General features: G+C 43.9%; 1 protein-coding gene across 1 annotated transcript; it reads left to right on the forward strand.

The window, feature by feature from the left end:
* Positions 1 to 1094: 1094 nt before the first annotated feature.
* On the forward strand, positions 1095 to 47704 carry LOC135258763 (PHD finger protein 21B-like). The gene is made up of 13 exons (XM_064342323.1): positions 1095 to 1492; positions 28653 to 28880; positions 37447 to 37539; positions 37671 to 37967; positions 39179 to 39310; positions 39560 to 39611; positions 40359 to 40435; positions 40690 to 40744; positions 41565 to 41587; positions 42107 to 42265; positions 42828 to 42894; positions 43284 to 43387; positions 43864 to 47704. The coding sequence occupies exons 1-13, from the start codon at positions 1439 to 1441 to the stop codon at positions 44113 to 44115; spliced, it is 1593 nt and encodes a 530-aa protein (XP_064198393.1). The 5' UTR covers positions 1095 to 1438; the 3' UTR covers positions 44116 to 47704.
* Positions 47705 to 58129: the final 10425 nt, after the last annotated feature.

Genomic DNA, 58129 nt, shown 5'->3' on the forward strand with positions numbered 1-58129 from the left:
AGTCTGTAAAAAGACAGTTAACTCCTATACCAAAATACAAGATCCAACAGAAAAATAAAATAAAATTGGAAATCACAAAGCGTAAACTGTTTTTCACATAAATTGGACACAGTGACAAGAGATAAAACATCAATCCAGAAAACAATCAACATTGCAAAAAACAAAACAAAACCTCAAAAATGCTGAGCCTAATGACCCATGTAAAATAAATACCAGGATGAGAGCATTTGAGGGTAAAAATGAGCGGAGAATTCTGTTCTAAGAGCAACATGGACAACACCACAGGGCGACACGTTGGCACAAACGCTGATAATGAACCAACGACAACAATGGGTGAGAATTGTATTTCCAGTGAAATTTATAAATATTTATAAATAGTTGCACATTACTTCATAAGCGTAAACAGCCGCCTACAACATAATTTTGACGTGAATTTATCCTACACATTAACAACAAAACTAGTAATTGAGCCTCTGTGAAGATTGTATTATATTCCAATATTATCCAGAGTGACGTATTAAAGTAGAGAACTTCAGTGTTTGGCCTTCGGAATACAGAAGTGATATCACCAAGAGACACAGTAGGCCCGTTTATAATCAACAAATTGTCACTGAACAAACCAACAAGTATCGCTAACTAGTCAAGAATAACAGCTCATACTAGCTCAGGTTGCCTTGCCCAGCGGACTATATTTCATTGGCCAATAACATTTATTAAGTGAATGCTTAAAACGATTAACGTTGAAATGATACATTATAGTCTATAACAGCATACATCCACAGATTAGAAGGAAAATAGGCTACATAAAGCTAGTTGATTTTACAGTGCATTTAGTCAGAGCCTATTATTTTATATATAATACTGTCGGAAATAATTAGCCACACTATTGGAGTTTATTAGAGTTTGCTTCGCAATGTAAACCTCTGGTGATTTTTTTTGTAAGAGCGCGCATGACTGAGCCGTGTGTGTGTGCGCGCGCGCGCGCGCGCGTGTGTGACAGACCAAGTGTAGAGTTTCTGCTCTTCTAGCGCCGCTCCATCCGGGAACTCTCGAATTAGCATTGACAGCCGAAGCTCTGCTTTTCCCGAGGCAAAGTGAAATCAGTCCGCGGACTCGGACAACATATAGTCCTCTGTTTTCAACTGAAAATGATCGAAAGAAAAAACTAAATCATACTGGACTGGATGCATCGCTGCGGGAATATTTTAAAAGCGGATCTGTCCAACTGCTGAAATCTTTGTGCGACCTCTGGAGTACTTTCCTCACTGGCGTAAAGTGAGTGACGAGTCCGATTCCGAGCAAAGGAGCGAGAACTTGCTTTGCGGTCTGAGTAGTTCTTCTTTCGATTGTTATTGTCGCTTTTTAAATATTCTTTATATCTCGGAAACTTCGCCGCGATTGCTTCGAAAGTATACGAAAAGTGCTTTGGAGTCAAACCATGGAACTACAAGGCCTGCAAGAGGCGTTGAAAGTAGAAATTCAGTGTCATCAGGTAATGCAAGAATCTTACCATTATAGCCACCGTTACCCCTTATTGGTATTTTGAGCGAGTGAGAGCAAGGGGGGGAACTGACCCGATCAAACATGAGCGATTTGTATTCCGAACGTATAACTAGGTGATCTTTGCTTGTTTCTGTCCAGGGTCTGTAACGGCATAGCATGTCGTTTGTGGAGAAATTGTTGGTGTACTTTTCGGAGTAGTTTGGGAATGTCGTGCGTCTTTTTAGAGCAACAAGGATTGGAGTAATAATGCGGTGGTTCTGTGTAGGGAGCAGAACGAGACTTGAATATTTATGAGGTTCAAGAAACTGTCTTGCTGTGTTTGCTCGTTGCTTTGTTCCTCCCTAACATACTAACTTGAAACACTTGTGTTGTCATGTATAGGTTATCTTATAATAAAATCATAATAATAAGATTTGTTATTATTATTATTATTATTATGATTATTTAGAAACCAGTTGCATAAATGAAGCCAGACTCACAGGTCAATGGATATATCTGTACTACGCTTTGCATCTCAATAAGCAGCTCTATTATGAGTGAAAAAACTTTATCAGCATAGATCTTTTTCTCTGATTTCCCCCGGGCACTAAGCGACGATTCCACCGCTTTGTCCTTAGTGTGACTTTGCAGGAAAACGCAGCGTATTAAATTTAGTTTTGTGAGTATCAGTCTTGTTATAACCGACTTACAATTTGTTTCTCGCCTGCGTTAATAGCATTTTGTTAAACTGTACGAAGACGAGCTTAACAATTACGCGAAAGACTAAAGACTAACACCCCCAAGCGAAAAACAAGTAAGAATTTGTGAATGTACTGAATAGCCAACATCTGTGCGATATTCGCATTCTCATTCTTCGTGGGCACAGTGTCGCCTGTGTAGCCTATGCGTTTCACAGACATGTTCGAAACAAAAATGGCCTGCGTCAAAATGTTCTAAAAGTATGCTATTTCAGTACCGTGTGGTATGAGGAAACCGCTTACGTTGCAGGAGACATTAGGATAGACTGCAATTATATTTGGGTACGGGGTAAGTTGTATAACATGAAACATGTTGGAAAAATTAGCGTCCATTTTGAGTAGGTCGACATGTTTCTGTTGAGTAGTGTAGGAGAGAATCTTAAGTGTTAGGCCATTACTTTTAGAGATTAAACACGGAAGAAAAAACGAGAGACCAAATAGTTATTTAACGCACCAAATATTTAGGTTTACATTTTAAGCCTGACAAATTTGTTACTTTACAGTCTTGAGGTGTTATTTCTCCTCGGTCACATGACTACATGGTAGCCCTTCGATTCGACTCCGCTATATTGACTACACTTTCACTTTTCTATAATCATGCACCAGATAGTGTTCGAGATAAACTTTAATATTTCCTCCACACAGTAAAACTAGTATTAGGAGTTAATTTCGCATGCGACCCGTGAAGACTTGGCGGTAGTTGATTTCTTGTGCTTTGTACTAAGGAGCTATTTTTCAGCACCACGCAGAGATGGCATCGAAAGCTTGAAGTCACAATGCTCGTTCGCTTACAGTCGCTCGCCCAGTCCGTTGCAGAGTTCCAGAAGCGAGCAAAGAAAATAAGATGAAAACAGGAAAGCATAAATAAAAAAATATATAACTGTCGTTGGGCGCGATGTAGATCTGGATCCTAGTGTGATTGACTTTCCATTTCTTAAAGTTTAATCGATGTCGTTTCCTTAGGAATGCAGTTTTCATCATTTGAACATCACATTGTCGTCTCTTTAAAGGGAAACATGCTTTAAACATGGAACGAGGTCGCTTTTACTAAAGAAACTGGTACACAATGCAGATATTTGCATATCTGCGAGTATTTTTATGTTAGGCTATTTTTTGAGCACATCACTTTGATAGTGGAAGCTTCCATTTTGTGTAAGAAGGGGTGTCGGCTCCTCTTAACATGGAGTAAAAGTCTGCAGAGTTTCGTGGTGGGGGGATGGGCCACCATTCATGGTGAACATTACCATTTTGATTGCTTTGATGCCATTTTTGGTGGAGGGGGAGGGGAGAAGAGAGAGAGAGAGAGAGACCCAAGACAGGACTTATTTATTTTATCTGCGTGTAAAACGACCTCCCCTATTCAATATGTTCCACCAATATGCTGCGTATAATGGTTTTTTCCATATGTCGTTTATTTAAAGCGAATGTTTACCCGTGACCGTTTCCGGAAAACGTGAAGCTTTTAACTTTGCAACCTAACGATGGAAACGCATATCCGTTTACTGCATATGTACACAATTAGGCCACATGTAAAAATGCAATATTTCGTTATATGTCCTGGAATATAAACCAGTACGTCCTTTTGTTGAATCCTAGAGTTATAATTGGGTTTGCAAGCGAGATACTTACCGTGTTCCAGACGTCTGGCAACCGGATTCAGTATGCAGTATTGTACTTAGTCGTAATATTTGCTTTAAAAAGTCCAGATTCATTTTTTTGATTAAATTGAACGATGTAATATTTTAAAAATTAGAATTATTATCTAGTATATATGACGGGAATATATGTGATTACCAGTATCTCAAAAATATTTTTGCATTTAGAATATTATGTTTGCATACTGAACAGTTTGTAAGCAAAGCACTGCATGCAGTGGTCAGGACACACCTGGGACTAAAAATGTTGTGAAAATGAGCAGATTCGTGTCAAATACACAGTAAAGGCAGGGCAATAACAATAATTAAAATAGTTAACTGCTCGTTTCTGCCTAGTCAGATACTGTTCTGCATCAACAAAAACCAGGCCATTGAAGGTCACATGTAATGTTTTTTATTGTAGGTGGGATTATTTCCTCAAATGCATGGGCTTGAGTAAGAATTATCATTATTTATAAGTTTACTAACCCTCAGGGATAATTGGGGTACTACTGTACAGTATACAGTATATACAACACAAAAAAGTACAAATAACCCTTTCATAGATTCATTCATGCGATCATTATGGTGAAATGAGCCGCTACAAAGAGCCGCTGTGAACGCTGAACTCTGGAGTTAAAGCCCTTTTCTGCATTTCCTTTTCTATACAGCACTTAAGCACTTAAATTAAGATTTATGTACGTTTTTAATGCAAACACGAGAGTGTGCGGGTTCCCCTGGAGTGTCAGGTATTTGAACATGCTAATAATATTCATGTTTCACTTGCATTTTAAAAAATTCCATTTGCCTACTTAATTACATGCATTTTTGGACGGACCTAGCCAATTAAAAATAGCCGTGGTGATGTCACCTTTAAGGTGTAGCCATAGAAAATGGAGTGGCACTTTCTGCCTGTTGTAATTACATGGCTAAGCGAGTGGACGCTTGCAGTGGAGTGAAAAGTAATGTTAATTATGCAGGATGTGACCATTACACTTTAAAAGACGGATAGATGGATTTGCAAACCACTTTCTAATGCTGTAGTTTGTGCTGTTTGTTTTTAAAACTCTCCCACTCAAGATGAATCTCTTTCACTGAAGAGCAACGCAGAGTCTGTATGTAGCTACTCTCAGCGAGCTGCAGACACTAGACAGATGGTGGGTAGGTGTGCTTACTCTATGCCCATCAGCAGGAAACACTGGGCCCTGAGCTCACAGGAAGTGAGACCAACCTAGACGCAAGGGTAATTTGTATCTCAGAACTTTATTGAGAAGAACGCACATGCGCACAAATAACCAAGAACATATTACAGTAATATGCTCACTTTTTTATAATCGTACCAGTCAAAACAATAAAAAAGGCACTTATTTTTTGCAATGCAGTTGAGAGACACATGAATATTTATTCTGTTTTATTGATACAGTATATTACATTACATTACATTACAGGCATTTGGCAGACGCTCTTATCCAGAGTGACGTACAACAAAGTGTATAACCAAAACCAGGAACAAGTGTGTTGAAAACCCTAGAGGGAAGTACAGTTCCAAGTGCAGGGAACAACCGTGTACATAAAACATTCAGATCTAATGTTGTGACCTTAAGCATGGAGGTGTGATGTCACTTGTCCTGCTCATTGATTTATTTATTGGCTATTTAATGTCAATAAATGTTTTTGCCGTTTTACATTGATGTTTGTTCTTGTGTGCTGTGGCATTGAGTCTTCATAGAACAGTGCTGGGTGTGTAATACATTCTCACTAATATAGCCTACATACTGATCGCCCTTATTCACCTGATGTTTCCTTGATAATGCTTTTTGCTCTACTATTCTTGTGTGTCAGGGCTTCAACAGTCTTCTTCAAAGAAGAATTTTATAATTAGTTTAGTTGAGTTGGCATCTGTGCTTCCATTAATGTAGTTACACTGGATTCCAATTAGTTTTAATGATGTATTAGCAGGCCACGGAATGGGAATCGTTCCTTTGAAAGTTCCTTTCATCGGAGGAAGTCCTCGGATTAGCCTCCCTGTCCGAAACGCGCAAACGTCTGCCTTGTGAAATCACTTTCTCACCGCTCACGCTCGCAGTAAGCCGATTATACCTGCATCGCTTGTCCTGTTTTGATTCTGCTGCCATAAACCGCCCCCATCCAGATTAATTAATAAAGCTTCCCGTGAGGTAGCATGGGAATGTTGCAGGGAAAGGAGTGAGAAAGATCCGCTTTAAATGCACATTTATTCATGCCCAGTTAAAGGAGGAGAACGCTTTGGGTTTTATTGGCTGTGTACGGTTTTCCGTTCGCTGTATAACCGGTGCAAATATACATTGAAAATAGAACAGAGGCAACAAGGAGAAAAGACAGAAAGGAGAGAAATGAAAGAGGGATGGAGACAGGGATTCAGGTATGGATAGACAGACGGAGAGTAAGTCAGATAGAGAGAAACAGTCAGACAGACAGAGAGAAAAACAGACAGGCAGAGAGAAACAGTCAGACAGACAGACAGAACAGTCAGACAGAGAGAAACAGTCAGGCAGACAGACAGAAGGTCAGACGGACCTGAGAGAACTGAGACAGGAAAAGAATAAAGAGAGTACCATCAGATGGATGGGAATTGGACAGGAGGTGTGTAAGAGATGGTGGGGGGGCTATAAGGGGGGGGGGGTGCATGAATGGACGGAGGGAATTCAGGAGAAAGCAAAATGAACCGGGAGCACAGCGGTAGTGTCCCCGTCAGGGCCTGTTTAAGATCCCAGTCAGGGTCACGGTGAGGCCTGGCAGTGACAGCAGAACCGGGAAACGGAACAAGCAGGAAGAGAACTGCTGAAGAAACAGGTCACATGACCGCTCGGGAGGTCATCCTGGCTCAGTCCATCCCGCTCGTTCACTGATAAAATCAGACCCCTAATTAAAGCGGGTTAACGGGCCAAGTGTTCTGTGTTGGACTCAATGAACGGAGCATTTAAACCGCACACAGGCTCCCAGAGCCACTTTTTACAGGCACGCGTTAATGCGTACAGCAGCGAACTGCTCGGACTGTCGAAAGTGGAGCGCTTACTAGCGCGTCGTAGCTTTGCAGCTTGCTAAATATATTCCGCTAAGGCAAAGCCATGGTGCATAGAGGCAGTGTGTGGGGTTGTGAAAAAATCAGGGTAATGTCTGTATTTAATCACTACTCTGGAGAGTGTTGCTGTTTAGGGCTTCACGGTATCATTTCTGTTGTTGTCACTCTCCAGTATACAGTGCTACCAGTTTGTTTAATAAATCATAGGCTACACATGACATGCACGTACAACAATTGGCTCCATTCATGCTAACCAAAAATTTTACTTTAGAAAAATCTATGCAGATAATTTGATTAAAATGTTCATTGAACCTTAAATAAGTGTATTGTGGACAATTAGTGTCCCATCATGGAATTTTAATGTGATGTACAAACAATTTTTGTGACTTTTTTTTGCTATGGACTTGTGCTGGCCAATCAATAAAAGCTAACACATTAGCGCTTCTTGTAAGTAGCCTTTCAAACTGCACTGGAGTGGGGAAACATTCCGGAACATTACTACTCACATATTTCAGACCACATATTAAAAAAAAAAAAAACAGAACGGCACATTCTGGAACATTATGGAACACTGTTTACATATTTCAGACTAGGCAGGTTTGTGGGAGTGGCTCCCCCCCCCCTGTAAAGCCTGAAAACTTTGGCAGGGCAGCAGCTGATTGTAAAGACAGGAGTTAAGATCCTCCTCCCTCCCCGTTTCTCAGATTAAGACTGGAGACGCAGGGAAGGTGCACATCCTCCCCACACTCCTGATAGAAATGGACAGAAATGGAAAAACATGCACAGGGCGGTAACTGGATACAGTTTCCAGCCCTCGTTTCTCCCACATATTGATTATCTGCTGGCCAGCTGTTGCCCTCACCAGTAAAGGAGGGGCTGTGGTGCCGGTGCATGGCTTCGGCTCTGTAATTGGACATTTGAGAAGACAGGAAATGCTCCATTTTGTGTTCCTGAGTGAGGGGGGGGGGGGGGGGTGCTGTGCCCTCTCACCCTCAACACTCGCTCATCCCCGCACTCACTGGTGTTGGATGTTCCCAGGTTCCTCTACAGTCCCTAAAACCCAGCCTTCTGATTGGTGGTGGGAGACGTGTGAAATTGATTGGCGTGCCCCTGGCCCCGCCTCCCTCCCTCTCCCGCAGGACTGTGCTTCCAGTCCAGGGAGGCTCATTAGGGGATCTGGATGGGATTAGTATGTGGGAGGTTTTAGAAAGTTTCACTGGTTTTGTTTTCCAGGAAGGAGATTAATTCCAAGCTCTCCGTTGTTTCCCTTGACCTCCTGTGGCTTTTAGATGCGGAAAACCAATTATTTCTTTACCTTCTTTCCCTGCAAATTCTTTCCCATTGATTTTCTCGGCTTGGCCATTGTAGTTTCATAGTTCACATGCAGTTTTATTTGTTTGTTTTACTTACTACACCTGATTCTAACACCTACCGTTATGAAAGGTATGAGAAAAGGTATAGGCCTACCTGACTGGAAAGCTCTTAAGCAGCCAACTGATAAGTGTACAATCGAAAGGAATTCTCCTTACACTTCACTGCTTTGCACTTTGAAAGTTGGTCTCTTTTCCTTCCTCTCTTCCTTATTGTCGGAGAAATTTTGATTCTCTGGATCAATATGCTTGTGAGGTAACCATATGGGACTCATTAAAAACATGTACTGAAAGAATACTCTGGCATTTTAATTCGTTCTGGCAAACGCTGCAGAGCTTGGGTGTGTTTAGAGTTTTTTTTGTTGCATGGTGCTGTAATTAGAGATGTTGCATTCTGTTTGGGTCTGATTTGGGTCTGAGATTGGGCATGTGTGTGTACATGCATGTGTGCACCCGTGGTTGAATGTGCGGGTATTTGTGGCAACTGCAGTCTTTGAGTTCACACTGCACAGACTGCCCCTGTCAGTTGATAACAGCCGCACTAGGCCCAGCTTCTCTGTACACCGTTCCTCAGCAGGGGAGCTTGTGGTCATGATTCCTGGGAAGCATGGGTTTGTAGTCATCAGGAAGGCCCCAGAGTGAATGCAGAGTTCCGATTGGTCTTCAGTGCCTCAACTGCAGGTCTTTTAACCCTTTGAAGCTGAGGTTCCCCCCCCTCCCCCAACATTATGTCACTGTTCTAGAACTCCACTGCTCTCCATTACCACTACTGATTGTGACATCAGCATTAGAATGTTCAGTTAAGAACATTCTATTGACTTTTATGATCTCACACGTTCAGGAGTTAACTGAGACCTCCAAGCAGCGGACGCAAGCAAGGGGGAAAGGGGTAAAGAAAGGCCGTTCACAGGGAAACCAGGTCCCTGGAAACGTCCCACGACTCTCCCCTTTCAGTTCCTTCAGGCCGTGTGTGTCACCCGTTGTTTTGCTTGCTCTTTAATCCTGACTGGAAGGCTGTTTTAATTGTGAGCACCATTTCAGAACTTCGCCTCTGCTGTTCCTGCGAGCAGTTCTAGCCCCAGCAGCGACAGGAAAGCGGGCCAGGCTGTAAATCTCACGTGGAAAGTGAGCATCTGAGCATCTGTTTTTTCCCCTTTCTTTAACATCCTTTGTCTTCAGTGTGCGGATGCCTCTAGAGTGGGGGGGTGAATGTTGCGTTGCTTGTTTTTTGGCATGTGGCTGAACAGTCTTCACCTGTAGAACGGTTAACAGAGGGCCTCTGTGTGAACGCTGATCCCGAACGAGTGCTGTTACACAGTCTGCAGCCGTCTAAACGGTACAGTGCCCCTCTTTGTGATGACAATGAAAGATATAGTTCATCCCATAATTGCCATTTGCTGCCATACGGTAGCAGTTCTCCAGGAAGGTCTTGTGTAGCAGTGCTGACATGGCACAGCTCTGGCTAACTTCAGGCAAGAGAAACGGCTTCTCGCTTTTATAGGGAAATAACACCTTATCTCCAACGCGTTTTACACCATCAAAGCAGAGCGCTTTTAATCAGGCTGATAATTTGTGAGACACTTGCTCCCTGAAACAGGTCACTTTTTACTCCTTAATGAGAAATGCATTAGGCAAATGAACCAGTTATTATTCTGGGAATTGGTGGTAGTATAAAATCGTGAAGGTGCTACAGCAGGCTTTTGTGAAATGGAATTCAGGCGAGTTGTATTTTCAATATCGGGTGCCTGCTCAAGTAATGAAGAGGCAGAGGTGAAACTGGGACCCCTTCGCTCAGAAATTATTCCAAATATTTGATAAATAGATGCAAATTATGGGGTGAGGCAATGTGGAGGTCTGAGTAATCAACTCGAGGAGCATTCTTTTCATGGTAAAATGTTGGGGGTTTTGGACGTGTGGCACAGCTTAAGGTGGAGCCGCCATACGGGGCAGTGATTGGACAAGAAACACCCAAAACTGGATGCAAGCAGTGGCCTTTAGTTGCTTTATTTCCAACAAAGAAAACAGTCCAACAAAAATTCCCCTGAGCCTGTGCACTATAGCAGAGCTGAGAAGAAACGCTTTTTAGGAGGTCCGGAGCGTTTGAGGGAACCAAAAGACAAAATGGCAGAGTTCCACACGGTCTCTCCTCCCAAGACACAGGGGCCTGTGCCTTTATAACGTGCTAAGGGAAACACTCGAGCTGATTGCTGATTGGCCCGAAGGTGAGCATGTCTAGTGAGAGGCTGCTGCTGTCCAAGGTCCTGTAGGTCCCTCCCTGGCAGTGGGAGGGAACATGCACAATTCACAGCCAATGAGGCTTCAGAGGGGATTTCAGAAACAAAATGGCTCCTGTTAACCTTCTATGTCTGTCCTGGCATGGGTTGCAGATGTAAATGAAACAAAATAAAATTATATGAAAGCTTTAAAAATTCTGAATGAGAGTCATTGATGCCACTGCACCATAACTCATAATGTGACATAACTGATGCATTTCTGTATAACTGCATCATCTGTCTAATTTTGCACCATTTAAGGGCAGATATTTCATCAGGGTGCCTCTAAGTCATTGTTTAATATGAAAATACTAAGTTAATTTGTATAGAGGAAAATTACCAGTACTTTTGTATTTAACTTTCTGTAGTCAATTAAAAAAAAGAACCTCACAAGAATGAAATCTCACGAAAAATGAAAGCAGAATGAAATGTGACTGGCTCCCTGGCTAGCAGGGCCAGTCTGAATAGCTAAATTCAGCGATATGCATCATGCAGGATGTTGGTGTGTGAAGAGCCGGGTTTTTTATAGCGTCAGATCTGAATAGAGGGCAGCCTTGTACACATCAGAATCTAATTATGAGCACAGGCGGACAATGGCCAGTGTCACGGGACAATGGCCAATCTCGCTGCTCTTTGCATGTCTGCCGCCTTCAGTGCCCTCTTTAATTAACTTCTTTTGCCCGTGTATCGTAGCAACAATGTTTTATCCTGCTGCAAAGTCAATTATTCTACCATTTTGAACCCCCCCCCACCCAAACCTGCTCATGTCCTGCAGTTACATTGCACCACAAGCCAGCCCCCCCCAGCCAATGTACATTTTACTGCTATCATCTCATGTCTTATGCACTGTACTTTGTCTATAGCAGAGCACCAGTGACAAACTTTATCACTCTCCTTTTTAAGGATCAGAAGCTTGTTATGAAAGACAGTAAGTCTCATATGAAGGATTCGGTTGTATTTATTTATTTATTTATTTATTTATTTATTTATTTATTTATTAATTAATTAATTAATTAATTAATTTATTTATTTTAAACTGGTTCTCCTGTTACACCCTGAAAGTGTTCTAAGATTGGTGAAAGTGTTGAAAATCCATGTTATTTTACATAAAAGTGTATTTCAGGATCCACAATATTTGCAGTGTTTTTAATCACTTAAAAAAAAATGTAATTGCAATTCTAAACTAATTTAGCAATTTGGCAAATGCTTTTAGACAAAGTAACTTATCGAACTGAGATAGGCAAATGGCACTAGAACTGGAGAAGACAAATTTGCAGTCGTCAAAGTGCTACCATCATGGTGCCCGCCTCAACTTTTATAACAGTGCTTGCAGTGGCAATTCAATCTCTTACCAAATGTACTTTCAGAAATTATTTTCAGTCCTTGTCGAGTTATAACGTTGCTCTCCAGTCTCTTGAACTTGAACTGCTGCTTGTTCAAGCTGCTGAACATAATCGTGCGGGCGAAGCCTTGCTTCGTTTCACATTAACCAAGTTAGTCTCTAATCTTTTATTCATTTTTTATGCTAAAAAGTGGTCCCCTGGTAAAATATCAATGCGAAGGGCTGCAGCTGAGGACAGTGAAGAGCTACTGTTTGTAAACAACACAAAGGAGGGGACGTGTTGCTGCTGAATTTATCTACAGAGAATTCTCTGTAGTAAAGGTAAAACTTGAGATGAAACTTCTGGGACCACACTGACCTCATGACTATGAATTGAGAAGGATAGTCTGTGTGCCTGGATAAGAGCCTATAATATGCCTATAAATGTAATAATGTGTGTTGAATGCTTAAATCACCTGCCACCGGACAGAATAGCGTTTTGCTCTCAAAGCAGTGGCCGTGAGTTTTTCATTTTTATGTCCTAAGAGGGACTTCAGTAAAGATGTTTTTTCCCCCAGTTACTGGTTAAACCTTAGCGATACATTCTAAATAGAAGTGCATTTTACCCTCATTTAAACCCATAAGTTAAAATAAGTGCCTACTACAGTAGTTTCTTTTGTGAAGAGATGGAAAGACATTATAGAAAGGCCTCCCCTCCTCCTTTCCTGTTTTCCTTTCTCCCTCTCTTCTATTCTTTCTATCTTCTTTTTTCTGCTTTTCTTTCTTCACGTTGATGAATGTGTGGGGGCAGGAAGGCCGTCAAGGATTTTCTTTCTCTCCCCGGTCGAAACCTAAGATTCCCGGCGTTCCAGCCTCCCTTTGAGAACGCCAGCATTATGTAGCGTTGGAATCTGCACACCGTGGTGCTTGCCTCTTTAAAACACAAATTCGCTATGAAAGGCAGAACAGGGAGATAGGTGCTAATGGATGCTCGCTTTCCCCAAAGCCAGGTCCACTACCCTCCACTGCTTCTCTTTCATTTAATTTCCAGCATTTTCTGAAAGAGGAGCCGTCAGTCAAACAACATGCTAGGTACTACAGCTAGTAGCTAACGCTAGTAGTCTACTGCAACTCACCACGATTGAGGATGGTTACCGATTAATTTTTTGTAAGGATCCATTGTGTTCAAATTTGCCTTTACAAAAGAAAAAGAAAATTTGAATTATATGGCGAACGTAACACATTACCAGTGTTCTTGTGGTAATGGCTGTTGTCATAACCTATAATTATTAATAACCTATAATTGCCTTGTTGAAACGCAGCTAGGGTGATGAAAGAACTTTGTGTCACTTTAAAGCAACTTCCTGCTGAACTCATCCTCCATTTTCACATCTGTACGTCCTCTATTCATCGGATCCTATGTGATCTCAGCACGCCCGGATTGATACGTTTTCTTGGGGTTCATTTTCGAAAACATTGAAGCTCCAATTACAATGTATACTCTGTGTTGAAATGCAAAACAAAGGACAAACTTGTTCGGAAAATGGCTCAGTGCCCTGTAGAAAAAAAATTGTTGTGGAAAAAGATTGCTTATGTATGGTTTAGTCTAGAACCAATGTTGATTGAATCCAGGCCTTAGTTTCTTAGTAAGAGTTTTTAGAGCTCATGTTTTGTTTAAATACTGTATATCAAGGCTCTAACTGCAGCAACCCTGACTGATTTGAACCTGTACCTTTCAGGTCAGGGGGCTGATGTCTGTTTGTGAGGGATGGTACAGAATTAAGAATTACGACACTGCACTGTTCCATCAGTGATATGATCACACATCCAGGGCAATAACGTTTTATGGCCCAGCAATTTATTTTTGTCCCGTGTAGGGACATGAGTCTCTGGTCTGAATCTCAAGAGCCACACTCTGTACAGTGCTGAAACCTACAGAACTGGGGACTTTCAGTAACACAAAATAATATTTATGTACGTCCGCTCAGTCTGATTTTCATCAGGTCTTCTCCAGCTGACCGACTCACACTTTTTTTCTTTCTATGAAACGTTTAAGATGGGTGTTATACTCGTGTCAAGGCCATTCAGCTTTAGTAAATCTTCATTTTTTTCTTAAACCTTTGGGTACATCTTGTCTGTAAACTGGGCAGGTAATGAGACTGCAATGGTTGGCTGTATAAGACTGACATTTTTAAAAATAAAATGATATAAAATCATTTTATTCCAGTCCAGACATTGTTTGAGGATGAATTTCGACCTCAGCACACTCTCCATACCCAAACTGCTGCGTTATGCTCTGCTCACACGCAACTATATCTGGGTTGAGAACAAGAAGTTGATCATTTGAATCGTTTATATTATTAATTCAAACATGTTTATTTTGGAGGGCAAAGTCATCCAGGCTAATTACACAGAAACATCAAGGGTGGCGTTAGCTTGTCGTCATCTTCTGAAATAATTTGCACTAGTGCAGACACTAATCAGTAAAATGTCTTTGTAACGAGGTCTGCTTGCGTACCTCGGCCGCGAAACAGTCCTAATTATGATGAAAATTTGTGAATCCGTTATTTCCAAGGAGTCTAGTGATCATGTAAAAATAAGTGCAGTGATGTTTGCACTGAATCGCAGGGTTTATATCATAATTCTCTGACTCGAATTTCATTTACATGACTTTGAATATGTTGACCTGGCTATGACAAAAATGGGAAATAGTGTTGTCATGAGTCATTTTTTAATGACAGTGATGTGTGTCCAAGAAAAAGGTAGCCTAATCATTAATAATTAAATGTGAGGGGTCACAGCTTCATATGAAGAAGTGGTAGCAGTATAATGGAATGTTTTCAATTTTTGTTATTGGAGCCGATCAGATCAAAGACCATTGCCTGATTTTTCAGTTTTCGGGTTATACACATACAGTATCACAACTCCAACCAATTATAATATCACAACTCCAGCCAATTAGAATATCGCAAGTCCAACCAATTAGAAAGAAGCATTTCTGTGAAGTCTCTAGGCGGGGAGGAGCACATGACTCATCGCTGTTAGCTAGGTGTTGTTACCGCCATTTCTTAATTTATTATCAGCGATGCGATTCACTCGCTGAAATTCATGTGTAGATTACCAGTATCGGCTGGGAATTTCTTTCACCAACATCTAAACTGACAGACAGAACATAAATATTTGTGGATAGCTGGACCAGTTACCTCATCGAACGTTGTATCTCACAGGATGAAACGGCACTCAGTGGTTCTGTTTGGAGGTGATATGCTGACTGAATTTTAGACCCAGGGAAAGTGCTTGGTCAGACATGCTAACCACTCCAAGCTGACGGGCCAGAATGAGCTGGCCTACCAAGCACGTTCCCTGGGTGCTTGTTGTTCTCTGTGTGCTCTAAAGCAGCCTGCCCACTCCTGCCATCTCCATGCCTGCTGTAGCCTGGCAGCCAGAAGATGGCATGGTTTGTTTGCAGTATGCTCTCAGATGGAAAAGCAGCCAATTATGTCATTAATAACTCTGATGGTTTTATTAGCATTAATAACTCTGATGGTTTTAAGTACGATGCTGGGAAAACACAGGTAGTGATTTTACTGCAGGAAGCCTGGCCCCAGCCAAAATGAACAGTCAATACACAGATTCTTTAAAATTTAAAAGAAAATACTGTCTGAATAACAACTGTGCAATCAAAGTTTATAATAGCTATAAATACAGTTCTGAATACAAAATACAAATAGTCTATTCTGTTGAGGTTTTTTAAAAATATATCCTGAAAGCAAAGAAGACAACAATAAAAAAAAGAATAACTTCTTAGTGTGAGCCTGCTTGTGTTTGCAATTCTCGATGAACACAATGCTAACAGAAAAAGTTTGAAAGGCTTTACAAACATTTTACTTTATACTTAGCAATGTGAATGCATATCTGAATGGTTTGGTAGGCTAAGCAATCTGGGTGTTTCACAGTGTCTGTTCTTGTATGATTTTGTGTTCTTGAGATGATATGCTTAATGACCCAATTTCTGCTCCAGAACGAAAGCAGGAACACAAAGAAGTGAGAACGGTAAAAGGTCCGGTGAGTTTGGTCAGAGTTTGGTCAAAACAAATGTTGAGCCTTGTGATTGGCTAATGAATCCACACACCCTATCCTCAAAGCCTTAATTGACAGCTGATTGGAAGGAAACCACAAAAACAGAGACACTGCGGCTCCCTAGGGATTCAGATTGACCCCCCTGGTTCGGAGTATCCAGTCGCTTATTTGATACAGACGCTAATGGACCCTCTCTCAGTTGAGAACAGCAATCCAAAAATTGATTTACATACCAGAGTGCATCACATTTGTCCGATGGGAGATGGAAAAACAAAAGTGGATTTAATGACAGGATTAAACAAACTGTTCTCTCAAACTTGAAGAAAAGAATGTGAATTGAAACCAGCAGTGAGGTTTAATGTGGCAGCGCATGGCACCTGAATGATTCAGCGAATGTTCTGGGATAGACAGTACCTGGAGAGAGACCGCACAGCTCACTCTCGTGTTAAAAGTAGACACCTATCACCGTGGCGACTGGAATACCAACTACTGCAGAGTGAAGTGTCTCGGTCCAGCTGCTGTGGTGTCTGCTGTGATTAACGGACCGACAGCGTGTCCGTTTCTGGGCTGAAGTATCAGTTATAGTTTAGATTTGGTGAAGTTTGAGCATTGTGAAAGAAGCCTGCCAATTTTCTGTGCCGCTGCCTTTCAAAGTAACTATTTTGAAGGAAGCGTCTAGGATTGGCGCTCTCTTTGGAATGTCTCAGGTGTCATTTGTTGGATGCCTTCGTGTACGTAAGGTGAAGGGGGGAAGTGCTCGGTCTGTGACAGGGTTTCCATGTCGATTCCATTCCGGAATGTTCCAGAAAGCAGTCCTATCTGTGGGTCACTGCAGCGTCTTGGGTTGATTGATCTGTGTGCTTGGGTCAATAAGGAATGAGTGGCAGTACTGTGGACCTCAAGGGCAAACACACATACACACGCAGGCACACATGCATACATACATAATTAAATCATGCACACAAACACGCAAAAATACGTAGGAAACATGCAGTTACACTCAAACCTATAACAAACGCGCACACACACACTCACAAATCCATCTCTGCACCTCTAGCAGGCACCTCATTGACAGAAACTGGTGCAAATGCCCCCCCCCCCCCCAAAAGAAAAAAAAAGAAAGACATTCCTGGACCTGGCAGCTCCCTGTAGAAATGCCTGCTGCACACATTATGTGTGAAACTGGACTGCTGGGAGACCCAGAGGACCGTTTGCTCATTAAAACCCACAGAGTCAATATTTGCCATTGAGTTCCTGAGAGTGTGCAGATAGAGGGGGGGCCCCCCAGATAGAGGGGACCCTGAGCTCCCTTTTAAGGGGCCATTACCGTGTTCGGGGTGAGAGACGGGAGGACAGGACAGGGCGAGCTGCGGAGGTCTCAGGATGAACTGTGTGGATAAAATAAGAGTGGGATTCTCTTTTATAGACAGATTTGCTGTAGTTTCATTACTGCCATCCAGAGCTCAGGGGACACTCCGAATTTCAGAGGAGGGAGGCGTGTGCCTGCTGCTATGGCAGCAATTCTATTTGAAAAAAACAAGAAAAAAGTATGTTAAGAAAACTGTATAAATGCTGTAGATTGACACACACTTCTCCATCATATTACAAGCAATTAGAGTGTGCTACGAGGGAAGAAGAGGTCTGAGAATTTGTGTTTATTTTCTGTGTTGCACTCCTGGTGGCAGTTTGACCCAATGCTGGGTCAGGGCCGAGTTTTATTTCTTGGAGGAGTGGCGGGACAGTGTGGTTCTGAGCGCTTTATTGGGCCTGCGGGACCGCTTGTCCCTCTGTGACCCTTCCCAAAACACGGGCGCATTACCCAGCCTGCCCCGGTCCTTCTGACCAGCCGTTCCCAGCAGCAGATCAATGCGGTAATCAATAGGCAACTCAAAGAATCGATACCGTTTTATGCAGCGTAGCTCTCTCAAACAGACACATCTATTCTGTCGCGGTGCGCTCTGAGTAGGGCATTTAATTAAAGTTAATTCATTGAACTCGAGGCGGATGTAAATCTGGAGCAGAGGGGATGGCGTTCGGGTCGCTCAGCTAAACGCGAAGGCACAACTGTGATGAAATGTTTACGAGCTCGATCACCGGTTTTACACTTTTGAGGCACCGAATGCAATTTTGCTCCGAATTGCTTCCGAGATGACAGAAAGCGTCTCTGGCTCGTTGTGTTGTTTTCTCTTTTTTTTTTAAGTTAAATGAAAGGCATCCACTTTTCAGGCATGCCGTGGCTTCCTGTCGTAAGCGGCACACGATGATGTTTGTTTTTCTGGTGTAAACAGCGGCGAGTTTGCGGCCGTTTGGGCACGTAAACAAAGCACACGTTTGGTCTGCCCATGCAGAGAACGTCCTTGTGTTTCATGGTGACAAAGTTATATATTTCCTACAAAAAAAAGGGTGTAAGTTCACACCATGTTTTTTATGTACAAAGGGTTACATTTATATATATATAAAAAACAGAGCTCCATGCTTACTTATGTGTTCAAAGTTCATAACAAGCTCGGCTGGACTAGGCTCGCGCTGAAAAACCACTTGCCTGTCATTCTAATACTACCCTCGTGAAACTGAAGGACATTCTCTTGTACTCCTTACTTGTGAGTCAAATTTAAGTGCTGTTTTTTTCAGTCTCATCACAAACTGGTTTGGATTTCCCGTGGTCGTAATCCCGTGCTTAACAGCAGGCTCAGGTCAGCCAGGCTCTGGTCAGCCGATACTGGGCTGGCTCTTGTATTGGTGTGCTCTGGCCCGCAGAAGGTTCCGGAAGTTATTCGAGTGGCTAGCCTGTGTTTGTGTTCGTATTGACCAGGCCTCTGAAGGCTCCTGTCACTCACAGAGACAGCAGGCCGAGGTGCTCCTGTGAGTTTGGGAGAGTCCCTGTGTGTTTAGAGACCTGGGGTCTCTCTCAGAGGAGGAGGAAGAGGAGGAGGAGGAGGAGGCACACTTGTGGCTGTGGTACCTGCTTAGCTTTCAGAGCGGGATGTTTCCTGGGGGAATGGGGGGCCTACCTGCTTAGCTTTCAGGGGGGGCTGTTTCCTGGAGGAAGGGGGGGCCTACCTGCTTAGCTTTCAGAGCGATTGCTCTTTGTTTTTGAGGTACAGCCTCATGGGGGGGGGGTGGGGGGTGTGGGTGGGGGTTTGCGTTTGGGGGTGGGGGGGGGGGGTTGGCAGTCCCTCTCCCTGTTCTGCTGTTGGGCTGCTCTTTGTCACTGCATCTGTCTGTGGTTACTGTCAGACTGACTCCATCTGCTGCCCCCCACCGCAGGCCCCCAGCATGCAATGCGCACACACTTGCACGCACAAACGCGCATTTACACGCCCACACGTGCATTTACACATGCACACAACTTTAACTTTTTACACGGCACTACAATTCCTGCAGATTACTGATTTTCAAAAGAATCCATTTTCACCAGAATGCAGGACAGAGTGAATCATTTTTACTCTGCGTTTGCACATTTTGGTTAGTAGTATGTTTTGTTGAAAAGTCTCAGGGATTGCAGGAGGTGTTTCATCTACTCCTATGCACATATCTATGTCAAAACATAATCATTTAGATGTCTTCAGAATTTTATTAAAACTATTAACTTGAAAATTAACTTTTGTGTTGAATGTACTGCGTTGGTGAGGGAGAAGAATATATTAACAGTGTAAGAGCATATAAATCTGAAAAAGGGGTGTGAATGCTTTCTGAAGACACTGTATTCATAAACATCACACAGAAACATGAACTCCCCCCCCCTCCACCAAGCATCAGATTTCTCCTTTATCCCTTATTTCATTTCCTTTCAGCCTTAGCCAATAGAAAAAGAACAATTACAGAAAACATTATCTAATGCTGTATTAATGAGCCGATTGCTATGAGAAGAAATGCGATTAAATCCTTTTCTTCGGAGTCACTTTGTAACAAAAGGTTAAATAAAGAGCTTGAAAGATGACCGAGATGGTGGCAGAGGAAGTTTATGGGTGTTACTTCCTGTTTGGTTAGCATCTTCTTCTCTGCTGTGTATTCAGAGATGTGGTTCTGCTCCTTCTGGACTTGAATAGCTTATCTTTGAGTGCCATTTTGTTATCAGTATTAGAAGAGGTGTCCTACGTATTGACCAGATATGTAGCGCTGTGTTCGGAATATTGAAAAGTCTGTCTGTGCTGTTGTTTGAACACAAAGTGACCCGAATTGTGTTCTCATTAAAATATTAATGAGGAGGTGTGGTTAGAGGCATAACATCCAGCTTGTGCATTGACACAGACAGCACAGGAACTTCCCGTGGAAACCAGGAACTTCTAGAGCAGGGGTGTCTCACCTTATCCGAAAGGGCCGGTGTGGGTGCAGGTTTTGCTTTAGCCACAGTATTAATTCTATTTGTCAAGGTCTTGATTGAAGACCATACCATACGATTAGTTAAATACTTAAATCAGGTGTTGTAGCGCTGGGCTAAAGCAAATCTGCACCCACACCGGCCCTGTCCGGATGAGATTGGATCCCCCTGTTCTAGAGAAAGAAAGTGCTGAGTGCTGAAGTATTGCTGAAACTGACTATCTTTAGTTAGATCATGTTCTTCTCCTACTGAGTAGGAACAGTGCTCAGTAGCGTTAGGGCAAAGTGGCTATGGAGCCTTAATAATTAGTACAATGTTATGGGTTTTAGTCCTGAGCAAGGTACTGGTTTGAAAAAGACACTTCAGCCTAATTGGTCAGTATCACTCCATATCCATGGGTATAAAAATGTAGAATATGAGGAGCTTATGTTGGGATAAAGGCTCAGCCCTGGATAAAAGTGTCTGCCACAGGAATAGATAATGTGATGTACACACCAACCGGGTTATTGCTTCGTAAGTTCATTTGTGTGTGTGTGTGTGTGGGAGTCCTTCAGCTCAGTGTCTTCCCTGGCACCCAGCCAAAGAGCATGTTTCTGCCAAGCTCTCAAAGAACAGGAAGATAATAATAAAAGAAGCGTTCTTTAATATGAGAGAATTTGAATGCTTGATGGTGCAGGGTTGTTCTGAAGGGCTCTCCAGCGGTGGTGGTTTGCATATATTGCTGTGGTGTAGGCCCCAGCTCTCTGTACGCTAATCTTGCTATGCTAAGTTCATCCGGCACAGGGTTGACCAGACACGTACTCGGCTTCCAACTTGAGAAAAACATTTCACCATTCAAGAAACCTTAATATAAGCACCTGTTTTCATTCCCAAAATATTTGTTGCAGTGTCCAGAATATTAATTCACCTGTGTTGGGTGCATTCAAAATCAGATTACAATGTACTATGCCAAGAAAGTAGATATTGACTGCAGGTCTTGTGGAACTAACTGACTGGCAATCAGTAGGACCTCTGTAGAACATGTTCAAACCTCGTTCCTCATCCAATCTCTGAACAGTAGTAGAACTCAGTGCTACTTACACAAAAGAATCGTGTCCCGTTGGATGCCGGTCTCTCGTGTTGGTGTGGTTTTGTGATTCTTTGTTATGGTTGCTGCAGTGCTTGCAAACAGGATTCCCCTGTTTTTGCCGTAATGTGCACGAGCCTGAAAGTAGGCTTGGCTGCTGTGATTAAAAACTCAACACTTGGTACAGTGCAGTGCCACTAGGCAGCAGGAAGTAGGCTATTATTAACAGTAATAACACTTTTCCCCCCATTAAAATTTGTGAAAGTGCATTTCGGTCCCAAAGCCTGAGGTTTTTTTGCACTCCGCAGTATTTCTCTAAATATGATATTGAATGAAACTCCCTCTTAATGAGTGAGATGGAACAGGTAGGAAGTGCCAATGGAGTCAGTGTTCTTGGGTAATATCATATCACAGGAACTGAACATGCTGTGAATGAACACAGATTTGCAAATTGGAATATTATTACAAGTCACTGAAATAACAGCTGTGACATCAGGGGTTTGGTGAATTGCGATTGGGTAGAGGGGATACCTTTTTAAAAAATAAGTCTTGGGCATTTGGCATTGGAAAAAATATATATAATTCAAGGAGTTTACTGGGTAGAAGGAAAGACCATTTTTTTACAGTCATCCTCTTTGCGAGTACAAACCTGAAGAGCCCTAAATGTCAATGCATCACACTGTGGGAGATTATACTGGTTCGGCCACCCAGGATGGAACAACAGCCCATTATAAAAATAAAAAAAACGTTTGTTTCTTGCATCAAATCAAAAGCAGACCATTTCTGAATCAGCAGCCGAAAGGTTGGAGTTTTCAAGTTTGACAGGCATTTAAATTATTCTGTTCTGTTTTTGTTGTTGTTGTAGGCCATCAAACCTCAGGAAATTCTCTCCAAATTGCTTTAACACTTGGAAATAAAATGCAGTGTATAAAACAGGATTGATAAGAATTGTTGTTTGGGGGGGGGGGGGACTTTACAAGAAGGGAATGTTTTAAAAGCATGCATTTTGTGACATTTAAATGCAAGTTTATGTAGGTATCTATTGTTGAATGGATAATACAAAAAAAAACACACACTCTGCTCTCTACGTTCATGGAGGAAGGCTATTTTTGCAAGCTGTTTCTTAGAGTTCACTCAGAATGAAAATTATACCTGGGGTGCGTATGATTTGCATTTAAATAGATTTATTGTCTTCTGATAGTGTGACAGGCACCAGACACACGATTACATAGATTTCTCTGGCAGGAAATTAGGAGTCAGAATTTGATTTTGCTTCTCTACGATGTTAGATGAAAATGTCCACAAGTCAATTTTGTGAAGTTTTGGAAGTAAACGATTGCTGATGAGATATGCATCTGATAATAACTGAAGAGATAAAAATATAGCTGCAAGCAGCAATGTCGGGGGCCAAGCAGGGTGAGCTATAGCCCATTGGGTGTACTTTGTCATGGACTTAAAACCTAATTCAAATACCTTCCGTACCAGCTGTGGTGTGTGTTGGATCTGTAATAATTATTTTGAGAAATTGCTCATTTGAAGTGATGGTGTAGTGCCACCTAGGGTGGTAGTGGCTCAAAATTTGACTCCCATGACACTGTGCTCAGAAGACTAAGAGGCAAATTACAGAGGTTACACTTCCAGATGAGCATGATGAGTTTTGGGAGCAAGTCTCATGGACAGATGGGACGAAGATAACTCTTTTGCCAGTGCGATGGAAAGGTGAAAGTGTGGAGAAAGAGGGGGGCCTGCTCTGGACCCTCGGCATACTGCTCGTATGATCTGCCTCGCATTGTCGAGGCGGTGTGATGACCTGGGCCTGTATGGCTGCGTCTGGACCTGGTTCACTGGTTTTTATTGATGATGTAAGTTAGTGATGGCGGAGAATGGCTGCTGAAGGATTCAGAAACATTGTCCACCAGTATCCAGAGAAATGGACTAACTGGGCGAAAGGTTAACATGCACAAAGACACCACCTGAAACATACGGCAATATTTCTGCTGTACAGTATTTAACTGTACGTGTGTGCGTGTGTCTGTGTGTGTGTGTGAATGAATCATTGCATTTATATAGCCTAGCACTCTTCCGAATGCTCAAAGTGCTTTACAGTGATGAAGGGGAACTCACCTCACCCACCTGGGCCATGCACGGCAGCCATTTTTGCGCCAGAACGCTCACCACACATTAGCGAAGGTGGAGTGTGTGTGTGTGTGTGTGTGTCTGCGTGTCTGTGTGTGTAATTATAATTAGCCCTGAAGATGTGACTGAAGGTATCTAACAGAACATTGTGCAAACCGAGTGCAGGGAACAGATACTCACATTTTTATGTGCACAGCAAAACCAATAGCACAGCAAATCACTGCTAGTGTTATCCTCAGACCGTGCAGAGCAGCAAATGCAAATATAAATTCATTTCACAGCGCACAGCAAATACATTATGAGACAACTGCTGGCAGCCGAATCCCTGCGGAAGCTATAGGCTCAGTCCACGCGCGCATCTTCATAAGTCGTGCATATCTGGGGTTTGTGTGTTCAGACGCGAGTCGCCGTTCTGACAGGACATGCATGAGCGAGCCAGTCTGAAACTCACCAGCGATGCACATCAACAGGCAGAAGACCAGACACTGCACAGAACAAACGCTAATATTTCACCTGCAGGACTTTATTCTTTTAAAAAAATAATAATTTTTTTGTGGTTGGTTGGGTTGAGTTCAGCAGTCACCAAAATTAATAAAAACTGCATCTGTAGTGGAAGGGAGGAGATGAGCAGTGGAAATTACTTGCAGTGAATCTTGGATACAGTTTCAGCTTGAGGATAGGTCCCAGTGCTCCTCGGTTTCACAGACAGACGAGAGCCATTTCATCTTCTCAAATAGCAATAAGTTCAGATGAAGCATCTCAGGTAAAGAGAAAATAAAGAAGTAAAAAAATCTCCAGCCCGGTTGTGCCGATCCTGCGCGCAGCCATTTGAAGCCAGAAGCGCTCTGTCCTCAGGCCACCTCTCTCCTCGCCTGCGTCTCTCTCACGGTGGAAACCTGCGTCTGACGGTTAAACGCAGTCTCAGCAACCGCTGAGAAACGACCCGCCGACGCTTGTGAATTACCCGCGTAAGAGACGGCGGTGCGAGCGGCTTTAGAACTCCGCCAGACGGTTCCTTAACCCCCTGAAGAGCAGGTTTTATAGGAATGTATTAAAATTCTAAAATCAGTGTTTTAGAATTACAACAATCAGCGGTGATTGTGACATCAGCATTAGAATGTTCCGTTAAGAACAGTCTAATAACGTATTGGTGATCTCACACCTTAAGGGTTAAACTGCTCCATTTGATTTTTTTTATTTATTTAGCATACTACCCAGGATATAGCGTTACCAGAAACAGAGTGAGTTTCCCGTTTCCTGCTTAATTTATAATGTGAATGTTACTCTTCAGTATCGTGCACCATAATGTCTCATTGTGCAAGAGTATCTTCTCCGATCTCTGTGCTCTGAAGGTAGTAGCTGTCCAGCACCGCTGGTGGACTGCTGGATGAAAAGCTTCTAAACACGCTTGTCTGCTTCTTCCCAATTTACGGTCGGAATCGTTCTGATGAGAGTGGGCTCACAGCGGGATTGGCTATTCCAATTTAAAGTAAACAAAAAAAAACCAAACAAAAAAAAAAAATTGTATTTTGCAACTCCCATGTTGCAGTTTGAAGGTAAATCGAGTGACAGACGTGGTGCTTGAACATGCACCTTTCGATAACGCTTGGCACTCAGGGTGTTCGTACGGCTTCGACTGGAGTGCTCGTTCAAACTAAACCTTAACATTATGATAATGAGGGCTGCATCACTGCCAGGGAGTGCGGTATTGATCTGGCTCCTGTAATAACTGAGGCAAGTGTTAGACTGATTTGACCAGCACTCTAAAAGGCCTTGAGGCTGCAGGAGATTAGATTCACCCAGGAATTATTCTCTCTTCAAGCCTTTTTTTTTTGTCGCTCACCTTGCTGCTAAGTGCTCCACAATAGCAGGTTTGTGCCGAGAGCAGCAGTGTTCTCTTGCCTTCAGTTTACTGTCCTCTGTCAGTCGGAGTTGCTTTCCCCACTCATCACCATAACAACACCTGAATGCAGACTGTGTGTGGAGCGATCAGTACAGCCTGGCTCCTGGCAGGAACTGCTCCTCCAGCCTTATTTTGAGAGAATAAAGCACCTCCAGGGGCATCAAACCTTATTCCAAGAGAGTAAAGCACACCCAGGGGCCTCAAACCTTATTCTGAGTGAGAGTGAAGCACTTCCAGGGGCCTCAAACCTTATTCTGAGAGAGAGTGAAGCACCTCCAGGGGCCTCAAACCTTATTCTGAGAGAGTGAAGCACTTCCAGGGGCCTCAAACCTTATTCTGAGAGAGTGAAGCACCTCCAGGGGCCTCAAACCTTATTCTGAGAGAGAGTGAAGCACCTCCAGGGGCCTCAAACCTTATTCTGAGAGAGAGTGAAGCACTTCCAGGGGCCTCAAACCTTATTCTGAGAGAGAGTGAAGCACCTCCAGGGGCCTCAAACCTTATTCTGAGAGAGTGAAGCACTTCCAGGGGCCTCAAACCTTATTCTGAGAGAGTGAAGCACCTCCAGGGGCCTAGAGAGTGAAGCCCTTCCAGGGGCCTCAAACCATTACATTACATTACATTACATTCATTTAGCAGACGCTTTTATCCAAAGCGACGTACAAAAGTGCATTTTCATGATCGTAGACAACTGCTGAACACGGGTTCAGTAAGGTACAATTACTTATTTTGTAAAGCTATTTCTAGCCGAGAACAAAGAACACTATCCTGGTCTAACATCTGCAAAGCCAAACTAGGCAGAAGAATAAGCTAGAGTATTAGGACAAATACAATTTACCAAGAAGTGCAGGGATGGGGCAGCATGTAACAAGTGACAGGAAAAAGGGTTTTTTTTTTTTTTTTTTTTTTTTTTTTTTAATATATATATATATATATACACAGCGTGGTGGTGGTTATTCTAGGTATAGTCTGAAGAGATGAGTCTTCAGGCCACGGCGGAAGATGGATAGTGAGGGGGAGGTTCGGAGAGGGACGGGGAGTTCGTTCCACCACTGGGGAGCTAGGGTGGAGAAGCTCTGTGATCCCTTTGGGCGGGTGGGAGGGGTTGCAAGACGCCCTGCTGCCGCAGAGCGGAGTGGTCGAGCAGGCACATAGAATTGAGTCATGTCCTGCAAGTAGATAGGGGCTGTCCTGTTGGCGGCAGTGTAGGCAAGGGTCAGGGCTTTGAATCGGATCCTGGCAGCGACCGGTAGCCAGTGAAGTGATCGCAGCAGGGGAGTGACGTGGGAGAATTTGGGGAGGTTGTAGATGAGTCGGGCAGCGGCATTCTGAATCATCTGTAGTGGCTGTATGGCACAAGCTGGCAGGTTTGCAAGGAGAGAGTTGCAATAATCAAGGCGAGAGGTCACCGTAGCCTGGACGAGCAGCTGGGTGGAGTGCGTCGTCAGGTATGGTCGAATCCTCCTGATGTTGTATAGGAGGAATCTGCAGGACCGTGATGTTGCCTTGATGTGCTCCTTGAGGTCCAGCTGGTCATCCAGGACCACCCCCAGGCTCTTTGCAGAGTGAGAGGCAGTCACTGTGGTGCCATCAACCGTGATTGAGAGTTCACGAAGCAAGGAGGTCTTGTACGGGAAGAAGAGCAGCTCAGTTTTGTTGAGGTTGAGCTTCAGATGGTGGCTGGCCATCCAAGTGGAGATGTCAGCCAGTCAGTCAGTCAGCCAAACCTTATTCTGAGAGAGAGTGAAGCACCTCCAGGGGCCTCAAACTTTATTCTGAGAGAGTGAAGCACTTCCAGGGGCCTCAAACCTTATTCTGAGAGAGCGAAGCACCTCCAGGGGCCTCAAACCTTATTCTGAGAAAGTGAAGCACCTCCAGGGGTCTCAAACCTTATTCCGAGAGAGTGAAGCACCTCCAGGGGTCTCAAGCCTTTTTCTGAGAGAGAGGGAAGCACCTTATGATGACCTAATTTTATAATAAACATTTCTAAAGTATCCCTAATAGACAAGATTTATTCTTGTACACTAATGCTACAAACAAATCCCATGTCAAATACACACAGAACTGCCATTTGTACCTTCTAGCAGTCATAATTCATCACAACCAGCAGAATTTTTGAAATGTGTACTCTTCGTAAGGAATTTTGCCAAAGTGCTTGAGTGTTTCTGATGATATGACAAGGACGTTATTTCCTGAAAAATGTTTTTGGTTTCCGGCGTTCACCTTTGAAACTGGTCTCTGAATGCGTGGCTGTAGGTTTGATGAGCAGCCACAATGCACGCTGAAGTAAGTGCTGATGTTGTTCATTCAGATAATGAATGACATTTGACTGAAATGGCCCTGTAATGTCGCCATTATACAGCAGGCTTGCAGGAAGAATGTATTACAGCTGGAGCACAAGGTTTTCAGAGCAGCTGCATTCATCACGCCCAAGGGCATCTGTGTTTCTGCAGCGGAGCACATTAAAACGGGGGAAAGGTTTGACGGACGGACGCGTCGTGTGCAGGCCTGGACTGGGGAAGCACCGTCCTTTTGAGTCTCGGACAGTTCCCTGTAGACTTCCTAATGGATTTTATATGAAATATGGATGCAACTATTCCACTGAACTTCTGATGAAATTAATAAAACGGGGGGGTTAAAAGAAAGACTCATTACAGCTCAACCCAGTAAAGATGTCTGTAGCATTTCTTGCATTTCTATGCGCTGACAGTAGAAAGTGACAGAAAGTTGATTTCTGTGCTCCATTGACCTCATGCAGAAAGATGACTGAATTGTAGGTGAGAAGACTGCCCTAGGTAATCTGCTGTCCCTACTTGTACAACTGCGTTATTTTATGAAGACTTTTTTTCCCCCATTTTTTTCCAAGGTTGCCAATCTGCAGTTTCTGAAAACAATTTATTAAAGGCATACAAGAGTGAAGTCACTGCTTACAAAATGCATCTGAACTGCGAAATTAAAAGGAATTTTATGTGGTCTTTCATATGGCAGAAATAACAAAGGAACTATTAGCACACACGTGCACACACACCCACCCACACTTTGGCACATGGTGAATGATTATGTGTTCTGTGGAGTATTCTCAGGAACCCTTGGGGACCTCCTGATGCCAACAGGGCTGTCTTTACTCACCTGGAACAGAATGGAATCGACCCAGTTTTGCCTTGCTGATGTTTAAAGTGCATGTTTGTGTTCTTTTTTTAACCCCTCTCGCTCTCTCATTCTCTCCCCCCCTCTCCCTTTTCCTCGGAAGCTGGCCGTCAGGAACGCCAAGCCCCTCTCCCTCATCAAGTCCAGCCAGGCCATCGCCACGACGCCGGCGAAGGCTCCCGTCTCCATGGTGACCACGCACGCGAACGGGCAGAAGGCCCTGGGCCCCGAGCCGCCGCAGAAACCTGCCGCCGGCCTCCTGACCGCGAGCGTAGCGCCCGGGAGCGGCCCGCCCGCCAGCCGGAGAGCCGGGGAACCGCCGCACTCTCAGGTACACTTACCGCGCTTTACCACCTGCTTTACCACCCGCTGTACCGCCTACTTTACCATGCTTTACCGCCCACTTTACCGTGCTTTACCACCCGCTGTACCGCCTACTTTACCATGCTTTACCGCCCTCTTTACCATGCTTTACCGCCTACTTTACCACCCGCTTTAGTGCCCACTTTACCATGCTTTACCGCCCTCTTTACCACCCGCATTAGTGCCCACTTTACCATGCTTTACCGCCCTCTTTACCACCCGCTTTAGTGCCCACTTTACCATGCTTTACCGCGCCACACAATGGATCCGCTTACGTTACAATATTTGAAACGGTCAAACTGATGTGCACATGTTCTATTTACCCATGGTTTATAGTGCAGCAGTGTTGTCAATGTTGTATTGACCAGTGAGCATCCAGGGGCAAATCCGTTTTATAATACTAAATTATCTATATGCGGTACATAGAAGTCCATGGTCTCACCAACCTTTTTTTGGAGCTTCACAATGTTTCTACAAAAAAACAAAAAATAAAATAAATAAATAAATCACTGCTGTGATGTGCCTTTGCTGAAAGTTACTGCCGGAACAGTTTCTGGAAGAGTGTGTCATTCTTTGACAGTTTAGTTGACAGAAACCTTTGAGCTTTCTGACAGGGTGATAGTGGCCAAAACTCCACGAGCAAAACTCACATTATCAGTTTTCTTGACCCCTGACCTCCCGAGGATCTGGGAAGGAAGATTTCTATTTTAGCGGTCAGTGATCGAGTTGGTTTGAACTGCCACAAATTGTCGGAGCTTCACCAACACGAGGAACTTGTATTAGAATGTCAGCCTGCTACGGGCTTGCAGGTCATTTGGCACAGCCTGTATTCCAGCCAAAATTAGCACTATGATAAATGCACATCAGTGTGTGTCATAATACGGCCATATACTGTATGCAAGTAGAATAAATAAATCAATACATTTTCTGTTGTAAAATATATCTGCTATCACCACTGTCATGTGTAAGCACCGTGTCTAGATTTGGGGAAGAACATTATTTACGATCCTGTATTCCAACAAAAATAACTACTGTGACATAAATACGGTATATGCATCATCTGTGTAAAATTACTTTGACGTTTATCGACTGAAAGATTGATTAACATGTGGAATTAAGATATAAATGCACTTATATGGCAGAGAACTCTAAAATATGAAATTGAAATGACTGAAATTAATTCGTTTTTGATATTGAAAGGGTATACAGCAGAATAATTACAACCATGAATGGAGGAGAGTGATTTATGATTTTCAGCCCCAACAGAAGTGTCATTGTAAAGACAAACAGTGCATTATCTTCAAAATAAATTTTTACAGGAAAGTGTCACACTGATCTTTAGGAAAATGGAATCTTAGGGAAAGGCGTGAGGAGAGCATGAAGCAAAGCAGCGCTGTGAAGCCTGAGAAGAGCCCGTTTCACAGACTCATTCGGAATTACATGGCCTAGCCTCTACTGGGGGGGCATTTTGTCCCCCCCCCCCCGGGTAAAGGGGCAGGAGTCAGAGTTGTATTGCGTGCCTTTAAGGCTGGGGGAGGGGAGGGAGGAGTTTCTCAGAGGGAGGCGTGGGCTTGTATTGAGTCATTCTCCGTGAGATGCCAGGATGCTGAGTCAGTAGAGCTGCAGCATGTCTTCCAGCCTCCGGACGGGCACAGGATTCTCTCAGGATGTGGGTCAAGATGAAGATCAAGGAGAAATAGCCCGAGTACCTTCAGGCATGGGCCGGTGTGAGATTGACCGTGTGAACTTCAGCCAATAATGCAGCGGTTTCACGGTCTCATTGTGTCACGCAAGTGAAAGTGTGCTGCTGCAGACTCGTTTGCATACGTTACAAAAAATAAAATAAAATAAAATAAAATAAAAATGAAGTCATAATGCTAATATTTTTTGTATTTGTAGCATATCATAGGAGTCATTTTGATTGGAGGAGAGGAATTTTTTCCCCCCTGTTCACCTGTGGTTCCACCCCTGATGACCCTTTCCAGAGGGTCACTCTTTGTGTGCGATCATTTCCCCACCACTGCTTCTCACTCTGTTTAAGTGTCTGGGTGTTGGGTTACCCCCCCATACCCCACAACTACACTGGGGACGTTTGTTCCTCCGAAGAGTGGCAAACAAACTAATACAAATCCCCCTAAATTCTCTGGACAAACTTACGAAACGTGCAGCACTTGCCACGGGACCACTGTTCGGGGTGACCGGGCTGATTAAAGTTACACAGATGCATACTATAAACTGAAGGCTCGCTGCAGTCCACCTTGGACGTTTTATAGCTGGACTGGAATGAATTGCAGAGCAGAATGGCGGTTTGTGACTGACAGGTAGAGCACTTTCCAGCGCTGTTATTTGGCGTTCGTTTAGCAGGAAGGTTTTGGTCGATCCCAAACCCCTAATAAAAATCACAGCTGCTGCCTAATACTGTGACATTTCAGTGGCTATAAAATAAAAAAAATAAAAAACGTCCCTCTGGATTTCACGGAAGCAGGAGAATAAGATATAAACAAAAGGGAGTATCTGAACACAGTCGGACCACACAAGATGCTCCAGGGTTTCAGAGAGCTGGGGCTCATTGAAGATCATTTACAGAACTACATACTCCGAATCTCGCTTCCATGGTTACAAGCCCCTCCCCCTAAACGTGATTTTTTTTTTTTTTTTCCCAGCGTTGAATATTCTCTTTTGAAAATTCTGTGTGATTCAGCAGCAGAAGCTCTGCTTTTGTGAAAGCTGCTTTCCCCTGGTTCCGGCCTGCTTCTCTTCTATCTGCATTCTCTCTACGCCACACGGCCAAGGTCGAGGCTCAACCCCCCTCCCCCAGGTGTACCGTTTAACTCCTGTCAACACTCTGCCAAACGTGTCACTTCCTTTCTGGTGGATCATTCTCCTTTATGTGGGATCACTCAGCTCGACCGCTCGTGGTACTGCGAGGCTGTTTTCTGAATCGCACAATGTCGTTGTGTTACTTCTACAAATTCACACGAAACCAGTGAGAGGACTGTGTACTGTGTGTACATGCTAGTGCACAGCTGTCCCCTGTCGGCTGAATTCCTAATGTAAATGTGTGCATGCAGTTGCAGAGAGTACACACGGTTTCATATCTACTAAATACACTGAGGCCTGGTCAGATTTATTCTTCAGTAAACAAAAAAAAAAAGCCTAATTTGAAAATGCACAGTCAGTAGAGTCCAGCTTGTTTAAATAATTCAGACCAGGCACCCATTAAAAATAATGATTTAAAAAAATATTTGTTGAATAGACAAGTGCATTACTAGTTTTTGAGGATTGTGAATATGAATTAGCTGAAATGATGAATGAATTATGAATTATGGAAGATGTACATAACAGAATATAATCTATAAATAACAATATGAATGAATGTTAGGAAATGATGCTGAAATGAAGCATTCAGAGATGGGCTGATGGTTTGATGCCCGGCTGAGGTAAAGTCACGTGTGAGCAGGCAGGTTCATTGAGAGAAGTCCATGGAGAAGTTCACAGACGGGGATTCCGCGGCTGGCATTTCTGTGAATTTGGCTGCTACCTGTATGTGACATGACAGAGCCCCTCATGTAGACCTTCCAGTGAGCACAAGCTCAAATATAGATGGAATCGAGACGACTGGAGGCGTGGAAATCTAGGTTTTGACATTAACGGACTAGTTTACTGCAATGTAGACCTAATTTAGATTGTATATACCATCCAGACGTTCGGTGAAAAACCGGCTGGATTTAGTTGAAATGTGAAAGTTTTCTAATCGGCTGGGACATAGCCAGGCTATATCAGGGTAAAACCTGAGCTAAGTTAGGGCTAAATTAGTCTTGCATGGCCAGACCTATCTCCACACTTCGTTTCAGCGCTGTGCCAGGGAGAAAGGTCTGGCTGAACCCATTATCATTCCGGTATAGGGGAAAAAAACGGCTTGTTTGTATTTCTTTAAACCAATCACAATCGTCTTGGGCGGCGCTAAGCCAGTGCCAGGCTTATACCCACAGTCTATATCCTGTGAGTCAGGCTAGGGCTAAATTCAGCTAAACTAGCCCAATTACGTCAAAACACCTGTCAACCCAGAGTTGTATTCAGGCTCGTGCCCTCTGGGCTTGGCTCAGGGGTGGAAAATAGAAATCAAAGATGGCACGCGAACAAACGTGAGTGATCCATCGTCTCCTAAGTGTCAGTCGTGTACAGATCCAGATTAGGCTACGTGTTGACGCATTATGAAACTAGTTCATTTGTACATTGGTGTGAAGTCACCAGATATGGCCCTCCTGACTCCAAAGCTGTCGTGCCACTGCAGGGGGTTATGGGGGATTTTCCTCGTGGCCACTCCAAGAAAGTATGGCTGTGGAAGTTTTTGTGCGTGCGCCTGGGGGGGGGAAGGCGTAATAAATCAGACCAGCCCTTACGGTGCGGCGCTGAAACGCACGCGACAGCAACTGCATAAAATATGAAACGTGCGAAAACAAGAGAGATATTTCATAACGTGTAGTAGCGCTATCATTTCACTCAAATTGAAAATATATCTTTTAATTGGGTTTGTGTAAAATGGCGGCCTGTCACCGGGAGAGGTTTTATGAAGTGGGAGCTGGGGGAGAGACAGCGGTCGTAAAAGTGCTTCTGTGGAGCGGGGTGGGGGGGGCTCGGGCGTGCGGGGGGCGGGGAGGCCTCTGGAGTGCGCCACTAACTGCCCGCTTGGTAGTAAGTGAATTAGGTTGGCAGAATGCCCGCTCCCTGCCCGTTGGGACAGGCAAAGTGCCCTCAACTACCGCTCTGACAGTCTGTGGCACCCGGGGACCCCCCACAGGTCATTGAGAGCACGGCATTGTGGGTAAATAGATTTTGTTGCTTCACAGAGGAAAGGTTGTTATTTCGGGGGGGTGGGGTGGGTATTAATGTTTTTTGCAGTGTAGGCCACAGTTTTTTTATTTGAGTTGTGATTTTGCGCATTACTTGGTGATTGCGAACTGAAGCCCTGGTGGGCTCCCGGCTGTGCTAGGTTCTGGTGTGTTGCAGCATGTAAGCGCCGAATCGAAGGCTTTGGCTAAAGATGCTAAATTAGCTACTAATTGAAAACCACAAAAACCTGCAGATGCTAAAGGCCGTCTAGGATTCGAGTTTGAGATCCCTGATTTAAACTGGCAACACACAAAATAAACAGCTTTGGATCGTCTGGAGATTATTTAAAAAAATATTAAAAGGTAAAGCCTCCAAGTAAAAATGTGAATTCATAATTTAAAAAATGTGAATTGCAACAGAAAAACACATCTTGGCTCTTAGCTTTTTATGACCTAATATGTGTAGTAGCTGAGAAGTGTGCATACAGTGATTGATTGATCTAAAGATTAATCCCGTTACTTGGCTGCTACAGGTGTAACAAAACATGTAAGAGTAGAAGAGTAACAGGGATCCTGAAAAGAGGTGTGGTGTTGCTCCAGACTGCCCCCTGGTGGCAGAATAAAGAAGTTAAAGGGGATTTTAAAAAGCAATTCTATTACCTTTAGTTTTGAACGTAAACATTGTAAACATATCTTTATGGGATATCAATCAATCAATCAACCAGATTTTTTTGGGAAAAACTCCCAAAGAAGAAACCTCGGAAGGAACCAGGCTCAAAGGGGGGAACCCATCCTCCTCTGGCCAGCTCAGGGTGTAGCTTTATGACCAACATGGATACGGTCAGTTGAAATCAGTTATAATACTGATAACCTTGAAAGCTTTAGCTTATTGAAAGAGGGTATTTGTGGTTTCATTATTCCATGCTTTTCTGTTTTATGCACTAAATTGTTCCTGAAACTTTACAGTTTAAAACAAAGGCTGTGCCTGTGTTGACACAAATTGCATTTGTGATGGTGTAATTAAAACAAAATGCCACTGCTGAGATTTCAAGAAGAATTTTGATTAATTTACCAGTATATTCATTTACAGAGTTTCAGCGGGAGCCAGAACTCGGACCGTTATTTTGAAAATGAAAAATAAAAGGGTGGCTTAAATTTTAAGCCTGGAGTTTGAAACTACCTGGTGTTTCACAGGCTATTTGTGATGCATCAGTATGCATTAGCGACCCAGTGCTATACTCTGAACTATAATGCTATTTGCACAAAGCAGTGGGTGTAATCACCAATATAATCACCATGAACAAAACCACCGTAGAGGCAGTGTATATCATACACAATGCTGTTTTTTTTAGAACAGGAAGCTAATGGCTGCAGGGGGTAGGATATGTACAGTAGCTCTTGCAATTATACGAACAACTGCCCTGTTCCCAGAGATCTACCACCCTGATGGTTTCCATTTCTACCCTAATCTGGCTCATCGCGCTGTACTAATTAGCAGCTCAACGAGATCTCTAGCTGTTGAGTGAGGTGTGCTTTGTTCGGGTTGGAGTGAAAACAAGATGGTAGATCTCCAGGAACAGGAGTGGTTAGCACTGCTCTAGCTGTTGAATGAGGTGTGCTTTGTTCGGGTTGGAGTGAAAACAAGATGGTAGATCTCCAGGAACAGGAGTGGTTAGCACTGCCCTGCTGAAAAAGAGCCATATTTCTGCTAACCTGTGAGAGTGCCTGCTGGTGGGCTAACTTAAACCCACCATGGAACTGACCCACCGTGTCTGTGAATGCCTGGTCACAGTTTACTCACACCACAGCCCTGGCTGAAATGTGTTGTGTTTTGGCTAATGGGACCTGGCTGTGCTCCTGGTGAACGCCCTACCTGACAGAATGGGACAGAGAGGTCAGCACAGCCAACTCCAGCTTTGTGTGGAATGATTCTGAGTAACTGACCCATTCTGACTTCTGCTGAGTCGTGCGTCTGTGGTTCACTGGGTCTGAAGCCTGACCGTGTCAGGGAATGGCTGTGGCCCTGTGGAGAGAAGAAAGAGAGGGAGAGAGAGGGAGAGAAGGGAGGGGGAAAGGAAGAGAGGGAGAGAGAGGGAGAGAAGGGAGGGGGAAATGAAGAGAGGGAGAGAGGGAGAGAAGGGAGGGGGAAAGGAAGAGAGGGCGAGAGAGGGAGAGAAGGGAGGGAGAAAGGAAGAGAGGGAGAGAGAGGGAGAGAAGGGAGGGGGAAATGAAAAGAGGGAGAGAAGGGAGGGGGAAAGGAGGAGAGGCAGAAGAGAGAGAGAAAGAAGAGAGAGAAGGGAGAGGGAAGGAGGAGAGTGGGAAGGAAGAGAGGGAGAGAGAGGGAGAGAAGGGAGGGGGAAAGGAGGAGAGGCAGGAGAGAGAGAGAAAGAAGAGAGAGAAGGGAGAGGGAAGGAGGAGAGTGGGAAGGAAGAGAGGGAGAGAGAGGGAGAGAAGGGAGGGGGAAAGGAGGAGAGGCAGGAGAGAGAGAGAAAGAAGAGAGAAGGGAGAGGGAAGGAGGAGAGTGGGAAGGAAGAGAGGGAGAAGAGAGAAGTGAGTGGGGAATGAAGAGAGAAGGAAGGAAGAGAGAGAGAGAAGGGGAGGGGGAAAGGAGGAGAGTGGGAAGGAAGAGAGAGAGAGAAGGGAGCGGGAAATGAAGAGAAATGAAGAGTAAGAGCGAGAGAGAGAGAAGGGAGGGTGAAAGGATGAGAGGGAGAAGAGAGAGATGGAAGAGAGGAGGAATCAGGTGGTCAGTGCTGCGATTGGTTGATGCTCAAAGGCCTCGCTGTTTGTGCTGAAGGAGTCTTAAGTGGAGAGACTTCAGCTCATAAAAGAGATGGAGCAATTACTAAAATAAATGCCCTCGGTGTAAGAAGGCTCTCTCGGCCGTTACCATGGGAATGGGCTTTTTAACTCCTTCTCACCTTTTCAACGGCAGTGGTACAGAACAAAAGGGGTTTCATGTTGGAGGAAAAAACTGTGACTTTGGCCTGTTTTGTTCTTTATTCATCATGGTTCCCTGGATGAGATGCTGAAAAAAAAAACAGAATTATATTGACTGCTGTTCCCTGTTCCCTGAATAATACTGTTACTACTCCTAATTGTGTGCGCTTGATTAGCTGCACCTGGGTCAAATGATATTCTTAACGGATAGGGGAGCGGTACAGGTGCACTTGCTTTTTAACGCACGGCTTCTGCGTGCTGACTTATATTTGGTTGAATAAATAATGACAAAGTTAAATCTGTGTGTGTTACGCGCCACGCAGGGTTAGATTATCTGCTGTGTGAGGACTAGATGAGGGTGAGTTGTGTCCTAATATGAAAGAAAACCACAGAATTGAACGAGGGCGTACTTCATGACATCACTGTAGTCTGCTGTGGTTTTCAGACAGGCATTACATTACAGGCATTTAGCAGACGCTCTCATCCAGAGAAACTTACATAGCATTTAAATCGCATACAGCCGGATATATACTGATATGCTGAAGCGATGCAGGTTAAGTACCTCACTCAAGGGTACGATGGCGGTGTCCTGCTCAGGTATTGAACCTGTGACCATTAAGTTACAAGACCTCCAGACGGTATATCTCCAGGAATAGGGTTGGTCAGCCCTGCTCTTGCTGTTGAGTGAGGTGTAGCTTTGTTAGGGTTGGAGTGAAAATCTACAGGACTCTCTTTAACCCCCCCCCCCCTTCTCTCTCTCAGATGCTGGGACATCCCACAGCTGGGCCCATTAAGGTGCCTCAGGTCCACTCCCTGACCCGCCTGCCAGTGCAGAAGCCCACGGTGCTACCTCAGGTTTGAGCTCACCTGAACACACCTCTACCTGAACACACATATACCTGAGCACAGTAGTAATGCTTCTGATCAGGGCGTGTCTCCAGCCTGTGTACATGTCTGTGACCCCCCTGTGTGCCCCTCACCCCCAGGTTCGGCCAAAGACCCTGATCCCAGACGGCCTCCCCCACAGCCCCGCCCCCGCGCAGCTGGCCAACGGGCTGGCCCATCCCCAGACTCCGCCCCCCTCCGGCGCCGACCCCGCGCAGCTGGCCAACGGGCTGGCCCATCCCCAGACTCCGCCCCCCACCGCCGCCACCTCCACCCCCGCCCAGATCAGCGGGGCGGGCGTGGCCTACGCCATCATCTCCACTTCTCCCGCGGGTCCCGCGTCCGTCGCCAAGGAGACCATGGAGGTGCATCCGCTGCTCTTGAGTCCCGACAGCAAGGTCAGGTTCTGGTTGGTTTACCCCGCTCACTGTGCTACAGCTAACATCAGCTTAGCAGAGCTGGCACTCTGAGTTATCCCAGTTGTTCAAATTACAATGCCTATTAATGCCCATGAAAATTATTATTTCAATCAGTCGATCGGTTTTATTTTTATATAGCGCACCTCACACCAAAGGTCCCAGGGTGCTGGCCAGATCGGAGCGAAGTGGAGCAAGTTTGAACGTGGTTTAGTGTTTGAGCCTTTAGCTTCGGCTGCATCAATACACGCTAAATAATACAGAGCCTGTGTGCGAAGTGAGTGCAGGTCAGCAGAACGGCTGGTGCATTCACACATAAAGGTAGAGGCTTGAGAAGCCGATTGCCCCAGTGAGATCCAGTGTGAGTGCGTGCATGCTCTGGCGGCAGTGTTCTGCTGTTGGTTAGGCTGTGTGTTCTCAGACTCACTGGAATCAAATTGATCTGGTCTCAATCTTGCACCGTCTTGGACATGACTTGGACTCAAATGACCACCAACGCAGCTTAGAATCAAACTCAGCTTCACTACAACCCCGATTTTATCTACGGGAGAGATTCGTTGCAACATTCATCAGACAAATGTATTAGTTTCTATTTTTCAACTCATGTTTTTTAAAGTTATTGCTTGTTTTTTTAACAATTTGCTTCTATACTCAAGATACATACTGCTAGATTGGCTTTCAGATGTCTGGGAAGATGTTTTTGTTTGAAGTCTCCCATAATCCACCAGGAGGCACTCTCCAGCCAATAAGATTGCATTACAAGATGTAGGAAGGTACAAGGTCAATAGCATTGTTTTTGGCATGGAAGCATAGCTAACTGTGTTATGGTGTATTGCATTACCTTACAGCATGTGCGCTTGTCCAGAGTGGCTTTCACGGCTGACATTATTACACTGAATCCATTTATGCAGCTGGATATTTACTGCAGCAGTTCAGGGGAAGTGCTGTACCTCGCTCAAGGGCACCCCAGCAGCACCCCATCTGGGAATCAAGCTCGCAACCTCCCAGATTCAAGCCTAGTTCTTTAACTTGTGACCGTCATTGTGACAGTTTTCTGTAAAAAGTGCTATACCAATAAAAATTGACTTGATTTGATGTTGGTTGCTGTTCTGTATATAAATTAGAATTTTGGATCCCTCTTCCTGGCAGACCTTACCTACTGACTGTGCTCCTGTCGGCTTCTCTGTCCTCAGGTGATCATTATCCAGCCCCAGGGTCCTAGTGCCTCCCAAATCTCCCCCGAGCCAGAGGCCGGCAGCCCTGACCAGGAGACCACGCCCATACTATCTCCTCCAGCCAATGAGAAGAGTGAGGAGGACCAGGAGGTAAGATGGAGGCTTCTTATCCTAAAATGGATCCCCTCTTTTATCACATAGAGTAGAGGCTTCTGAAGGTTCTAGTGTGTACAGTGGTGAAGGACATGGACCCTGTAATGTAATGATGCATGTTTGAATCGCAGACAGGGCAATGAAATTATTCCTCGTAGCCAGTAAGTTTTGTTACCCTCATTAGTGAATGTCCAGTTGTAGAGACAGTAAAAGATATTACTGAAACAGTTTGTTTCTTCTCAACAGAAAATAACGTTCATGGTCGCTCTCGGCCTCGTGACCACAGAACATCTGGAAGGTGAGTGGCACGCGTGTGTCATGCGTGTGGGGGTGAGAGCCTCCCGGCGTTAGAGTGATTTCGACATGCGTGTGTCATGCGTGTAGCGGTGAAGCCTGTCAGCCTGAAGTGCAGTCAGATCGAGCATTTAATATAACGCAGAGCAAACTGCAAGTTTAGCTGTAATGTTAAATCTAAAATTTTTCCTGGCTCTTTGTAATTATTTTGTCTGCTACAACGCTTGGGATTGAGCTAGGGGAATCATTTCTCTGAATAGCAAACATTTTGTCATAACATATTGAAACATATTGGCCAATATTGAAATTTTCTTTTTCCCCCACGTCATTATAGAAAAGAAATACAGATATGCACACTATTACAAACACAGAGGGAATCTACGCACTAACAAGAATATCACAGCCCATCAAATAAAACATACCTATACAGTACATTTATATATATTACATATAAACATTTTCAGACTCTACTCATTTAGTGTTTAATACATATTAAACCTGAGTGTATCTGAGTATGTGCAGATCTTAAGATAAAATGATATGGCAGAGATACACATGCTTGGCAGCTTGAGCTGAACCATTTCTTGCTGGAAGTGAAGGTTGCCTTTTTTGGTGTTACGCTAACCTGGTTCTGGTAAGATGTGCAACGGCTCAGCCTGCTGTGCATTGTGGGTGCCATTTTCTGACGCGTGTAGTCAGGGTTAACGGGATCTTTCTGTTGTGTGGCGTGTGACTCTTCTGTGACCTGCAGAGATCCAGAGCAAGAGACAGGAGAGGAAGAGGCGGACCACGGCCAATCCGGCCTACAGTGGCCTGTTTGAGCCTGAGGTGAGTGGAGGGTTAAAGGCATTCTGGGAAATGGAGTTCCTATACTGAGGGGGAAAAAAACACACACAACAGTGCCTGCATTGTATGGGAGTGTTGATGGAAATGAGTAATGATGTGCTAGTGCTTCAATTACAGATAAGCTAATGAAGTAGTCAGCCGCATTCTTAGAAAGAACACTTTTGACGCAGATCTGTGTATTGGTGCGCTGAGTCACATGGTGTGCTGATGTTCTCCTCTCTGTTTTGGCTTCACAGCGGAAGAGACTCATGGCGCATTATCTGAACAGCCAACTATTCCCGCCTGCGAGAGGTAAGAGAGACTTTATCTCCCAGCTGCTCAGTATGACAATTGTGACTATTTTCAGACTCACACACTGACACACACAAACACGCACACACACACACACACATACACATGCGCACATGCACGCACACACACACACACACACGCACACATACACATGCACACTTACACACATGCACACACACACATGCGCACATGCACGCACACACACACACGCGCATACACACATACATGCACGCACACATACGCACACGCACATTCACACACACACGTGCACACGCACGCACACACACACACGCACACTCACACACACGCGCACATGCACACATACACACACTCACACACAGGTGCACACACACAAACGCATGCACGCACACACACACACAAAAGCAGTGACGTGCATGTTTTAAAAGTAAAGGATATGACTGGAGTATTTTGAAAAGTAATGAAATATAGTCTCCAGCATGCATCAGTCAAAGCTTATAAAAGAGAGAAGGTGCAGTTAGTGTGGGACAGAGCATAGAGACAAAAACATATTTTAAAAATACACCTGAAGAACCCAGGTATATTTTTTCTCTATATTCTGAAAAATAATTAGGACAGGGGATTTATAAATAAGTCAAATGAGTCGTCTTGTAGGCCTCTGTCATATCCGTGCTCTTAGTGTACGCTGCTTCAGTGTTCTTTCCTAGAGCTGTCGCATGGCTTTCCCTCTCCCCCCCGTCTGTGACCCCCCCCCGGTCAAAATTTACCTGTGCCCCCCCCCCCCTTGTCCAAACTTACTGCTGCCTATTAACCTGTTCTCTGCCTCCTGCCTGCATGCTAGACACTGAGGATCTGTACTGGAAGGTATGTAGTGTGACTGTAGGCCTGGTGTGTGTGTGTGTGTGTTTGTGGTATGTAGTGTGACTGCAGGCTTGGTGTGTGTGTGTGTATCGTGTGACTGTAGCCTTGGTGTGTGTGTGTGTGTGTGTGTGTGTGTATGAGGTATGTAGTGTGACTGCATGCTTGGTGTGTGTGTGCGTGTGTATCGTGTGACTGTAGCCTTGGTGTGTGTGTGTTAGCCTTGGTGTGTGTGTGTGTGTGTGTGTGTGTGTTAGGCGGGTGTGTGTGTGTGTGTGTTAGATTGGGTTTCCCTCCATATTTGCTGCCACTTGTATGGTAGCACTGTGTCTTGTGCTACTGTCTCATAGATACTAATAAAATATTTCAAACTTAGTTGTGACTCCCACTGGAATGAGGCACAGGTTTTGGTACACGATACAAAAAGTCAGTGTTTTCTGGAACAGTTTAAGGGTTTACGGGGTGTGTGTCAGAGCCGGGATGTGAACCTGCAGCCTCCTGAGCCGTGTCCGCTCTGTGTGGCAGGAGGACTTGGCGGCTGACGAGCACTGTGCCGTGTGTAAGGAGGACGGAGAGCTGCAGCCGTGCCACGGCTGTGCCCGCGCCTACCACCCCGCCTGCCTGCACCCGCCCCTCCGGACCCCGCCCACGGGCGCGTGGCACTGCCCCTCCTGCCAGAGGAAGGTGGGGGTCTCATCTGGAGTCTGTGGAGAACCTCTGGGCTGCGTTTGGCCCGGGAAACTGCCGCTGCGTGCCTCTCAAGGAGGATGATGGGATACATCTTGGCTGACAATTTCACATATGAACTTTTCATGCCTTTTTTTTTTAACTTGAAGTTCCATGCTTTAAAACTCTGTGCCTCACAACTCAAAGTTGCACATCTTTATCAAAAATTGGATGATTTAAATAATTGTGCCATCATTTCAAAGCTTAAATGCTGTTCTTTTGATTATACATATAATAAACTTGTATATATAGTATAAATATAATATACAACCCAAATGTGAAAGTTCTGGAGATGCACTGCATTTCACGTGAGTCAGTCTCAGATCACTTGATGGCTATCTGTTCTGTGCATTGCTCCACTGTGCAAAAGTTCTGTTGTATCCATGATTCAAACATACTGTGAATGTGCATCCTAAATGATTGCACCACTTGTGATAATGTGATTATGGGGTCATGCTGTCAAAAGTATCTATTTTTGCATCTGTTAAACTCATAAATATATTTTCTTCCCTTTTTCAAGGTACTAAACAAAGATGATACGCCTTGGACACAGAATTTCATCCAGTCATACTTAACACACAAAACAGGTAAACAACAGTGCAATGCTATGCTTCAGTAATAGAGTAGTGTGTACTCTATAGCTACATGTTAAGTTCTGTAACCATGAGCAGAGTGTCTGTGTGGAGCCTGAATGGAAGTGGTGCTTCTCTTTCACTCTGTGTGAGTTTGTACCAGGGTGGATTCTGTACTCTGGTGTTAGAGGGAATTTCCTTGTGTTCCGGGTTTGTTTGGTGACTGAGTGGAGGTGCTGATTTCTCTGTGCTCTCCCTGTGTTTGGTGACTGAGTGTAGGCACTGATTTCTCTGTGCTGTCCCTGTGTTTGGTGACTGAGTGTAGGCGCTGATTTCTCTGTGCTGTCCCTGTGTTTGGTGACTGAGTGGAGGTACTGATTTCTCTGTGCTCTGTCTATCTGCAGTACGGCAGGAGGAGAGAAGGAGACTGAGGAAGAGGAACAGCGAGCTGAAGAAAGAGTACACGCTCGTGGAAGAGCAGGACCAGCAGCTTACCCAGGCCCTAGCGGTACTCCTTCCCTACGATTACCTTCGCACACATCCAAGCACACATTCTGGTGCAAGACAAGCAGTAGACATACACCATTTTTATGGACAGGTTTCATACCCCAGTTATACCCTGAATCAGGTCTGCATTTTTTACACTCACTGTCTGGGGTTACGATTAGTAATGGGAGCAGAATGGGAGTTCTTAGAACATGTATGATTTAGCCGCTGTCTTTAACGTCATTTAACTTCGTCCTGCATCATATTTTGGGCCACCAGTTTGTTTACACTTTCTCACACTGCACTTCAGTCCTCCGACAGCTAGGGGTCGCAATAGGCTCTTTGTCAGGCCACTTCTCAGACAATTGTCCAATTTGCACCACCTCGATCATCAAAGTTGATAAAGTAATTGACATTAATTAAGCACAGATGATGAGTGACAGCAGTGTTTACGTGTTAAATTCAGTTTTATTATTACACCTCTCGTCCATCTCTCAGAAATGCGTGGATCTGAAGCACAGCCTTCTGGGACGGCAGAAGGACACGCGGGCCTCCCTGGAGCGGCTGAAGGCCCTGATCCGCCTCATCCAGCGCGACCAAGTCATCCAGGTCACCATGATGGCCACCACCACCTCCACTGGCACCTCGCTGCTCTCCCTGCCCTGGATCAAACCCACCAGCACAGCGCACCCTGCTGGCGGCACCATGCTACTGCAGAAGAGCCTGCCCCAGAAGCAGAGCAACAACTGACCCACCCAAACTGCCCCCTCCGTCACCCCCCTGACCACCGTGAGCCTGGCGGCAAACCCGCCGAAACGCTGGTCATCACCTGCATAATCTCGACAACAACGAAACAACAACAACTTTCTTTTTTAAAAAGTACCATTGAAGGTATTGTCTGAACAAAACACCGCTGTTCACCCGGTGAGGTTTCCGAGGAGCCATTACAGAAAAACACACGCGGCGTACAACTACTCCTGCCTAAGTAATATTTTTTTAAACCCAACACCTTCAGTGCTTATGAGATTTTTTTACTCATTGTTTTTATTATTTCTTATTTCTTAATGTACTTGGCCTTAATGTATTTATGAATATAAAAGAATGCCACAGATTTATGAAAATAAGTGTTCTGTGAGGCGATTGTTTTTTTTGTTTTTCTTTTTTTACAAGGGTAATAAGAACTGCTTTGAATACAATACGGGAGAAAGGAATGACTTTTTATGGTAGTTGCAAATAAACGGCAGAACAGAAAAGGACTATACATTGATATCTGAGAAGCTCATTCTTATTCTCCCATGAACAGTGTTTGCCATATGAATTCAGGTAAAAGAGCTTGTTCACTGTATATGTATGAACCTTATGAGCCTTCAAACAAAATAGAGAATAACGTTTCACAGTATTAATATAGTTGAAATTGGAAAAAAGAATTTAAAGAAGCTAAAGAATTTACATTTTTTTGTGTGAAGAGTTTAGTATTTTCAATGCCTGTTGATAATGCAAAAAAGAGTTTTTGAAGGATCTTTGAAGGTCTTTGTACAGATGTTGTGTTGTTTTTCGCTGTTCTTTCTATCTTCTGTCTTTTTCAACATTAGTGAATCACACACTCACATGGTGTTAAAGTATACATCTCCAACGAGCTGAACACCATTTATTCTTCCATTCTTATATTTCACTTTCATTCATCAGTATTGAAAATATGCCAAAAATGTACAATTTTTTTACATTTTTAAAACATTTTTGCTACCATGCCAAGCTTTAATTTCACCCCTAAAGACATTGCCTTTTTATCAATGAAAGACAAGAGAGATGCTGAATGGTGTAAACAACTTTTAAAGTGTTCAGCGACGTTCAGAGACGGCTTGATTTGTGTGTTTTGATTTGTCTTGGAGGGATTTTAAATGCAGACCAGTGGATTTCTGTAGCCCGGGATCCTGCGAAACCGAGGCTTCTGGGACGCAGAAGAGCAGATCTCACCCCCGGGCTCTGGCACAAACTGCTGGAACAGCTTCCCTGGGCCCAGAAAGGTAGCATGCTACTCGACAACTAAAGCTGTTATGGTATAGTTATTTATTTCTGTTGCTGTCACTTTTAATGATGTTTAAAATATTCATTGGCTGATTTTTTTTTTTTTTAAATGATTGCTTGTTCTGTGCAAATTCAGCTGATACAATGTGCCTGGCAGCACAGACAATAATTCTACTTTTTGGACATTTTTTTGAAATGTTTCAGTTTATGTTTCCATAAAGCTGTGCACCAATAAAAACAAGAATGATCACTTTTGCATAGAACAGGGCTATTCATCTCCAGGTCCTGTGGGACTCTGTGTCCGCAGGTATTTGCTCCAACCATGCACTGCACCACCAGATTTCACTAATTATTTTACCTCCTTGGTTCAGGAGGTAAGCTCATTTGTGAAATCTGGTGGTGTAGTGTATGGTTGGAGCGAATACTGCAGACACTGTGACCCACAGGACCTGGAGTTGAGTATCGCTGGAATAATAATGCAGGCACTACCACAGATGCACAAAATGTTTTTTTTTTAATTTTTTAAATAACTTTGATGATTATAGATTCATATCAGTGCATATAAATTAGTATGCATCTTTTCTGTTATTGCGAAAGATTGTATGCATCACGTTAATGTTTGAAAGATTAGCCCACCACATGAAGCTGAGCGTTGTGTCTGCCAGTTTATTGAGTTTTGATTCCTTGTTACGATTCCTTGCCATTCTCGCCTTGAATGATTTTTACCATACATTTTTACATACTCCAGCTTATACAATGTATTTCAAAATATACATTCCTTAAAATTAACATAACAGGTATTCTTAAATATCACTCTAAGGGATTTACACACACAGTTTTCTGAGTATGTCATGTTTGTCATTGAGCCACAAATTTTAGAACAAAGTTTTTAAAAAAAGAAGCTGTCTTTATGCCCCGTACACAGGATCCTGTCAGAACAAACCTGAGCCTTGGAACTTTCCTGTCGAATCTTGTCTGGAAAGAAATAACTGGATAACTAGCCCCTTCACAGTTCCTTTTAAAAGCCGAACACAAATGTGCATTTGCTGCTGATGCTCATGCGGACGGTCAGAGCCAACATGCCATCATTTTCACATCGGGCCATTTTACCCGGCTTGGGTAATGATTTTCTGACATCCTATCGTGCATATTTGATCCAGCAAGTCCCGAATGTGCCAGAATGTCAATGTCAGCTGTCACTTACTCAGTTCTCCGGGGAGGTCGTTTATCAATCACGCTCCTGCGCGGATTTGGGCGTTAGCCGTGCTCACATTTACTTCCATGCCAACTTGAGATTTTATCTAATTTTAACCTGATTTAAAAGTGCACATCTCTGCGCGGATTTCAGATCATGCAAATGCACGACCAGTAGCTGAAAAGTCACATTGCAAGCCGCAGAAAACGTTTTATTCTTTCAAAACGAATAATAGGTTAGGTATGTGTGATTGGAAGGAAAACGCCTATCAGGTTGGATGTCACACAATAATACATTTACATAGTTATGTATTTATTATATCTATCACATGCTTTCAATCGTTGACTTGTATGAAGCTATCAAGGCTTATCTGCAGAAAAGCACTATGATTTGTTTGTCAGTCACTGATGACACATGATGACTCCGCCTAATTTGGGGTTCGTGAAGCCTCATTCACAGTTATGTACGAACCCTGCTGAAGGTTCATTGGAGAGATGCTGACATATGTGTGGATTTATGTGTTTGGAGGGGAAAAAAAGGAACATACTTAGAACCATATCATAAATTGTGTTCTATGATGGGAGTCTATCCCAGGTGTTGTCAAACTGAATATTTCCGGGAAAAAACTGTGCGGTGTTTTACAAATCTATTTTAATACACTTGACATTTCGTTTGAACACATTTTTTTACATTATTTTGCCAATGAACAAAGGACAAAAAATGTTTTGAGATACTGAATATTACTGTTTGTCATTTATGTGTTCTGATGTGACTTGCTGCACACAGTGTAATTTCTTACATTCGGTGGACTTTAATTTGTCTTATTTGCTGTGCGAAGGTGTAGCCCTGGGAGCTAACGAGGCTACACAGAGCATTCGAGAGGAACATTGGCTGGGGACTGTTGAAAATGTTTTCTTTGTTGTGAACAAGGGATTGTCTGATGATTAGAATATATTCAGTAGGAAAAGTGTTTGTCTTACGTATGGCACTGTAGTTTATTTCTTCTTTACAACGCATTAAAAATTTCATTGATGAAAGTTGGTAAACTAGTAATGACTGGGCTCACTTTTTTTGTATTGTTACAAAGATGGAAACAATAAATGACTTCTTGAAATATTACTTGGATTTAAAGTGCCTAGTTTTAATTCAGTCTTGAGTAGAAAAGGATCGCACTGATAGAAATATAACTCTCTTCAACCTCAGCTGATGTGTGGTGAGCATTCTTGTGCAAAATGGCTGCTGTGCATCTCCCAGGTGGGTGCTACAGAGATGAGTTTCTTCCTCATCACTGTAAAAAGTACTCTGACTTTTGAGAAAAGTGCTGTATAAATGTGCGGCTGTGATTGTGGAGGTGATGGTTGTTGTGGTTGTGGTGGGTGTGGTGGTGGATGTTGTAGTGGTGGCTGTGTTGGTGGTTGTGTTGGTGGTAATTATTGTAGTGGGTGTGGTGGATGTTGTAATGCTGGCTGTATTTGTGGTTGTGTTGGTGGATGTTGTGGTCACTGTGTTGGTGGTTGTGGTGGTGGATGTTGTGGTGGTTGTGTTGGTGGTGGCTGTGTTGGTGGTTGTGGTGGTGGATGTTGTGGCTGTGTTGGCGATTGTGTTGGTGGTGATTATTGTAGTCGGTGTGGTGGATGTTGTAGTGGTGGCTGTGTTGGTGGTTGTGGTTGTTGTGGATATATTGTTGGGCAAATCTCATCACTCGTGTGTAGAAAACAGCGCTGGCATTGCAGGTAGCTGCTGGGTGAAGGTCTAGCCTCTGACAGTTGTTTCATTTATAAACTTTGGGAGCGTCACCTCCATCCTTCACAGAGAGCAGGTGTGGAGAGCATACAGACCTAGAGCGTACTCAATCAAAGGGCCAGCAGTCTGGCCCGTCAGCGATAGGTAATACAATAACGATAAGCTATGGATGTTCTGTGGCTTATTGGTGCAGGGTGGTACAAACTGTGACACTCTGGATTTGTTGGGCATCTAGGATGTTTGTATCAGATAGAACTTGAACTGAAGGAAGGCAGGCGAAGTGAAAACAATGATTGCGAAGTGACAAGAGATTCAACTCCCCAGGAATGGAAGTTATGCTCAAAGTCACCATCAATCCCACAATTCAGTGCGGTGTTTTTCAACAGTTTTTTTTTTTTTTAACTGCACAGTATTATCAGAAAAAATGAACTACCATTATCTGCAACAACACAAGAGAACTGAGGGCTGTTCTAGTTTCTTTCTGAAAACAGTGGACATATACTGCACATTTGAATGCTGTTTACGTTATGGTAAATGATCTAACATTAGTTTGCCTGTTCAACATAAACCTAGTTCCAGTATCAAAGGTACAATTTTCTGCATCTGTGATTTTTTGATGCTAATTTAGTCATCTCCTGACACTCTGAATGGTGGTATTTCAATGATATTTTAATGTACCTCTATCCACAATGTAACTTTAATAAAAACCCAGCACATACGCCGATTCACATCGGCCTGAGAGAATACATTTCATTATTTATGACCGTCCTGCAGAAGATCGCTTGGCAGCAGCTGCAAACATTTCACATACTTTGACCAGATCTTCACCAAAAGAATACCACACAATACAAGCCTTTGGATATTTCTGCTTTTTGCAAACATACACCCACTCAGCATCAGAATACAGCCACACATCTGTGTGAGAAGGAGGCCTTGAAACAGAAAAATCCACTGTGGTTAATTGTAATTTGCAAAGGCTTACTAGCAACAGTGTGTGTGTGTTTGCGTGTGAGAGTGAGAGTCTGTGTGTATGTATGTGCATGTGTGTGTGTGTGTGTGTGTGTGTGTGTGACTGAGTGTGAGTGTGAGTATGTGAGTGTGTGAATATGTGTGAGTAGATGTGTGTGTGCGTGTGTGTGTGTGACTGAGTGTGAGTATGTGAGTGTGTGAATGTGTGTGTAAGTGATCTTAGCTTAAAATGTTTTCCTAATGTGGCTGCATATCTAAAATGGTTTTTCTGTGAAAACCTTCGGAGACATTCCGAAAACTCCTTCAACCACGCAGGACACTGCTAAAAACGGCAGGATTTCTTCGTCCTGGAGTGTTCAGTTCTGTCTTTTTCGGATTCCCGTTCTCTCTCCGGTCACGTCTTTATGTGCTCGACGCACTGTACTCCGGAATTGGAAAATGACTGCACGGCGTAAATGTCAGACCGCGTGGCCTATCTTTGTGTGATGTATGTGTGCGGTGCGCGAGCGTGAGCGTGCGTGTGTGTGTCGGGGCGGGATGATTGGGGCGGGGTGCTGACAGTCAAATGCGTTTTTCGTAATCTGATCCAGCGGCGCACGGAGGTGTCTGGGCCTTTCGCGGCGGCAGGAAGTGTCAGCTCGCTCCCTCGTGGCGCGCTGGACGGCTCTCGCTACGCCGGCTAATTGGCCTGGAGCTTCAGTCAGCTGTCTGGGCTTCACTCCTTTCCATCTGCAGGCCTCATCTCTTAAATGCCACATCCCGGCCGTGGCTAAGCCCCTCTAATGAGCACGAGGAGCTTGTTAGTCTGAGGACCACAAGGGAGGGCTGGTGGTCGTATCGATGTTGACTGTAAACACATTAGGAAGAGCTGGGGAGATCTTCTGAAGGCAGCGTGCAGGCCTGTTTGACTTGGCTTATTTTGGGAAGAGCCCTTCAGTCAGTCTGAAGTACGCTGTTGCCCACTATAGCTAACGAAAGAGCCACCACCTTTGAAGTGTCCTGTGTGTCCTAGAGAGGTGTATGCTTTGGCTGGCTGTCCGTCACTACCAGCACTGCAGAAAATGATGGCCCTGTAACACTGGCTCATATTTCCTTATGGAAATTTCAATTTTGAGAACTGGAAAAGCTTCACCCAGGAAGCAATCTCATTTGGTGGGATGATTATTTCTCATTGCGCATGCTGTGGTCAGTAAGGTGCACATAGTCTGTCTGTACGAGCTAGGCCTTGACCACAGAACAAAAAGAAAAGATAAACAGGAACAGACACAATATGATGTATACCAAGTTGGGTGAAAATATGGGCAACATTTTTTTTAAAGCAGGAAAAAATACACATTTCATCCACATATGACCTTCTTCAGTGCTGACATGTTTCAAGGTTGTTTGTGTAAACTGTAAAATTAAGTGTGGGCAAGTAGGATGTGTGAAAAAAATAAGCCACATTATCCTATGTAAATACTGGAGGCAAGTGACTCAGACGTGTGTTATGAAATGTAAAACTGAAAATGGACGTTGTGGAGATGAACACTGGAGGATGAGTGACACCTTGTGGTGGAGCAAGAAAAAAAAGAAAAAAGTACAGTTTCTCCTCTGGTTACCCCCCCCACGCTCACCCAAACCAAAACCAACGCATTTAAACGGCTGAGACAGTCACATCAGTTTTATATGCCACGAGCTGTTGTTATTATTTCCAATAGGTCGCTACATCTTGGTGAGTTTGATGTGGTTCTGGCTTTACGTTTCTTCTATTTGGCTTGTGTAGGCCTAGCATTCGGTCCGCCGGAGAGGCGGATTGGTCTCAGCTGCGCCGGCTGGTGGAGGGAGCACACGCACCTGGGCTGCGTTAGCTAATCAGCCCAGGTGCTTAAAGGTGTGGTGCTGTCCACCGTTCGGGGTCGAGACCGGGAGCTAACACCGAGGGCATGTTTCTTTGAGTTTCGGTTAATTTCTGTTTTGTTTCTTTTATTAAGACGAGGAAAAGTTAGCCGCTACTGAAAAGTCGGAGGAGCTGGTCTGCTGGACAGCAGTCCAGCTACAGAGCGGCGAACAGAAATAGTTGTCGCTCTGTTTTACTTTCTTTTGTCTTCGTTGTTTTAGTTCATTGTTTTTGCCCAGAACCCGTGAGGGGGAAGGGGGAATGTGCCGTTTATTTTATTTCATATTTGTTTGGGTGCGCTCTCTGTCTCAGACAACGGTGTGCCCTGCGCATTTCCCTCCCAGGAGTGTCACACTGGTTTCCAAACGACACAAACCAGAGAAGGCCTACAGTAGATTCACTAATCGCTAACAACCCAAGTAGCAATTAATGAGAGCGCAATGGCAAGACCGTATCACCCAGGTAACGGCCAATCCTTTGTCATTAGAATTAACGCGTGGATGGGGAAAGGTAGAGGATTTTGATTACTACGGAAGGTAGAGAGGTACACTGCTGTCCCGACCCTTACGATAAAAATCACTTGTAAACGCCAAACGTGAGGATTTCACATGTGAACTATAAAAATGATCCCACTTATGAGAAGAAAGGGTAGAAAAGGGCAACCTATACTACACATTTCAAGTCACCTGTTTCCTTCTCACATCTATGTGGAAAATTTCATTCACACGTGGAAAAAAGCCAGCCACGTGTGAAAAATGTTCACTTCGTATTTGACTTTGTCGTTTCACGTGCAAATATATTTAATTTAACCCAGAGGCTGTGTTGTGTCCATATTTGACACACCGCCTGTTTGCATCAGAGATCCGTTTCAGTGGCGCAGTGCTTGCTTACCACCAGCAGAGGTCAGCATTGCAGCAAAAGGCTTTGAACAAGCGACAATTAATCCAAGCCCTGAGAATACCATATTATCATTCAGTCAGTGTCTTTTGATTCCAGGGATACTGGATTTTTGTAATGGTCTGTCTCAAAATGATCAAATGTAGTTTCTTAAATTCCTGAAAGTAACTTTCCTTTGATGAATTCATGATGCATACTGTATGTTCACTGTATGCATTTAAAATCTCTTAATGTAGAAGGTCCTGGGTTTGAATCCTGGCTGGGGCCTTTCTGTGTGGAGTTTGCGTGTTCTCTTTGTGTCCACGTGGGTTTCCTCCGGGTACTCCGGTTTCCTCCAACAGTCCAAAAACATGCAGGTTAGGCTAATGGGGATTATAAATTGCCCATAGGTATGACTCTGTGAGTGAATGGTGTGTGTGACCTGCAATAGATTGGTGACCTGTCTAGGGTGTATTCATGCCTCCCGCCCAATGCATGCTGAGAGGCTCTAGCAACCCCCCCCCCAAAACCCTGACCAGGACAAGCGGGTATAGATAATGGATGGAATGTTACATAATGTGGCATCAGTCATTTCAATTTTAATAATGATTATATGTTTGTGTTATTGGTCATTTCTCACACACAGTAGTCACAGTGTCTCATTTAGAAATCTCCAAAAGTGTGCTGTGTTTGTTGGAAGTGAAACGTAATGATGGTGCCAATTCAAACAAGAGACTCACGCAAAAATACACACACATGGCCCAGGGGAGGCCTCACCATCCCGGCATGGGAAAAAAACGCAAGATTCATGAGTTTTGGAACACTACGGCTAGCACTTCTGGGCCAAAAAGCACTCCGTGTGAGAGACGCAGCCGACAGATTGTACCGTTGTTATTATTTCTTTAAGCAAACAGGTGCCAGTATCCAGGGCGATACTCATTGCAAGAATAATTCTGACGACCTCATCAGCGTTGATTATTGTACTTTTGTATTTTATTAAAATGTTTTTGTTTTTTTTTAAACCGGAGACAGGAACCATGTTCCTGCTGACAAGTGTGGTCCCAGGGTTGGGTAGTTCTCATCCAGGAAAGGGATCGGCAAACTGTCAAATTTTTTAAAAGCCCTTTCCTTTCCCCTGGAATACTAAAGACTTTTCACATTCATCCTTTTATAGTTATTAGTAACACTTTACAATAAGGTCCCATGAATTGGCATTAACTTATGTAGTTGTTAACGTGAAGTAATGATGAAGAAACACATTAACAAACACATGTGGCCCAACTAAAATCTTGACAATCTGAATTATGATGAAAAAGGTGCACCAGTGGTTTCATTTACAAGTTAAAAAAACCAACAAACATACTAAATTGTGCTAGCTATATGTCCAGCATTCGTCAGATGAAATGCATTTCTTTCAGTGCAAGTTCCCAGGCCCCAGCGTTTCACCACCAAGCTACCAAAAATGGAACGGGCTTAAATCAAGACCCGGGATCTCTTTCCGGAAGTCACGGAGAAGGGCCCGAATGTTCCACTAATATTTCGAGGGGGCCGAGCTTTCTGGATCGCTGAGCTGGGCGGCGGGGTGTGCGAGTCCAGTTACGGCTCAGGCTCCTTGCCCAGGTCCTCCCAAAAGGCGGAAACGCTGCCGGTAACCTCAGACCGCCGGCTGCTAAAACTGGCCCGTGGATGTTCTTTTCCGGAGTATCCTTTTACGCGGAAGCAGGCATGGGTTTCAGTGAGCCCGGGCTTGGGAGCTACGCTGCCTCTGATCTCCAGCTAGGCGACCTCGGTTTATGGACCTTATGTAATTTATGGGAAATGTAGGAGCTGAATCACGGCAGTCGTACGTGTCAAAGTCGTGATGGGTTCTAATACTATTTGCGGGTTGCGTTAATGGGAGCGCAACCACTGCATGAAAAGCGAAGTTTCTGGAAAATATGCGTTAAAGAGGTCATGAGTGGTCGTTTCCCCGTGCGTATTTCCAGAAACTTCTGCACACTCCCGGGCCACGTCTGTGATCAGGGATTTCTGGACTCGGATATCCCTAGTTAATTCGTGGAATTGAAAATTTCATGCCGTGTCCTGAGGCGATGACAGCCATGTCTGGTAATTTATACCAAGTGTCTGAACACACATCTGCGTGCCAAATCATGTCCGTTTCTGTCACGTAACTGTGGTTTCCGGTGTTGATACATGCCGCACACGGCAGGACGAGAGGTGTCCGTTCTCATGCAGTGAACTCCAGTGCAATTAAGGGTGCACAGCACGAAATTATACAGCAAAGATAATGTTTTAATTATCTGTAGTAATTCAATTCAATAATATCTTGATTTTGTAATTATTAGTAATGAAAACTATTTTCTCGATCTGTTCTCTCCCTATTCAAATTTAGCATCAAAATACAGGAAAAAACATATTTGCTATTATGAAATAACAATAATGTTACAATATTTAAGGTAAAGCAGAGCTGAAAATTTTAGCACATACTTAACACTGAAAAGTAGAGAGATGTAATTAAAAAAAAAAGTTAATATTAGGATTAGAAAATAGCATATACAGCAATAATTTTATTTATTTTTTAAAATCATCACCGATGACTGTGAAAATGGCGATCAAATGGATCCAATTCAAAGTAATTTGCAGGAAGCGCATGCTTCGGCGAGCTTGCGACCTTTGACTCCGCGGCCTAAGCTGTACGTCTGTCATCTGTTGGAGGTAATTGGGTGACAATCCCTCCAAGGCCTCGGAGGACTTAGCATGGTGCAGAGAGGGCAGCCCTGAGAATGTCGCGGGACGCGTGTCGAGCGTGGGTCCACACGGCAGCGCCGCCTCGGCATCGTGCGGTGAGGACAATGTTAATTTTGGCAACGTTTATCCGCACGGGCACCGCGTCGCTGGGATCTGTTACTCAGAAAGACACACGATGGAGACGCGTGGCACGCCAGAGCGTTCGGACGGCGGCGACCGGGACACACTGTGACCGCCTGTCCCGCTGCTTTGGGTCCACACACACAGAGCCAGGCAACAGAAAACGCCTCTGTGTCTGGCACTGTGGTCAGGAGGAAGGAACAGAGACATCATAACAGAGACGCGGGGCTATTCACGGCAGCGAACCGTGCAGAAATAGCAGTCTGTCCCTTTAAGAGAATTAAACAAATGAAGCTGTGCTGCGGTGTTTGTGGAATATAGCCAATGAGCCGCGGCGCTCACTAGACTGCTACCAAAACATCGATCATTTACTGCAGAAGTCTGGAAGAAGTGAGAAATGATGTCAGTAATGCTCTGTTTGGACATTCTGAAGAAGCGCTTCAAACACTTTTCACCTAACACATCCGCTTCGCCTCTCCTCCGTGTCTCTAAAGATGTAACCTGAACATTTTTATCATGCTGCCTTGCAAATTTGGAGGTGTATGGCCACATAAACAATGGCTTTCCATGGTAGAAACAGAGAGAAAAATGTTTACAAAAATACTGCCCTGAAAAAGCCAAGTGATTTAAAAATATTCACAAAACATCCTAAGGCTAAAAGTAGTTCATAACTTTCTGATTTAGGATAAGCTCTTAAAAATAATGGGTGTGTCAATCCTAACTTTATAACTCCTAGGTTTTTGGAGAGTGATTCACAAAGCATTTTAGAGTTTAAACCAGCTCCTAAATCTGCGAAAAGTTAAGAGGAAGGAGGTAGTCAAAAGGACTCCTAGGTCGCTAAGACCAAATCACGAAGAGTCCTAAAATTGGCTGCAATTCACCTCATAATCGGGTCAGAGTTTTAGAATAGTTGAATAACGTCCAGCAGTGGGGACGTTGCATCTGCCTGGAGGCATATATGTTCCCAGGGTTCTTTTTTGGCTTTTGAAGGGATCCAGACTCCAAATTTCCCTTCAATAATGTCCTTCCTTCCAGGGAACACTCAGGCAAGAAGTAAAAGCTGTTCTCGCGTCCAGTTTGGTTTTCATTTCTGTTTGCAGGCTCTTGGAGCCTCACACCAGTTGCTGTCACAGCCATGGGTATTCCAGCCTGATAATTAAAATGCTGTTTAAATGCATATTCGCTAATTATTTTACAGGCTGCTGGACATATAAGAGGCAGACAATCAGCAAAATATGTACTTAAATTGTCAGTATATTATTTTTGGTTTAATGTTAAATCAGTGACACTTAGCCTACATTTTCATTAAAAATCATTATTTGGATATAGCAACGTGGTTTGTACCTTCTCCTGTGGTATTTCTACGATGAATTAAATCCTCTGATAGCAACCAGGACAACCCAGCCCCTCTCTCTTGACTTAAGAGTTTTCCCCATTACTTTACAGTAAAAGTGAAGTCTCAGCGGCTTTGTGAATAGGTTTTAAGAGGAAGCTCTTAGCTCTGAACTTTCAGTGCCATTTCACCTTCAATTTCAAATGAGAGGTTCATTGGAATTATTGAATCCGGGGGACTCACGGACAAAGCCAGTGGCCAGAAGGTTGCATGTGACACCACCCAGCGAGATGAGATGGGCCAGGGAAGAGGTCAAAGTTCACTGCCCCGAACAAGAACAAACGCAGCGTTCATCATCCTAGTTGACAAATGTGTGGGGTGGAAGGACAACCGAGCTGTACGAATGACAGCCCAAAGAATGATGTCAGCGAGCTGACAGTTCTGGGAAGTGCAAACTCTTATAATGCGCAGTATGGTTATAGGGGTGGGCTTGTCACTGAAGGCAGATTTTGGTTGATTTGTCTTGCAGTAACAATTTTGCTTTTGTCTCAAGCCTTCGCTTGAAAATGAGCGCCAGGACACACCTTGTCAATGACTGTCGATTATTCATTCATTTCATACAGTAATCATGGCCAACCAAAGCCTCCCCCACCCCCACACATAGTTACATAGTTTTGCTTCCAAACAACTCATTAGGTAATGCCCTGAGGAAAAACTGAATTAATTTCTAATTAAAGTTCAAATTGAAGCAGAATTCGGCTTGTAAGACTTTGCCACTTTTCTGAAGATCCTGTGGAATTCATGGAGCTGAATGCCTGACAGGAACTTGTGCACTTACATTGAGCACTGTTTGATTAGCTTTTCACAAAGCCTCTTCTGTGATAGAGCAAGCAGGAAAACAAGATAAGTCTGCTGATAACCATGCAGATGACTAATATACAATGACCACTCCCTCCACGACACTGCAGACTTTCAGGGTAAGCCAAACATTTATGACATATTGACTGGTGCCGTTGCTGTAACTCATTAACAAATAATGCACACCTACACAAGCCATCTGCAGTTTGTGTTAGACAGTGTTCCGCAGAGATAGCAAAGTTTATAGAACGCTATCACACGAAAAGTCAACACGATTGATCTGCAATTCAAATAAGTAATGGAAATGGAATGTCCATTTAGGAACCAGTACAGACAGTAGGATCCTTTATCCCTGTCTGTGAAACTCACTGCTAATGATTACATTCAGTACAGCATGATTTGTTTCCCACTGAAAGTATTCATCTAGGTTCAGACTAATAGCAATAGCAATGGCTTTGCCTCTTAACTCATAAATACAGTGCTTAGCTTTCATGTAATATAACGCAACTTAATGAGTTTGGTGGCTTCTAACACTAGGACAAAATGGCCCACAAGAAAACAGATAACAATTTCTCAGACTTAAAGACATGGCATATTTAAATTGTTGTGAGTTTATTCTACAGTATATGCTTTTTCTTGATGCACACTCACTGTGTAGTTATTGTCTGTAATGCCTATCCAATCACAAACTTTCAAAAAAAAAAAGAAAAAAAACTTCTAGTAGGATTGACTTGCCATTGTCCCCTAACGTTGAACACGGGTTCGATATAAAATTTACCCATGACCTCTAGGCCAACCGAATGTTACCCTCGCACACAGAAGGTCCTTTGGAAGAGTCACAGCCTGGGGTTTTTTGGTCTGTGGGGCTGAGGGTCTGTATTGAGAGTCACAGCCTGGGGTTTTTGGTTTGTGAGGCTGAGGGTCTGTATTGAGAGTCACAGCCTGGAGCTTTTTGGTCTGTGGGGCTGAGGGTCTGTATTGAGAGTCACAGCCTGGAGCTTTTTGGTCTGTGGGGCTGAGG

This window comes from Anguilla rostrata, chromosome 7 (assembly GCF_018555375.3).
Source record: "Anguilla rostrata isolate EN2019 chromosome 7, ASM1855537v3, whole genome shotgun sequence".
Lineage (NCBI taxonomy): Eukaryota > Metazoa > Chordata > Actinopteri > Anguilliformes > Anguillidae > Anguilla > Anguilla rostrata.

Coding starts and splice junctions, on each gene's coding strand:
- LOC135258763 (XM_064342323.1), top strand. CDS start 1,439: ATGGAACTACAAGGCCTGCAAGAGGCGTTGAAAGTAGAAATTCAGTGT. Junction 40,745..41,564: donor ACTATTCCCGCCTGCGAGAG/GTAAGAGAGACT, acceptor CCTGCATGCTAG/ACACTGAGGATCTGTACTGG. Junction 42,266..42,827: donor GCCCCTCCTGCCAGAGGAAG/GTGGGGGTCTCA, acceptor CCCTTTTTCAAG/GTACTAAACAAAGATGATAC.